Source organism: Neoarius graeffei, chromosome 6, assembly GCF_027579695.1.
Source record: "Neoarius graeffei isolate fNeoGra1 chromosome 6, fNeoGra1.pri, whole genome shotgun sequence".
Lineage (NCBI taxonomy): Eukaryota > Metazoa > Chordata > Actinopteri > Siluriformes > Ariidae > Neoarius > Neoarius graeffei.
The window spans coordinates 31,997,854-32,052,441 of record NC_083574.1 but is presented as its reverse complement, the minus strand read 5'-3'; the positions used below and the strand labels follow the sequence as shown (position 1 = coordinate 32,052,441).

The following is a 54,588-nucleotide window of genomic DNA, read 5'->3' as shown; positions in this document are numbered from 1 at the left end:
TAACCTGCATGTCTTTGGACTGTGGGGGAAACCGGAGCACCCGGAGGAAACCCACGCGGACACGGGGAGAACATGCAAACTCCGCACAGAAAGGCCCTCGCTGACCACGGGGCTCGAACCCGGACCTTCTTGCTGTGAGGTGACAGCACTAACCACTACACCACCGTGCCGCCAGCCTTTTTTTTTTTCTACAAAAATTAACTTCAGCAGAAAGGAATTATGATGTGGGGAACAGATAGCTCCTCGCTATTAAATTAGCCCTTGAAGAATGGCGGCACTGGTTAGAGGGAGCCATGCATCCCTTTGTCATCCTCACGGACCACAAGAACCTCGAGTATCTCCGAAAGGCCAAGAGGCTAAACCCCAGGCAGGCCAGGTGGGTATTATTCTTCACCCGGTTCAATTTCTCAATTTCTTTCCATCCAGGTTCCAAAAACATGAAGGCAAATGCATTATCCAGAACTTTCAGTCCTTCTCAACAAGACTCTAGCTCTCATCCCATCATCCCATCACACTGTTTTGTGCAATCATCACCTGGGAACTGGACAAAGAAATAAGCAAGTCTCAGCCCCGAACCCGCCCCATTCATCTCCCACCTGGTCTTCTCTATGTGCCCAAGCACCTACGCAGTCAACTCATCACCTGGGCTCACTCATCTCCTGCCACTGGACATCCCAACAGCCGATGTACTCACCAAATGCGAAGAAACAGGTACTGGTGGGAGAACATGTTGTCCAAAATCAATCAGTTCATTGCCTCATGCTCCAAATGCGCCCAAGCAAAGGTCCTGAGAACCCTCCCCTGCCGGCAAGTTATGCAAAGACCCTGGTCACATCTGGCGATTGACTTTATCACAGATCTCCCACCCTCTCAAGGGAATACCACCATAACGGTAACTATCAATCAATTCTCAAAAGCTCTGAAACTCATCCCTTTACCCAGCATCCCAACAGCTTCTCAGACTGCTGAGCTGTTATTTCAACAGGTCTTCCGATACTACGGCATCCTCGAAGATATAGTCAGTGACCGGGGTCCCCAATTCATCTCACAATTCTGGGCAAGTTTCATGGAAAGGTTGGGAGTATCAGTAAGTCTCACGTCTAGCTACCACCCCCAGTCTAATGGCCAAGTGGAGAGAGCAAACCAGGAGATCAGCTGCTTCCTGAGAAAATATTGCATACGCAACCAGGGGGACTGGGCGTGCTTCCTACCTTGGGCCAAGTATGCACAAAACTTGCTCAAACACTCAGCCACCCAACTAACACCGTTTCAGTGCAAACTTGGCTACCAGCTGCCCTTGTTTCCCTGGGATGAGGCACCCAGCCAAGTACAGGCCGTCAATGACTGGTTTCGATGAAGTCAAACCATCTGGGAGGAGGTCCACCAGCGTTTGGAAGCAGTCAGCGCCAAGTACAAGGAGTATGCATATAAACATAGAGGTGAGACTCCTGACTTCCTCCCTGGCGACAGGGTGTGGGTAGCCACAAAGAACTTGAGAGAAGCGAACACCTGCAAGAAGCTCCAGCCATGCTACATCGGGTCCTTCAAGGTCTTGCGCCGAATCAACGATGTGTCATACCATCTTGAACTCCCAATTCACTGTCAAATATACCCCACGTTCCACGTTTCACACCTCAAACCTGCTATCCCGGAGCCCCTTGCCCACAACTCACCAGACCAGGAACACTCTGCACTCAACCTTGAGGGAGACCCAATCTACCAGGTAAACAAGATCCTCAACTCCAGACAACAAGGAGGCCAAATCAAGTACTTGGTAGATTGGGAAGGATATGGACCTGAGGAACAAAGTTGGGTTAAGTCCATGGACATTCCTGACCCACTCTTGAAGCAAGAGTTTCACGCCCAGTATTCTAACAAGCCAGCACCCAGAGGTAGAAGTCGTCCTAGAAAGAGTGTAGCTCCTGGAGATAGCTCCTCGGGGTTGGTGTTGGTCTCCCACTGCTTTTACAAAAACAAATACATGACTGTGTGAAAAAATAAACAACTGAAAGAACTGAATATGCATATGTACATAACCTGACAACCCTGCAATGACTTGGCACCTTGTCCAGGATATATCCCACATCTCGCCCATAGTCAGCTGGGATAGGCTCCAGCTTGCCTGTGATCCTGTACAGGATAAGCGGCTACAGATGCTAGATGGATGGATGGATGGACATAACCTGACAACTTGAACCACATAAAAAGAAAACAACTGATTCATGAAAAGAACAACAGTGTGAGTCCAATGGCCTAGAATCAGCCTCTTATAGCAAGTGTAACATTATTTTTTCCACTTTATTTTTGAAGTTATTTGATTTGCATATTTAATATTGACATTTGAGTGGCATGGTGATAGCATTGCTGGCTCACAGCTCCAGGGTCATCAGTTTAATCTTGAGCTGTGTGGAGTTTCACACATTTTCCCCATGTCCACATGGGCTTCCCAAAGGGCTGAAGTAAAAAGAAGAAGAACAACAAAAACAACTTTATTTATCACACGGACACTTGTGAAATTCCTCTCTGCATGTAACACATCTGAAGCAGTGAACACATGCATGCACACACAAACCCAGAGCAGTGGGCAGCTATACTATAGTGCCTGGGGAGCAGCTGGGGGTTAGGTGCCTTGCTCAAGGGTACTTCAGCCCAAGGCCACCCCCATGATAACCTAACCAGGAAACTGGAGCACTCGGAGGAAACCCACGCAGACACGGGGAGAACATGCAAACTTCACATAGAAAGGTCCCCGTCAGCCACTGGGCTTGAACCCAGACCCTTCTTGCTGTGAGGCAACACTACACCACTATGTAGGCAACACTACACCACCGTACCATCCACAAAACCTGGATTGGCTATACTAAAGCCACTTTTACATGGACAGTGGGAACAAGTTGCGCCTGGAACAAGCTGCCCCCACTTTCCTTCGTGTTTACACGCTCACTCTCTATTGGTGGCAAACCAGAGGTTAGAGAAGTAAACACAAGTGCACATGCATAAATCAGTGATCAGAAAGCTTGTTTTTAACTTGCTTTATTGACCTCTTGCTGCTTGTTTCTGTTTTAAATGTTCCATGATTCAGCAGTAAAGTGACTCATTGCGGCCTGATTTCTCCAAATCCAACTGGGTATCTGCATCTCCCCACAACTGGATGAGGGTAAGAACTTTCTTCTTTAGTCCAGTTATCACTGTGATTTGACTTGGGAATCACTTGACGCCATCGTTTAAAGATGGAGAAGTTTGACAAGGAAAAGGACTTGAGAAGAACTGACCACTGAATTTGCCACGAAGCAGTTGAAGCTTGGGGTGGCTAATCATCCATTCTTACAGCTGGATTACGAAGGATGTAGCGCAACATGGCCGAGTTGAAGGCATACAAAGGCCATACTACTCATGTCTGACCACAGCTCAGATATTCATACCTATAGGCAATTTAGAGTAGCCAATTAACCTAATGGCATGACTTTGGACTATAGGGGAAATCGGAGCACCCAGAGGAAACCCACACAGACATGAGGAGAACATGCAAACTCCACACAGAAAGGCTCCCATCAGCCACTGAGCTCGAACCCAGAACCTTTTAGCAGTGAGGCAACAGTGCTAACCACTGCATCACCATCTGGACAACAGCCGGTCTGGATGATAAGTCACTCGGATGAATGGTACTGTGCACACATAAGCCCTCCTACTTGCCACCAATTATTTTTAGATGGTAAGCGGGAACAAGTTGCACCCAGAACAAGATGTTCCGGTACAAGTTGTGCCCATTGATGTCAAATTGTTCCATCACATATCGTGTATAGATGGGCACTTGTGCCAGGGCAACTTGTTCTGGTGCAAGTGCCCGTGTAAAAGCAGCTTAAATTTCCCCCAATGTGTGAATGAGTGTATGCATGGAGCCCTGTAATGGACTTGCATCCTTTCCAGGGTGAATTCCCACACTGCAAAAACTGATATTTTAGCAAGTGAAAATATCTTGAAAATAGTTGAAACGATCTAGCATTTCCTATTAGAAGAATACAAAACACCAATTCTGAGATTATTAAACCTAGTTCTAGATTGCAACCAACTTATTCTAAGATGTCTTATAAAGTAAAAATATCTGTCCATGCAGCAAGATAATTTTACTGGTATTAAGTAATTTTCTCCTCAAATTCAGATTTCATTTTTTTGCAGTGCACATTGTGTTCCCAGGACAGGATCCAGATTCAAGTTAACCCTGACCAAGATAAAGTAGTTACTGAAGATGAAAGTATAAATGAACATGAAGGACTTGTTTTTTTGCTTTTTTTTTTTTGCTATTGTATGAAGCTGTTTATATACAAATTACAAAGAGAGGATGCCTTTTGATGTGAGTGTCTAAAAACAAAGAAGCAAGCTTGAAACAACAAGCATACATTTTGGGACAAACTGTTCCTTTAGCTCCTTCACTGTGAAAAATGAGTATGTGATAAATAATAACCATAGTGTTATGCTTCTTGGCAACCACAATCAGCCATTTGCAGAAACAAAGTCAAATCCTTTTATTCCTTTTTTTATCATCATCATCATCATCATTATTATATCAATCGATATGTTGACAGGAGTACATGATCTTCAAACTGAGAAAATAGTCTTTATTCTTCAGAATTTCACATCAGGTAAAAATGACACTGCAGTTTTCTGATTCAAATGAAAAATGAAAATAAAAGCAGTTTGATTTTAATGGTCTGAATGCAAAAATTAATCATTCAAATCACTGAACAGTGAGGTATGATAATTGGTTGGACAAGAAATGTTCATTCTGAAACAGGTATAATTGAATAGAGAAGAACTAGAACAATAAGTGCATTATTGAAACTTCCTTTCAAGAAGAAAATGTAAAGCATAACTTCATGGATTGTGTTTTGGCACAAGACTAGTAAATACTGTATGGTTCAGCTCAGTGTCATATAATTTTAACATCCAAATGTCATTATTGTCCACAATGGGAGCAATAAACGGTCAAGGTTTGTTATTGGTAACTTAAAATCGAAGTTCAGAGCCCTTAAAAAGAATTCTAATTATTTTTATTGTTGCTCTTGCTCTTCTATACCTTTTATATCTTTGCTTTAAGTTACTTCAGATATCTGCCAAATGAGCAAATTAATTCCTGGGTCAATAAGGGAGAAGTCTGATTAGGTTGCTGCATCATGTGAAATCGGTGAATCATGCTTTTAATTTTAACTGTGCTTTTAATTATCTATCCATAATGATAATCTATCCATAATGAAATTAAATAATATAGCCTTTTTACTGTTTGTGAGTAGTTTCTGTTCTTCCTGTTTAATTCCTATGCCCCCCCCCATGCTTTCCTCTGGGTCCTCCTACCTCCCAAAAACATGCCAGCAGGTGGACTGGACACATTAAATTGCCCATAGGTGTGAATGAATGTTTGAGTGAGTGTGAGTGTGTGTGTGTGTGCATGTGCGTGCAAGGTGTCATCTGATGGATTTCTAGCTAGTGCCCAGTGTTCTTGGGATAAGCCAAATCCACCACAACACGGGATATAGATAAATGAATGAATGAATATATATATATACGATCCCAATTCCAAAAAAAGTCAGGATGCTGTGTAAAACATTAATAATAAAAACAGAATGTGAAGATTTGCAAATCATGGAAACCCTACATTTCATTGAAAATAATACAAAGACAATACATCAAATGTTGAAACTGAGAAATTTTATAGTTTTTTGAAAAATATATGCTCATTTTTAATTTGAGGTCAGCAACACGTTTCAAAAAAGTTGGGATGGGGCAACAAAAGACTGAAAAAGTTGTGTAATGCTAATAAAACTAAATTGGTTAATTGGCAACAGGTCAGTAACATGATTAGGTATAAAAAAAAGCATCCCAGAGAGGCGAAGTCTCTCAGAAGTTAAGATGGGGAGGGGTTCACCACTCTGTGAAAGACTGTGTGGGCAAACAGTGCAACAATTTAAGAATAACGTTCCTCAATGTAAAATTGCAAATTATTTGGGGATCACATCATCTATGGTACATAATATCATTAAAAGATTCAGCGCATCTGGAGAAATCTCTGTATGCAAGGAACAAGGACGAAAAACAACATTGGATGCCCATGATCTTTGGGCCCTGAGGAGACCCTGCATTAAAAACAGACACAATTTTGTTGTGGAACTCACTGCATGGGCTCAGGAACACTTCAGAAAAAACATCATCTGTGAACACAGTTCATCACTGCAGCCACAAATGCAAGTTAAAACCATATATAAACAATATCCAGAAACACCACTGCCTTCTCTGGGCTCAAGCTCCTTTATGATGGACTGAAGCAAAGTAGAAATCTGTCCTGTTAACCAGCGAATCAAAATTTGAAATTTTTTTAGGAAATCATAGACACCACATCCTCCAGGCAAAAGAAGAAAGAAACCATCCGGCTTGTTATCAGTGCACAGTTCAAAAGCTAGCATCTGTGATGGTATGAGGGTGCATTAGTGCACATTGCATGGGTAGCTTGTACATTTGGGAAGGCACCATGAATGCTGAATGATATAGATAGGTTTTGGAACAACATGCTGCCATCCAGATGATGTCTTTTTCAGGGAAGGTCTTGTTTATTTCAGCAAGACAATGACAAAAACTGCATTCTGCTCATTTTACAGCTGCACAGCTCCGTAATAAGAGAGTCTGGGTGCTAAATTGGCCTGCTGCAGTCCAGACCTGTCTCCCATTTGAAAACATTTGGTGCATTATGAAACCTAAAATATGACAAAGGAGAGCCCAAACTGTTCAGGAACTGAAATTGTATATCAGACAAGAATGGGACATTTCACTGTCAAAACTACAGCACTTGGTCTCTTCAGTTCCCAAAGGTTTACAGAGTGTCATTTAAAAGCAGAGATGATGCAACACAGTAGTAAACATGCCCCTGTCCCAACTTTTTTGAAACGTGTTGCTGACATCAATTTCAAAATGAGCATATCTTTTTCAAAAAACAATACAATTTCTCAGTTTCAACATTTGATATGTTATCTTTGTGCTATTTTCAATGCAATATGGGGTTTCCATGATTTGCAAATTATTGCATTTTTTTTTTTTTTTACAGTTTACACAGCGTCCCAACTTTTTTGGAATTGGGGTTTTGGAATTGGGATTGTAGTAGTCTGGCAACATGCAATAAGTTAACCAGCTAACTAGTTGGCCTAACTAACATCAGTGTTCCCTCTCTAGCATTGAATATCTGATGTTAAGACATGCTAACATTAGGTAAATGTTTTTATTGTGTAATCAAAACCAGCAGGGCGGCATGGTGGTGTAGTGGTTAGCGCTGTCACCTCACAGCAAGAAGGTCCGGGTTCGAGCCCCGTGGCTGGTGAGGGCCTTTCTGTGTGGAGTTTGCATGTTCTCCCCATGTCCGCGTGGGTTTCCTCCGGGTGCTCCGGTTTCCCCCACAGTCCAAAGACATGCAGGTTAGGTTAACTGGTGACTCTAAATCAGGGGTCACCAAACTACGGCCCGCGGGCCGACTCCGGCCAGCCACCCCCCTTTGACCGGCCCCCCAGCCCCTCTGCCCCCCACCACTTGAACCGGCCCAATGAGGCAATCCCCAAAAGTGGTTATGGCCTATTTTTTTTAAAATTGCTTTTTAGCAAATAATAACATGTCTGCATCTTGTATTTTGTTGATTTTATCAATTAAAATTGATATTTAGTTATAAAATGAACTATTCATATTTTCCGAATTTTCGTCATATGCTCGCGATCAAGCAGTGACAGGCAGCGCATGCGCAGAGAACTGTCAGTGTTCAGGACAGCAAAATGGCTAGCGGTAAGCAAAAAGCTGACAGAGAGTGCAGAGTTTTTAAAGAACAGTGGACCACCGATTATTTTTTCGTTCAGTGTAAGGACCGTGCAGTTTGTCTTGTATGTAAAGAAAGTGTGACGGTTTTCAAAGAATATAATCTGCGTCGTCACTACGAAACCCGCCACAAAGAGTATGCTAGTTTGCGAGGGCAAACAAGAGAAGACAGGATTCGGAGGATGAAATGCCGACTGGCTGCACAACAGAATGTATTCCTTCGCCAAACCCAGATCAACCAGGCTGCTGTCCGAGCTAGCTATAAGGTAGCTCACCTACTAGCTACCCATGGAAAGCCGTTTACTGATGGGGACTTTGTTAAAGTATGCATGCTTGCTGTGGCCGAGGAGGTGTGTCCCGACAAGGAGTACAAATCAACAAGTACAAATCCAGCTCACCTACATATACTACTGATTTTGATTCCCATTATTCTGTATTATGCTTTAGTTTTGACCTGTAAATGGCCTACTGCTCATTTCATTTTCACCTTGACCTAAAAAATGTTTACTGAACATGCTCAAATGGATAGGCATAAGAGCTGGCTAGTTGATCTATTGCTCATATTATTATAATTTCACTGTTTTTTAAAAATGTATTTATTTTCTAGGCCTATTTATTTGACCTTTATTAAGTGCTGCACACAATTATTAATATTATTAATAATATCAACAGGCCTACCTACAATTTATAATTTTCCACTCGCCTTTGCCAGTGTCAATCACCTCAACTAGGCAGATGTTTCTTACCTACCAGCTTTGATGTTATTTTTATTAGAAAATAAATAAATGGAATATCTGTGGTATTTCAAAAACAAAGTGTGAAGACTCAATTACTACTTTTGCAAACCACTAGTAAAGATAAACAAATATGTGCCAGGAATCAAGTGTTGATATAGTAGTGTTGATATAGTAGTGTGGGTATAGTAGTGGGGATATAGTAGTGGGGATGGCTGTGCCAGGCTAGTAATCTCTACTACACAATGAGGCCTGCTGGTGGTCATATTTGTCTGGGTCATACAATTCTATGTTATATAGCTGACCTGACCCCGGCCCCCCATCACAGTCAGGAATGACAATGTGGCCCCCAGAGAAAAAAGTTTGGTGACCCCTGCTCTAAATTGACCATAGGTGTGAATGTGAGTGTGAATGGTTGTCTATGTGTCAGCCCTGTGATGACCTGGCGACTTGTCCAGGGTGTACCCCGCCTTTTGCCCGTAGTCAGCTGGGATAGGCTCCAGCTTGCCTGCGACCCTGTAGAACAGGATAAAGCGGCTACAGATAATGAGAGATGAAAATCAAAACCAGCAGTAAAATTCACTGTATTGTTAGTTAGTGTAGGTAATGTCATATGATCAAGCTAATCCTTGTTGACCCAGGAAATCTGTTTTTAGGAACATCAGGATGCATGTGATGTCTTTTGATTTTAAACAGGTTGTTGAGGAAGTAGACAGACATATTAAAATAATAACAGATGTAAATGTACAACAACTAATAACTCATGTGACTGCAGAGGGAACCGAGGGTACAGCCTCATGGGGAAGAAAAAAACAAACACAAACCAATAATTTTGTTTTCATCTGAAGTTATTCTTTTTCCAGCTGTTGAAGAATATAGTGATTTAAAATTGGGAGAAACTATGCCATAATGTTTCTGTTGATGTCATAAGAGAATCTTCTTTTAGCATTAGCTGCTAGCTGCTGGTTGGACGTGGGAAGGTTTGGTGAAAACCTTGCCATGTTCTGTTTTCGGCCACCTGCACACTCCTGAAGGAGGAAATCATGATGATAGCATAAATCTGCATTTGACAGCTTTATGCTTTTAGATAAAAGCACAAATATCTTTAAAGTTGGGTGCATCATTGTAGTGATACTTTTAGTACACAGTTTAGTATAAGTATTTTGTTACAAATATGTAAATTTAATTGTGTGTGGAGTGTTTTGCTTTTTCAGTATGCGAAAAAAATAAATAAAATTAAAAAAACAAAACAAAACTGAACTTACAAGGTTTATGGTCCTCAAATTCAGTGCCTGCAGGAGAAGCTTTCGGGACAGAGACTCTGCCACTTTGTATTTCACACCAATCATGCGGTCCAGATCCTGAAGGCCATCCAATAGACTCTGCCTCCTTAAAGATCAAATAAATCTAGTTTATATTTCACATCATTCAGTTACAGAGAGGCAGTGTGTAACTATCAGACAGAAAATTAATTCATAACTGAGTCACATTTGATTCAAACAGTTACAAGTTCATTTTATGATTTTTTTTTTTTAAAGCAAAAGTCTCAGATTTCTATTTTTGGCTGAGAGAAGTGGAACCTGATCTTCTGCTGTTTAATCAATTTGTCCCACTATTAATTTTGCAAGAGAAATTATTGTATGTATGAGTGCATCTTAAAATACTGGAATATCGTGAAAAAGTTGTTTTTTCTTCATAATTTAATTAAAAATATAAACTTTCATATATTCTATATTCATTACATGTAAAGTGAAATATTTCAAGGGTTTTTTGTTTTAATGTTGATGATTATGGCTTATAACTCATGAAAATCAGCAATCCAGTATCTCAAAGTATTAGTTCAAGTTTGAGTAAAACAGTATAAATACCGTGTATCTCTCGGTCTAGTTCAGTACACGCAATCACAGTCATGGGGAAGAATGCTGACTTGACAGTTGTCCAGAAGATGATCATCAACACCCTCCACAAGGAGGGCAAGCCACAGAAGGTCATTGCTGAAAAGGCTGGCTGGAAAAGGTGCACAAGCAACAGGGATGATGGGAGCCTTGAGATGATTGTCAAGAAAAGTTGATTCACAAATTTGGGAGAGCTTCATAAGGAGTTGACTGAGGCTGGTGTCAGTGGATCAAGAGCCACCATGCACAGACGTCTTCAGGAAAGGGGCTACAACTGTCGCATTCCTAATATCATGCCACTCCTGAACCAGAGACAATGTCAGAAGCGTCTTACCTGGGCTAGGGAGAGAAACAACTTGACTGTTGCTCAATGGTCCAATGTCCTCTTTTTAGATGAAAGTAAATGTTGCATTTTATTTGGAAATCAAGGCCCTGGAGTCTGGAGGAAGAGTGGAGAGGTACAGAATCCAAGGTGTTTGAAGTCTAGTGTGACGTTTCCAAGGTCTGTGATGATTTGTGGTGCCATGTCATTGCTGGTGATGGTCCACTGTGTTTTATCAAGTCCACTGAGCAACAGTCCAGTTGTTCCTCTCCTTAGCCCAGGTAAGACGCTTCTCACGTTGTCTCTGGTTCAGGAGTGGCTTGATATTAGGAATGCGACAGGTGTAGCCCCTTTCCTGAACACATTTGTGCATGGTGGCTCTTGATGCACTGACACCAGCCTCAGTCCATTCCTTGTGAAGCTCTCCCAAGTTCTTGAATTGACTTTTCCTGACAATCCTCTCAAGGCTGCGGTCATTCCTGTTGCTTGTGCACCTTTTCCAGTCAGCCTTTTCAGCAATGACTTTCTGTGGCTTACCCTCCTTGTGGAGGGTGTCGATGATCTTCTGGACAAATGTCAAGTCAGCAGTCTTACCCATGATTGTGGTTGCGTGTAATGAACTAGACTGAGAGATACACGGTATTTATACTGTTTTACTCAAACTCGAAATGAAATATTCTAATATTCTGAGATACTGGATTTCTGATTTTTATGGACTATAACCCATAATTATCTAAATTAAAACAAAAAAGTTTTGAAATATTTCACTTTACATGTAATGAATACAGAATACATGAAAGTTTACCTTTTTTAATTAAATTATGAAAAAAACTTAACTTTTTCACGATATTCCAATATTTTGAGATGCACTAGTACTTTTGTTGGGTGGCATGGTGGTATAGTGGTTAGCACGTTCGCCTCACAGCAAGAATGTCCTGGGTTTGAGCCCAGCGGCCGGCGAGGGCCTTTCTGTGTGGAGTTTGCATGTTCTCCTGTGTCTGTGTGGGTTTCCTCCGGGTGCTCCGGTTTCCCCCACAGTCCAAAGATATGCAAGTTAGGTTAATTGGTGGCTCTAAATTGACTGTAGTTTGTCTCTATGTGTCAGCCCTGTGATAACCTGGCGACTTGTCCAGGGTGTACCCTGCCTCTCACCCATAGTCAGCTGGGATAGGCTTCAGCTAGCCTGCGACCCAGTAGGACAGGATAAGCGGCTACAGATGATGGATGGATGGATAGTACTTTACTTTACTAGTAACTTGATGCAATACTGCAATATTATGACTGCCACAAGAGGGCATTAGCAATATTGCTCTAGAATAACAAGAAAAGTTGACTAAAGCCCTATTCGCACAGGATAAGTATTACCTGTGGACCTCTGGTAATTCGGAATAATTACAGAGAATGTCTGAGTTCTTAGTCCCGTGCGAATGCGCCATGTCCGTAATTTGCCAAGTAATAATTCTGCCGCGAATTACCTACTGTGTTTTGGCAAAACACAGACGTCCAGTGGTAATACAAGTCCCGTGTGAATGCGCATGTCTGTGTTTGTAATTATTAAACGCGCATCTCTTGTACTTTTCTGGAGTGAATAATGGAGGATACGGGTGAAATTTTGATAAACAGCATTTCAGGGGCAAGTGGTAGTAGGCCTATCCCGTATTTGAATCAGATAAGGATTTTGAACTCCTGTCTACTAGTGTTGTGACGTTCGCGAACGAACCGATTCTTTTGAACGGCTCCTCGGCATGAACGATGAGAACCGAGTCTCGAGCTGGGGGAGCCGTTCTTTCTGTCGTTCTTTTTCTGTACTGTGTTTCAGATGAAAAAGCTTTTGCCCAAGGACAAGAAGTAGGCTAAACAGCATTTGCCTTTTATTTATTCACGTTTTATCTGTTTGCCTAATAGTTCAAATTGTTTTGTATATAGTTTATAATGTTGTTGTGTGATATTAATGATAATATTGTGGGAAAACTACTTTGCATGGACGTTCATTTAATTTATTCTGTCGTCATTTTGTTTGTTCTATTTTTGCGTATTTTATTTATTTATCTGTTTGTCTAGTTGTATCTATTTTTCTAATAATAATATATTTTTTGCATTAATAGTTTGTTTTTTCCTATTAAAATAATCTTGTGTTCTTGTTATAACTTTATCTATTTATCTGACTGTTTAGTTGTATCTATTTTTGTTATAATTTCAATATTTTTAATATAGAAAGTTTGTTTTTTTCTATTAAAATGTTCTTGTGTGATAACTAGTTCTTGTGTTATATTTATTGTAGTTGTATCTATTTTGTATCTCAGACTTAAATATTTTTGTAAAACAAGTGTTTTTCTATAAAATATTCTTGCGTTCTTGATAACTATGTTCTTGAGTGGGTTCTTTTTTTTTTACAGAAAAGCCGTTCTGCATGGACATTCATTGAAGCCCTCATTGTTTTTTAATGGTTATTTATGAGCGTTTAGGGGTTACAATAATGTAAGTCTAGGTTGCTTTATATAAAAGGTATGTCCAGAAATATTGATGTCACTGTCTAAGCAGAGGGATCTGGCTTCTTTAGACGCTGTCTTCTTAAAACTGAATAAATATTTAAAAAGAGCCAAATGAGCCAGTCTTTTGAACGGCTCTTTTCAAAGAACGGATCACAAAGATGCGGATCCCATCAAAGAGCCATAAATCCCATCTCTACTGTCTACAAGACGAAACAGGATGCTGTGAACTTACGACACATCCGGTCACAATGTCTGTAAATTCAGTGAATTACAGACTTTTGCTTATCCCGTCCGAATGCGCCACACAATAACACAGAGGTGCGGGGGTAATTGCGAATTACCAGAGGTCCATAGGTAATACTTATCCCGTGCGAATCGTACTTAACAGATAAAAAAAACTACCCTAGTGCAACATAATCAGGGTGTGTTCCCAGGATAGGCTCCGGATCCACAGTGAGCCTGACCAGGATAAAACAGTTACTGAAGATGAAAGAATTAATACAATTATACAGTATATGCCTGGGTCAGTTTCTCTAATACAATCATATTTTTGTACAGTTTAGTAATATTTTATATGATGTTCTGGTGATTTTGATCTTAAGGTTATTGGTAATGTCAGCAGGCAAGAAGGTTGTTTGGAGCTGGGTTTCTAAAAGCACTGTTTACATTGATAATTATTGAGACAAAGAGAAGATGGATATAAAAGCAGACATCCCAAGTTTCCCGGAAGTTCCGAGAGTCTCCCGCATATTGATAGCGGCTCCCTGATGCCCGCAAATTACATACAATCTCACGGAATCTAGAGCAAGCGAGCAAGCTTCATCCCGAACCTATTGACCAGTCAGTGAGTGCATAGAGCATGAAGAAGAGCAGCAGCTGCTCCAGCTGTTTTCTGGAACCCAGGAAATTAATGCATGGTACAAATCATCGGGTTTTTTTTGTTTGTTTGGTTTTTTTAACTGATTTGGTGTTCAACTTTCACAGTTATGATAAAGCAGTGTCTCTTTGTAATTGTCATCTTCGTAAGCTCACTTGCTCAGCAGAAAGCAAGGCAAGGCAAGGCAAGTTTATTTATATAGCACATTTCATACACAATGGCAGTTCAATGTGCTTTACAGAAGTAAAAACAAAAACAGTAAACAATAGAGAAATAAAATTACATAAAATAATTTTATTTTGATTCTAAAACAATTAATTAAAAGAATTAAAAGAATTAAAAGAAAATAATAAGAATTAAACAATAGTAGAAATAAAATAATAAAATAAAGTAGAAATAGGAGGAGAAAAAACCCCCCAGCAGAATAGAATAAAGAATAAAATAGAATAAAGTTAAAATTAAAGTAAATTTAAAACATGCAGAGAAAGTAAAAATTATAAAAAAAAAGAAGACAATATTAATTATTTAACAGAAAGCATCTGAAAACAGCTTGGTCTTTAACCTAGATTTAAAACTGCCAACAGCAGGAGCATTTTTAATGTCCTCTGGCAGTTGGTTCCATAGCTGTACTGCATAGTAGCTAAAAGCTGCTTCACCATACTTTGTTTTAACAACTGGTTTTAATAGTAAATTTTTCTGTTTTGATCTGGTAGATCTGATTGGGTTAGGCCGCTGCAACATATCAGAGAGGTAATTGGGCCCTGTACCATTTAGAGATTTGTACACCAGCAGCAATACTTTAAAGTCAATTCTGTAGCTTACTGGAAGCCAGTGAAGGGACCTTAGAATTGCAGTAATGTGCTCTGTTCTTTTTGTTCGTGTGAGAACCCTAGCCGCTGCATTTTGAACCAGCTGAAGTCGTTTGATGGTCTTTTTTGGCAGGCCTGTGAAAAGGCCATTGCAGTAATCAACCCTACTAGAGATGAAGGCATGTATTAGTTTTTCCAGATCATTTTTTGACATAAGTCCTCTTAGTTTGGAAATGTTTTTTAGGTGATAAAATGCCGTTTTAGTGATTGCTTTCATGTGACTGTCAAAGTTTAGCTCGCTGTCAATGAAAACACCAAGATTTTTAACCATTTCTTTAGTTTTCATCCCTTTTGTGTCAAGAATAGTGGTAATCTTGAGTCTTTCATCTTTTTTTCCAAATAGAATTACTTCTGTTTTATCTGTGTTCAGCTGAAGAAAATTTTGTGACATCCAGCTATTGATTTGATCGATACACTGGTAGAGACATTCAAGGGGGGCATAATCATTAGGTGATAGAGCGAAATAAATTTGGGTGTCATCTGCATAGCAGTGATACAAAATTGAATTTTTATTGATAATTTGCCCAAGTGGGAGCATATAAAGGTTGAAAAGTAATGGTCCAAGAATCGACCCCTGGGGGACACCACAGGTCAAGGACATTGACGTTGAGGAACAATTTCCCAGGGTAACAGAGAAGCTTCTATCTTTTAAGTATGAATTTAACCAATTTATAACTTTACCAGTCAATCCAACCCAGTGTTCAAGTTGATATAGCAGTATGTTGTGATCAATAGTATCAAAAGCTGCACTGAGGTCCAGTAATACCAGGACCGATGTTTTGCCTGCATCAGTATTAAGACGTATGTCATTTATAACTTTAATCAGCGCTGTTTCAGTGCTATGATTGGCACGAAATCCTGACTGAAAATTATCAAAACGGCTGTTTGCTATCAAGAAGGCAGTTAATTGATTGAAGACAATTTTTTCAAGGATTTTCCCAATGAATGGTAAATTTGATATTGGCCTGTAGTTATTTAATACTGAAGGATCCAGATTATTTTTTTTAAGAAGGGGCTTTACAACGGCTTTTTTTAGGGACACAGGAACAACGCCAGTCTCCAGGGATGTATTTATAATTTGAAGCACATCTGTAATTATAAGATGAAGAACAGACTTAAAAAAGTTGGTGGGCAGAATGTCCAATTCAGATGTTGAGGAACTGAGATTTTGTACAGTTTTTTCAAGAGTCTCACAATCAATTAAACAAAATTCTGACATTGTGTTGAAGTTATCTATTTGTGTCATTGGTGATTGCAGTTTTTCAATTTTTTGCAACTGAGATATATTATGAGGAATATTCTGCCGTATTTTATGAATTTTACCTTTGAAAAAGGATGCAAACTCATTGCATTTATTAACTGAGAGAAGTTCAGGTGCTAATTGTGGTGGGGGATTAGTTAGCTTCTCTACTGTTGAAAATAGCACACGGGCATTGTTCATATTCCTGCTGATGATGTTGGAGAAGAAAGACTCTTGCTTTACGAATTTCATAATTATAATTACAAAGCATCTCCTTATGGATTTGATAATGAATGTGAAGTTTAGATTTGCGCCATTTTCTTTCAGTCTTTCTACATTCTCTTTTTAGCAGTTTAACAGCCGGGTACTGCTTCCATGGTGCTTTCTGCTTATCATTGACTCTTTTGATTTTGAATGGAGCAATATCATCCATAATTTGGGTCATATTTAAATTTAAAAAATCCAGTAAATCATCTACAGAGTCTGACATTTTGGTTGATTTCTGCGAGAGAGCTTGCTCAAAGAGAGCACATGTGTTGTCTTTTATGACTCTCCTACCTATAGTCGTTGAGCTATTCTGAATGTGAGGAGACATAGAAACATCAAAGAAAACACAGAAATGATCGGATAAGGCCAGGTCAACAACAGTATTGGAAACAGTAAGACCCTTTGTGATGACGAGGTCAAGAGTATGACCACGAGAGTGGGTCGGCCCCTGTACATGTTGTACTAGGTTGAAGTTGTCGATAATTGCCAGTAGTTCTTTGGCATAAATGTTATCAGTATTATCTACATGCAAGTTAAAATCCCCAGATATAATAAGACAATCAAACTCTAAGCAAATGACTGATAACAGTTCACCAAACTCTTCAAGAAAGACTTTGGCTGAATGTCTCGGAGGCCTATAAATAGTTAATAATAATATGTTAGGAGAGCATGTAACAAGTGCACATAAGTGTTCAAAGGACATAAAATCACCTAGTGAGGATTGTTTACATTGAAAAGAGACTTTGAATATATTTGCGATCCCTCCACCTTTCCCTTGTTGGGTAACATTCAAAAAATTAAAATTTGGGGGAGCTACTTCAATAAGGGTGGAAGCACTATTTGCTTGATCCAGCCAGGTTTCAGTTAGAAGCAAAAAAATCAAGATTGTGTTTGCAAATAAGATCATTAATTAAAAGTGACTTGTTTAAAAGTGATCTAACATTCAGAAGAGCTAGCTTTACAGAAAGTCTAGAAATAGTATCTGCTTTTGCACTCTGATGTTGTTTTAAAACAGGAAGGAGATTAGATTGGTTCACCCCCAGGGTTAAATGTGCTCTATGTATTCTGTTTCTTATCAACACAGGAATAGAGCTGGATGGCATAGGCACGTTTTCAACACTACACCCATTTGCAGGGACCCAGAGTACATCAAACAAGACTTTCTAAATGTTCCATTTGGTTTGAGGGTGAAAGGATTGGAGATGACATGTATCTTTTGGATGGTGAAAAAGATTTGTAGCCAGCTGAAAGTCCTGGGCGAACTGGGTACACTGCTTGTCGCGACAGATTTGGGCTGGAAAAAGAGAGTGTAGCCATTGGGAGCAATTTTTTCATGCTATTTGGGAAATCCATCCGAGGAGAAGTGGAGTCGTCTGTCTTTGAATGTTGGGAGTCTTGCAAGTCAGATGTTTGTGTGTCCTTGATGACGACTTGCAAAGATGATTGTTTAGGCTTTGTAACTATGTCAGTCTGCGACATCTTATCAACTGTTTTCCTCGGTGCTGGCTAAGAAAAGATTGCAAGTTTGTAGTGGTCTGCTAAGACTTTGGCTCCAATCCAGCTGAGTTCAGTGCTATTTGGCTTGTAAAATTCTCTGCGATTCCAGAAAAGGTTAAAATTGTCTATGAAGTTCATACCAAATGAAGAACAAGTTTTTCCAAGCCAGGTGTTAAGACTGAAGAGTCGAGAAAAAGCAAAACTTCCTCTCGCTGGGAGTGGGCCACTGATAAAAGATTGAATTCCAGTCTTATAGAGCTCAGAAAAAAGTTTTCTGAAATCATCTTGGACAAACAGCTGTTCTCTGAAAACATCATTTGCTCCCACATGCACAACAATACGTTCAATAGTTTTATGCTCGGACATGAGCTTCAAAATGCTGTCTTTGGTGTCAGAGATGGATGCATTTGGGAGACAACAAATAATCATCCCATAACCTTTTAATTGTCTTACAGTGGAATCACCAAGAACAAGGGTTGTGGGATCAGATGGTGTTACGAGCTGATTTTTGCCTCTTCTCACAGCTCTTCGATCTTGGTGCGATCTCTTTTTACTATGTGTTTGTCCACTTGAAAAAATCCTCTTCCACATCCCTGAGGCATTCAAATTTGTTCTGAATCCTTATGGGCTGTGGATTTTCCATAGGATTGTAGATCCTATTGTAATTTGTAGAACGAGCTGGTGTTGAAGTAATCACTCTTCTGTTTTTATTTTTGGGCTTACCACCCATCATTTGCCAGTTTGTACTCACATTTTGCCCAGCTTGATTGGTGAATTCATCCACAATGTCCTCGGTCTGTCGGAGTGCAATCTCTGCATTCTCAGCCACTGTTTCTGTACTCCTTTCCTGAGATATCGCTTTAAATTTGTCCGTCTTTGGCAGAGCATTAATCTTTGATTCCAGAATAGAAATCCTCTGTTCTAGTTCCATGCATTTTCTGCAGTATTTTTTGCTTCTTGCCATTTTGTATTAAAAACTAACTTATCTTATAAAGATGAAGGGGAAAAAAAGTGGAAATTAAATTAAAATTAAATTAAAAGCTTATAAAGATGAAAAATAAAATGAGAAAAAAAATAGTGAAAATTCAATGAGAAAGTAAAGTATAGAAATAAAGATCAAGAAAGCAGGAGCAAAGCAAAGAAGCGTCCTACTCGCTTGAGTAGGAGGAGCAGAAGGCTAAATAATGGCAATAAATTACTTTCACTTTCAGTGCTAGAGCTGCAGGAGCAGGTGGCGTGGAACCACCAGGAATTTGTTCGGATTCACCTCCAAAACTAAGTCGCTCATAAAACTACAATCTTTTCTGGTTCAAACAGAACCAATTAGTACCATGTACACCCTTTCTATTTTGTGCTACAACGTTAAGTAGAGGTGTGTGTGTGGGGGGGGGGGGTTCAACACGTAATTACCGTTACTTATTAATTAATTAATTAATTAATTAATTAATTAATTATTTTTTTACTAAAATCATCGTATCTCTGCAACCATACAAGATTTTTTTTTTTCAAAATTCCAAACCCTATGATCTTCTTGCGGTGTCCCTTTACAGAGAGCTGATTTTAAGGTGAATTAACTGTTTGAAATTTTAAGGTAAAGTCTCTACAATAATCACGGAACTGGAGTGAAGGAAAAAGCCATTGCAAGATTAATTTATAATTTATAAACTTCCCTGTGTATTTTTGAATCTTGTCGTTGCCTTTTTGTCCACTGAAACATGTGTGATGTTATATTGCATCTAAAAACATGATTTCAATATCAAATGAATGGACACGCCATCCTGTTATCTCTCTCAACTAACTCATCGGGGTTTTCTGTGTTTATAGGCTCTGAAAGAGATTCTCTCACAACATGCGCAAAATTTACGCTGTTCAATTAATACTGTATCTTCAGGTACTATTAACACATCCATCTTCCGTCAAATATGTGATTTTCCGATGTGAAAATCAGCACTCTCCAGTCACAAGACAAAGCAATTCTACAGAGATGCGAGAGCATTCTACATCAGAAGCTTTCCAAAAAAAGGAAAAATTCCCAGTGAGAGATTAAATCTTGATGAATCTGTCAGTGGTCAATTCTGAGAACAATGATGATGTGAAACCAGAGCAGATTTTGACTTTGGCAGAGATATTTCCAAATGTAATGAAGGCAGATGCCAGAGAACAACTTCATTTAGAAGTCCTGGATTATGTCTCATCTAACCTGGAAGCACTGGTGCCAAATTATAAGAATTTACCAGTTGATGAGTTCTGGGGGAAGCTGTCCAAAGTCACATCTATGAGCCCAGGGCAGCTGAGATTCATCAGCTCTCAGCTGATGAAGCTGCTATTGGTGCTGCCAAATTCTAACTGTGATGTGGAAAGGGCATTCAGCATGGTGTGTCACATCAAGACAGAATTTAGGAGTCAGACGTCTCACCAAACATGTGTGAATCCGATGTCTTGCAAGATTAACAAGTTTATTGACACAGAGTACTACCAGGTGGAGGTGTCTGGAAAATTGCTCAAATCTGCAAAGCAAGCAGCCTCTAAATACAATGAAAGCTTGCAAAAGGAACAGGCATAGAACAGGGGAAAGAGCCCTTTAGGCCTAGGCCTACATGTACAGTTGCATTCATTGTCATTCATGCAATTCATTCATTGCTCTGTTATATTCATCTGTGTTTCGGTATCTAAGTAATGCAATGTTCTGTGGTGAAGATTTCTATCTATCCTGGTCATCCTTCCTTATTTGGGGGGGGTTCCAGATTCAATCAGTAAGGAGCTTAATATATGGCACATTGTAGTTCTCATAGTTTATGGGTTGGGGGCAGCTCAGTCCTCAAGTCACGGTGTCAGCTATGAATCTTAGTGAACTGAGTGAATTCAGGTATTGTTCATCTCCAAAAGGCCACCCCAAAATCCACCAGAAAGCAGGAAATCACATCAACCAAATTAAAATTTTCTGGGGGAGTACCCTCATACCGGGGCAGCACGGTGGTGTAGTGGTTAGCGCTGTCGCCTCACAACAAGAAGGTCCTGGGTTCGAGCCCCGGGGCCGGCGGGGGCCTTTCTGTGTGGAGTTTGCATGTTCTCCCCGTGTCCGCGTGGGTTTCCTCCGGGTGCTCCGGTTTCCCCCACAGTCCAAAGACATGCAGGTTAGGTTAACTGGTGACTCTAAATTGACCGTAGGTGTGAATGTGAGTGTGAATGGTTGTCTGTGTCTATGTGTCAGCCCTGTGATGACCTGGCGACTTGTCCAGGGTGTACCCCGCCTTTCGCCCGTAGTCAGCTGGGATAGGCTCCAGTTTGCCTGCGACCCTGTAGAAGGATAAAGCGGCTAGAGATAATGAGATGAGAATGAGTACCCTCATACCCCCCCCGGCAATGTATTTGCCCCCCCCCCCCCCCCCCCCAAAAAAAAAAATCCTTCCCCAAAGAGGGGGACCTCCCTGAAATGATTTTTGTCAGGTTGGGATGTCTGTAAAAGTTATAGATGTATTGCAAAATCTAAAGAGCCTGAGGCAACAGAACACAGTATTGCTACTTAATGAACACTACAGACACAATCAAATCCTAAACTTTAGCTGAACTCTGAAATTCTCAAATACTCCACATTACAAAATTCTATGCTAATGAAACCTAAAATAATCAAATTTACTCAAATGTACCCAGATACATACCCAGGTTCAGGTCTGTTTCCTGCTGCAGTTCCTTGTAGCAGCTCTGTCAATGTGGGAATGCAGTCAGAATCTCCACAGGAGGGTTTTAGATAGGGAAAGGCCTCTAAAAACACATTTGGCTGCACACACATCACACACACACACACACACACACACACACACACACACACACACACACACACACACACACACGGAGAACAACCGCAGCCAACCATGGCCAACAAGAATAAGAGTTGGTAAACATTAGTTTCATAATTTTTGAAAAATATGTGTCTCATCCATCAATTAAAAAAAAACCCCAAAACAATAGAAATACTCCAACCCAGTTCCAAAAAAATTGCGATGCTGTGTAAAACATTAAAAAAACCATAATGCAGTTATTTGCCAATCATTTCTGTCCTACTGAAAATAATATTTCTTCTTTCGGCTGCTCCTGTTAGGGGTCGCCCCAGCAGATCATGAAACCGCATATTTGATTTGGCATAGGTTTTACACCAGATGCCCTTCCTTACACAACCCACCCCAATCTTTCTAGGCTTGGGAGCAGCACTAAGTATGCACTGGCTTGTGCAACCCCAGAGGCTGAGTATTTTACCGAATCTGAAGGTCTTCAGACTGGGAGGAAACCCACACAGGCATGGGGAGAACATACACACAGAAAGGCCCCTGTTAGTCATGAGGCTCAGACACAGAACTTTCTTGCTGTGAGGAGGCAGTACTAACCACTGCACCACCATGCTGTGTATTGAAAACAATACAAAGACAAAATATTTAATGTTCAAATAGATAAACTTTATTGTTTTTTGTAAATATACACTCTTTTTGAACTTGGTGCCTGCAACATGTTCCAAAAACTTGGGACAGGGGCAACAAAAGACTGGGAAAGTTGTGGAATGTTAAAAAAATAAAACAACCAAACAAACAAATAAAAAAACCCCCATCTGTTTGGAACCTTCTATAGGTAAACAGGTTGATGGGTAACTGGTAACAGGAATGGCTCAGCCATTCAAAGACTGAGGAAAAGGACCATCCAGATTTTTGCCAGCACAAAATTCAAAATCCAGCATCTGTGATGGTATGGGGTATGCTGGTGCCCATGGCATGGACAACTTGCAATCTGTGAAAGCATCATTAATGCTGAAAGGTAAATACAGGTTTTGGAGCAACATATGCTGCCATCCAGAAGATGTCTTTTACAGTTACAGTATGTCCCTGCTTATTCTGGTAAGACAATGCCAAGTCATATTCTACATGTGTTGCAACAGTGTGACTTTGTACTAAAAGAGTCTGGGTGCTAAACTGGTCTGCCTGCTTCCCATTGAAAATGTGTGGCACATTATGAAGTGCAAAATATGACAACCAAGACCCCAACTGTTGAGTAACTGAAATCAGATATCAAGCAAGATTGGGAAACAATTTCATGTTCAAAACAATTAGTGTCCTCAGATCCCAAATGCTTACTGAATGTTGTTAAAAGAAAAGGTGATGTAACATAGTGGTAAACATGTCCCTGTCCCATCTATTTTGCAATGTGTTGCAGGCATCACATTCAGAACGAGTGTATATTTACAAAAAAAAAAAAGTTTATCAGTTTGAACATTATACATCTTGTGTTTGCATTGTATTCAACTGAATAAAAGTCAAAAAGAATTTGCAAATCATTGCATTCTGTTTTTACTTATGTTTTACACAGCTTCCCAACTTTTTTGGAATCAGGGTTATAAAATCCTAAACAGTTATTTGCTTATTGAATAGTGTGCGGTTTGAGACCAAGGCTCTATGGTATGTGTGTACATGTGAACATTTGTGAATCATTTGAAATAAATACAGTCATGGGAAAAAGAAAGTACACCCTCCTTCAATTCTGCATTCTTATTTATCAGGGCCTAAATAACAACTGTATGGTCCTCACCAACTTCTATAAACAAATAACCTCAGGTAACACAATTAACTTTTATAATTATGTGCACAATTAATTAACTTTACAATTAAGTGCACCCGGGGCGGCACGGTGGTGTAGTGGTTAGCGCTGTCGCCTCACAGCAAGAAGGTCCGGGTTCGAGCCCCATGGCTGACGAGGGCCTTTCTGTGTGGAGTTTGCATGTTCTCCCCGTGTCCGCGTGGGTTTCCTCCGGGTGCTCCGGTTTCCCCCACAGTCCAAAGACATGCAGGTTAGGTTAACTGGTGACTCTAAATTAACCGTAGGTGTGAATGGTTGTCTGTGTCTATGTGTTGGCCCTGTGATGACCTGGCGACTTGTCCAGGGTGTACCCCGCCTTTCGCCTGCTGTTCAGAATTGCGGTGCCAGGTCTTAATTATTTTGACCTTTAAAAGTAGTAAACAGGCACCCTTGTCAGACATAGTGGCTCCCAACTTGTTAGTTGTCAGGGCAACCGACCTCCTCCCCGTTGTTTGTGCATACGCTGTGCGCGTGGACAGGGCATCTTACAACACGCCAACTTCAGACACCCTGGCGCCACTGTCCATCACACACCAACTTCAGACACCCTGGCGCCACTGTCCATCACACGCCAACTTCAGACACCCTGGCGCCACTGTCCATCACACTGTGCTGCGCGTGGACTATATAAGATGCGCACAAACATCGAAGAAAACACAGCACACATCAGACGGGGACTCCATGCAACACCTGCTTCTCATCAGTGAATATTTGGATCCGTTTCTCTCTTTCTCTCTCTGTTTCATTTCTTTCTTGCTTTCTATCTTTCTATCGCGGACGTGTCAGGATCCAACGTCCATCATTTGTGCCGTGTGAGCATTCCGTGCGTCCTTGAATTAAAACCACGGTTTACACTGTTTCTCATGAGTGGACATCCATTAATTCCTGTTCTAACCAGACAGCCTGGGTAGCTTGCTGTATACCTGAGCCAGTGTCCCTCTTATACAGTCCTTTACCCTGTCCATCACCGGACAACCATTCTTATACCTGCAGTCAGCTGGGATAGGCTCCAGCTTGCCTGCGACCCTGTAGAACAGGATAAAGAGGCTAGAGATAATGAGATGAGATGAGATTAAGTGCACCCTATACTTCATATACTTAACCAGTGAGTGGCCTAGTGGTTAGCGTGTCTGCCTCTTGATTGGGAGATCACGAGTTCTACTCATAGTTGGGTCATACCAAAGACCATCATAAAAATGGTGCCTTCTGGCAAGGCACGCTGCAATACAGATGTGAGTGGGGAGTCAAACTCTTGCAGTTACCAGAGGACTAGCCCCCCACTGTAACCCTAGCTATGTAATATAGGTGAGAGGCTGAGGGCTATGAAATAGAGATTGGCACCGCCAAATGTGACATGAATGGTGCGGGAAGGACTTTGACTATACTTCAGTAACATTGAGAACCACCTTTACCAACAATAACTTGAAGTTAATTTTTTTTTCTGCACGTGTTTATCAGTCTCTCACATTGTTTTTGAGAAATTCTGGCCCACTCTTCTTTACAACATTGCTTCAGTTCATTGATGTTTGAGGGCATTTGTTTATGCACGGCTCTCTAAAGAGCCGGCTACAGCATCTCAATGGGGTTGAGGTCTGATACACTGTTTGTTGTTTTTGCCAAGCATGGTACCGTGCATTAGAGCCCTGCACTCCCGTGGGAGTCCCGCGGGACCCGCCGCAAAGCAGTGCAGCGCGGGACAAATTCTGAAAGCTCATTGCGGGCGCGGGCGGGACCGGAAGTGCACATATGCGGTGCGGGTGGGAGCGGTGATGAGCTGCAGTCCCGCTAACTAAAAACATGCTTGAAATAAAATTTATAAATTATTAATTTATGTCTATCATATATAATTTGTGCTGGATATTTTATTTGGCATTAATAAAAACATTTTAAGATGCCTAAATTTGCAGAGAAAGTCAGATTGAGTGAGAAATGGCATCTTAAACTTGCCATTGATCACCCTAAAGGGAAATTCTTTGATCACTCTAATGACTCGCAGTTCATACCCAGCTAGCAAGAGAACCATGAGTGAATTGATTTACTTGTTGCGTTAGTCTACAACTTTAATCAGAGAGACAGGTTACACAGTAACGGTAGGCTTGACTCAATGCTATCCCAAAATCCTTCCTGTAATATGCAAATTTGGCTGTCCAATCAGAGGTGGCCAAATTTGCATATTACAGGAAGGATTTCTGGGATAGCATTGAGTCAAGCCTACCGTCACTGTGTAACATGTCTCTCTGATTAAAGTTGTAGACTAACGCAAGCAGTAAATCAATTCACTTCTTTTTACTAGCTCTACTTTGCAATAAAAAAAAACAAAACAAAAAAAAAACATTGGCACAAAGTAAGCCCATTCACTTTTTTATGCTGATCAGAGAATTACAATGGTTTCTCATGTGATAAAAATTTGCAATTAAATATTTTAATCGTTTGACAGCACTAATTATTATCATTAGAGATACTACATGCTGAATTCAGAAACAAGGTAAACAATAACAAACGTGAGCTGTAGATATTTATGCTCAAATCCACTCAAAGTAGGGGGCGGGGCACCATCACGCTGTGTCAAGACAAGAGCTTTCCTGAGAAATAACGCGAACGTCTGCATCATGCGGGATTTGCGGGCGGGAGCGGGACAAAATATGGCAGGCGCGGGCGGGAGCGGGACTGAAAATCATAATTTTTTTGTGGGCGCGCGCGGGAGCGGGACTGAAAATCATAATTCTTTGCGGGCGCGGGCAGGAGTGGGACTGCACAATGCGGGCGCGGGCTGGAGCGGGACTGAAAAATCCGACCCGCGCAGACCTCTACCGTGCATGCTGACCACATGATCCGGCTCTTGGGTTTTTCTTTATATATGAGCAGTCAACAGTCTGATCTTGGACTGAATGTGCTGGGATGTCCACTCCTGAGAAGACTGAAAACTGTCTTGAAGGCTCCCCATTTGTAAACAATCCTTTTCACTGTAGAATGGTAAATTCCTAAATTGTTTAGAGATAGCCTTATAACCCTTCCCAGAACAATGAGCAGCAACAGTTGCTTCTCGAGGACAGAGCCAATATCCTTTCTTCTTGGCATAATGTAGACACATACCTGAGTGCTGCAGATCACCAAACTGCCAAAATTTCTGCTTTTTCATACCCCAATCATACTCACACTCAGAACCGTATATTTTCTGTGATTATCTAATGGTTCATGTGGGAACGGGATCAAAACTGCAGAGTCGAAACGTCAATCTATCTCCTGCTGACCTAGTGACATTTATGATAATCTTTTGCCATGGCTCCAGTGGGAATCGGCACCATCAGATTTATGTGTAGTAACTGGTTATGATGTTGCTAGTGGCGACGTCAGTGATGATATAGTGATATTGCAATGGCACTACTCATACTGCCTTGATGTAAAGCAACCGGCAGCAAACTCAAAACAACAAGTAAACATCAGATATAAGATGTAAGCAGATATAAGCAAAATAATATAAATAGCCTTTGCTTGAAAGAAAAAAATTGTTCAGAAACAGGAAGATAACTTTCTCAACAGAGACATAATGCAGCACGATTGGTGCCATGTTGCTAACTAGCTACAGTAATGTCTCAGCTTGGGATTTTTACAACAATGGAGTTGCCACCTCATGAATTTTGTGTCATATCCAGTCTTGCATGTTTTACTTGTCATACAGAGACTTGTGCTTCATAACATTCCATTAAATACAGTCAGGTGGGAATACATGATATCACTTTTCTGTTATGGAAGACAGAGTGGGAATGAAAATTTATCTATTCCATGTTGTTTTTACCTCATACAGTAATGAGTTTCATATGTGAAATGGGCTATAGAGAGAGTCACACTTCTTGATGATGAACTAATCTTGTGCATTTCATTAGTAACAACTGGCTGCTAGTTACTCTCTTAAAGATTGTGGAAATAGGAAGGGTGTACTTATTTTTTCCACCTGGTTTCTGAATGTTGGTTTACTTTTTGGGGAGAAATGACTATGTATTGAAATATGCTAGGGTATTTTTTTTTTTGTGCCGTTGTCACCTGAGGTTATTTATTTGTTTATGGGCAGTTGTACAGTCATGGAATCAACTGCAGTTTTCACACTGTCAGCTCTCTCAAAAATTTAAACAAACAGATACAATTAAATTTCAGTGTCTTTGATGCAGTGAGATAAAAGGAGCCTGAAACTGAAAATGGAATGGAAATATCTTTTCCCAGTATCATGCAGTGTAAATGTACAGGCCAAAATTTATGCTTTTTTTGTCTCATTTTAAAAAATATAATTTTAAATGCTGAAAAAAATTTGGAAGGTGGAAGTTACATCTGCAATAAAACTATTTATATATGGGTTTCAACTTTTGATATTCAGAATTTTAATATGGACTAACTTGCTGCATAAATATTTTTAAAATGGTGAAACCTACTGTATTTTTCTATTTTTTTCTGTTAAAAGGAACATATATGTTAATCTTTTTTTGCTGAAAAAAGACAAAAATTGCATTTTTAGCCCCTCTGAAGCATCCATCCATCCATTATCCGTAACCACTTATCCTGTGCAGGAGTTGCAGACAAGCTGCAGACTATCCTAGCTCACTATGGGTGAGAGGTGGGGTACACCCTGGACAAGTCATCAGTTCACTGCAGGGCTGACACATAAAGACAAACAACCATTCACACCTATGGTCAATTTAGAGCCACTAATTAGCCTAACCTGCATGTCTTTGGACTGTGGGAGAAACCCGAGCAACCGGAGGAAACCCACGCAGACACGGGGAGAACATGCAAACTCCACACAGAAAGGCCCCCGTTGGCAACTGGCCTCGAACCCAGAACCTTCTTGCTGTGACGTGACAATGCTAACCACTGTGCCGCCCCCCTCTGAAACACTTTTGTGCTTATTACTGGAAAACTGCCCTTATAGAATTTATTAGATGAGGGCTACACAATTGTTATTTAGAATCTAATAAACAGAAAACATACACTATTCAGACATTACATTAAAACCACTGACAGGTGACGTAAAGAGTTATGGTTTGCCCAAGGCTCACTGGTATGCATGGGAAGCAAAGGCCCGCCTGTTCCAACAGAAGAGATACTGTACCACAGACTGCAGATAAAGTTAATGTTGGCTATGATAAAAAAGGTGTCATAACATACAGTCCATTGCTGTTTATGGGGCTGCATAACCACAGACTGGTCAGAATGCCCATGCTGACCCCTGTCCACTACCGAAAGTGCCTACAATGGGCACATGAGCCTCAGAACTAGACCATGGAGCAGTGGAAGAAGCTGGCCTGGTCTGATGAATCACGTTTTCTTTTACATCAAGTGGACAGCCAGGTGCGTGCGCATTACTTACCTGGGGAAAAGATGGCACCAGGATGCACTATGGGAAGAAGGTAAGCCGGCAAAGGCAGTGTGATTCTCTGGGCAGTGTTTTGCTAGGAACCCTTGGGTCGTGGCTGCCATATGGCTGATCAGTGTAGAATAAGAGGTTGTGCTTTCATTTTCCCATGACTGTATATGGCAAGTAATTCAACAGATTCACACGTACCACAGTAATGAGAGATGAGTGTGTGAGGTGCATGTTTTCCACAGCAGTCGAAAACCAGCACTCCTCTGTTTTTCTGCTGATCCCTTCATGCTTGAAGGCAGTCCATGTGTCCTCTGACTGACTGATTGACAGGTCTCTGGTCCAAGCAGACATGCAGGATGGGGGTTCATTTGAAACAGAGGAGTTTCTAATGTCTGTTGAAATAAACACAGGTGTGTGCTAGTTTCTAAATTAAATTTCAGCTGCTTTAAAACCTTATGTAAAACACAACATCCATTACAACCCCAATACCAAAAAAGTTTGGACGCTGTAAAAAAAAAAAAATAATAGAATGCAATGACTTACAAATCATGGAAACTCTACTGTATATTTCATTGAAAATAGTACAAAGGCAACATATTGAATGTATGCTCATTTTGAATTTGATGCCAGCAACATGTTTCAAAAAAAGTTGGGACAAAGGCATGTTTACCACTGTGTTGCATCACCTCTACTTTTAACAACACACTATAAATGTTTGGGCACTGAGGAGACCATTTGCTGTAGTTTTGGAAGTGAAATGTTGTCCCATTCTTGCCTGATATACAATTTCATTTGCTCAACAGTTTGGGGTCTCCTTTGTCGTATTTTGTGCTTCATAATGCATCAAATGTTTTTAATGGGAGACAGGTCTGGACTGTGGGCAGACCAGTTTAGCACCCAGACCCTTTTACTATGGATCCATGCAGTTGTAATACATGCAGAATGTGGTTTGACATTGTCTTGTGGAAATAAGCAAAGCTTTCCATGAAAAAGATGTCATCTGGATGGCAGCATGCTGCTCTAACAGTTGTATACCGGTATATCATACAGCATTAATGGTGCCTTCTCAGATGTGCAAGCTACCCATGCCATGTGCACTAATGCACCCCTATACTATCATGGATGTAGCCTTTTGAACTGCATGCTGATAACAAGCTAGACGGTTCATCTCCTCTTTAGTCCAGAGGATGCAGTGTCCATGATTTCCAAAAAGAATTTCAGATTTGAAAACATCAGACCACAGGACAGTTTTCTACTTTGCTGCAGTCCATCATAAAAGAGCTCAGGCCCAGAGAAGGCACTGGTGTTTCTGCTTATTTTTAGAAACAGCTCGCTGAAACAATGCTTTATTCCTCCTGAAAAGTAATGAAATTGAAAGCAATTTTCTCATGTATACTTGCATGCCTTTGGTATGTCAGAGTAAAGCAAAAAGTATGAAAATAATTATTATTTTATTTTATTTTACAAAGATATTTTAAGATGGCCTGGACAGATTTGCTGGTACTCCTAGGCAAGATTCTAAATACATAATTGAATTATAGTGATGCTGTATTTCAAACTAATTGTTTAACTTTAATTACTATCGCAGGTGTCTTCAATCTTATAATCAGTCATTCAGTCTATTTAAATGGAGAAAAATCGTTACTTTGCTGTTCATCATCATTGTGTGCATCACACTGAACATGAACCAGAGAAACTAAAGGAGAGTTGTTTGAGGGGATCAGAAAGAAAATTATTGACAAGCATGTTAAAAGCAAAGGCTATAAGACCATATCAAAGCAGCTTGATGTTCCTGTGCCTCCAGTTGCAAATATTATTATGAAGTTTAATTTCTGTGGGACTGTAGCCAACCTTCCTGGATGTGACTGCAAGAGGAAAATCCATCACAGATTGAAAAGAAGGATAGTGCCAATTGTAGAAAAAACCAACAACACCTTCCAAAGAGATAAAAGTTGAACTCCAAGGTCAAGGTATATCAATGTCTGTTTGTGTCATCCATCACTTTTGGAGTGACAGTGGGCTCAATGGAAGAAGACCCAGGAGGACTCCACTGTTGAAAGACAAACTAAAAAAAAAAAAAGAAAAAAAAAGCCTGACTGGAATTTACTAAAATACATATTTCCAAGCCACAATGCTTCTGGGAGCATGTCTTTTGGACAGATGAGACAAAATTCAAGATTACTGACAAATCACATCACCTGTATGTCCATAGAAGAAAAAAAAATGAAGTTTTCAAAGAAAAGAACACCATGCCGACTGTGAAACACGGAGGAGGCTTGGTTATAATTTGGGGCTGTTTTGCTGTGTCTGGCATGGGGTGCCTTGAATCTCTGCAGTGTACAATGAAATCTCAAGACCATCAAGACATTCTGGAGTGAAACGTACTACCTAGTGTCAGAAAGCTCTGCCTCAGTCACAGGGCATGGATCTTCCAACAGGATAAAGACTCAAAACACACAGCTAAAAACACCCAAGAATGGTGAAGAACAAAAACATTGGAATATTCTGAAGTGGCCTTCTATGAGCTCTGATCTGAATCCTATCAAACATCTCTGGAAAGAGCTGAAACATACAGTGTGGAGAAGGCACCCTTCAAATCTGAGACAGCTGGAGCAGTTTGCTGAGGACGAGTGGGCAAAACTACCTGTTGGCAGATGCAGAAGTCTCATTGAGAGCTACAGAGATTGTTTTTTTTTTTTTTTTAGCAGTGATTGCTGCTAAAGATTGTGCAACAAAATATTAAATTAAGGGTACCATCATTTTTATCCATGCTACTTTCATTTGTTTTGTTATATAAAATATTCAGTTGAATAAAAAATCAAAAGCAAGGTCTGATTTGTGTTAAACATGGAATAAACAATGATGGCTATCATGAACTTTTGTTAGATCCAAGTTATTTCAGAGATAGTTGTGGGTTCTTTTTTTCATGGAAGGGTACCAACAAATTTGTCCATGTCTGTATGGCTTTAACTTGCATTTGCGGATGCAGTGATGAACTGTGTTCATAGACAATGGTTTTCAAAAGTGTTACTGAGCCCATATGTCATGTGAATGGGCAATGGACGCATGTACGTAAGTGCAGGAAGAGTTTATTGAAAGCAAGCTGGCAAACAATACTCAAACACAAAGCAAAGAGCATAAATAGGGAATGGGCAGAGTTCAGGTGATTGGCAAACAATATATACTAGGCAAGGCAATGTGTGGTCAGGAAAACAGAAACAAAGTTGAAACCAATTTAGCAAAACAGAAATCACACAGCTTGGTAGTGTTAGACACAAGGAACAGATCATGTACTTTGCAAAGTCTGTGTGTGAGGAGAGTCCTTATATGCGTGAGCTGTGATTGAACTTTGAACAGGAAAAGGTGCATGGCAATTAATCCTAATAAGCTTGAGCATGGTGCTTCACGCAAGTTGCAGTCCAAAGCATGCTGCTGCACGTGCCGAGCGCAAATGTGCACGGATGCGATAGAACCCCCCAAGTTCCCTGTATGAGCTAAAAACCTCCTTTTTTGGCCCTGGGAAGAGGACCCAGAGCTGAAAGAGGTCCTTTCAGGACTCCACTCTGACTCTGGCATGATGTGGCACCAGAACATGGGCTTAGGCAGAGGTTTGGATTCAGGCTGGACTTGGTATGGGAGAATGGATGCAGGTAGAGGCTTGGCTTCAAGCTTGGATTGGTACGGGTGCATGGATGCAGGCATGGGCCCAGACATGGATCTGGGCTTGGGTACAGGCCGAGGTTCAGGCATAGATTAAGACATGAACATGGGTTTGATCCTGGGTATAGGCTCTGGCATTGACATAGGCATGGACCCTAGCGTCAGCGTATGCATGGACTTGAACATCGGCATGGACTCAGGTATGGACATGGGCTTGAGCAAGGGCATGGACCCTGGTGTCAGCATGGGCGATGACTCAGGCGTCAACTTGGGCATGGGCTCAGACAAGAAAATGGGCATGGACTCTGGCATCAACATGGGCATAGGCTCCAACAAGGTAATGGGCTTGGGCTCTGGCTTTGACTCTGACATTGGTATGGACTCTGGCATGAGAATAGGCTCAGGCATCGGCAGGGATTCAGGCTCAGTCATGGACTTAGTTTTGGCCATAAGCATGGGCTCTGGCATTGTTGAACTTGCACATTCAGCACAGGATGAGACATTATGCATGTCAGTGAGCATGTAGGCTACCAGTATTTGGCCCTGTGCAGCTGATGCATGCCCTTGATACTTGAATAATAATAATAATAATAATAATAATAATAATACATTTTATTTATAGAGTGCTTTTAACAGTGCTCAAAGATGCTTTACAAGGATAACATTAAAATCATACAGAATAAAGAAAAAACATCAATAAAAACATACAAAGAAGAATAAAAAGCAATAACAAAATAAAAAAGGCAAAACACAATCAAACATTAAAGGCAGATTTAAAAAGGTGAGTCTTGAGAAATGATTTGAATGTGGTTAGGTCGGTGCAGTCACGGAGGGATTTGGGGAGTGAGTTCCAGAGGGTGGGGGCAGCAACTGAGAAGGCTCTATCCCCCAGGTCCTGTGCTTGGACCTGAAAGGGGTGGAAAGGAGGTTGACATCCAATGATCAGAGGCTGTGGTAAGGGGTGTATGGGTGGAGCAGGTCAGTCAGGTAGGAGGGGGCGAGGTTATGGAGAGATTTGAAGGTGAGGAGGAGATTGGATGCGGTAAGGGATAGGGAGCCAGTGAAGTTTCTGGAGGACAGGGGTAATGTGGTCGTGAGACTGGGTTTGAGTGAGAAGTCGAGCAGCAGAGTTTTGGACATATTGGAATTTATTTAGGACTTTGGAGGTGGATCCAAAGAGAATACTGTTGCAGTAGTCCAAACGGGAAGTGACAAAGGCGTGAATCAGAGTTTCAGAAACGGGCAGAGACGGGCAATATTGCCGAGGTGGAAGAAGGCTGTTTTGGTTAACTGATCAATGGGGGGTTTAAATGTCAAAAATCACGCCAAGGTTGCAGATTTGAGGGGAGGGAGACAGAGTGGAGTTTTCAATAGTGATGGAGAGGTGGAGGGACTTTGTGAGGGATCTGGGGCCAATGATGATCAGTTCTGATTTGTTGCAGTTTAGTTTGAGAAAGTTTTTTTGCATCCTGAGTTTAATATCTGTCAGACAGTTGATGAGAGTGATGCAAGTTGGAGTGGAGATGGTTTTGGTGGAGATGTAAAGTTGAATATCATCAGCATAACAATGGAAGTGGAGATTATGGCAACGGATGAGGTCACCAAGGGGAAGGAGGTAGAGGATGAAGAGAAGGGAACCAAGCACCGACCCTTGAGGGACACCATGGGACAGGGGGGCAGTGGAGGAGGTGCAGCTGTTGATCTTAATGAATTGTTGTCTGTCAGTAAGATAGGATTTAAACCAGGTGAGAGCAGTGCCAGTGATATTGAGGGAGGATTGGAGATGGGAGAAAAGGATGCTTCTGACTGATGGTGTCGAAAGCTGCAGAGAGGTCAAGGAGGATGAGGCTGTTGAGCTGTCCAGAATCTGAGGAAAGGAGATCATTGGCGACTTTGAGGAGGGCTGTTTCTGTGCTGTGTTTGGTGCGGAATCCAGATTGAAAAGTTTTGTAGAAGTTATTGGAGGAGAGATGAGTTTTCAGCTGGGCAGCAATGGCACATTCTAACATTTTTGAAATGAAGGGGAGGTTGGAGCTGGGCCGGAAATTATTGAGGAAGTTGGTATCAAGTCCAGGTTTCTTAAGAATGGGTGTAACAGAGGCAAGTTTAAGAGGTAGGGGAACGGAGCCGGAACAGAGGGAGATGTTAATGATTTTGGTGATAAGGGGGGAAATGACAGGGAGGCAGTTCTTGAGGAGGATGGATGGGATGGGGTCCAAGCAAGATGAGGAGTTCTTTGTTCCAGTGATGTATTTAGACAGTTCCAGGGAGAGACGGGGAAAAATGGGCCAGAGGGAGAATGTTAAGAGGAGTGGGGGGAGGAGAGGAAGGGGAAGGAGGGGCAGGTAAGGTGGAAAAGCTACTGTCAAATCTGCTGTGAAAGAAGGAGAGAAAGGAGTTGCATTGGGCAGTTGTGAATGATTTGGAGATGTTATCAGGGGGGAGCGGAGTTTGTTGATGGTGGAAAAAAGAACCTTGGGATTATTGGAGCCAGAGTCAATGAGGTAAGAGTAATAAGTGGACCGGGCAGACTTCAGGGCATCTTTGTATTCTTGGAGGTCATCGGTGTAGGCTTGAAGATGAACTGTGAGGTGTGTTTCCTTATAAAGTCTTTCCAATTGTAATTTATGGGATTTCATTTGGTGAAGTTCAGGGGTGTACCTGGGAGCAGAGTGAGTAAATGAAACCATTTTGGTTTTAAGAGGAGCTAATTGATCTAGACAGAAGGAAAGGGTGTGGTTGTAATAGTTAATGAGGTCAATAGGGTTATCAGATGATGGGGCGGACATAACAGGGTTCAGTGAAGCAGATAATGCAGAAGGAGAGATAGATTTGATGTTTCTGAAGATAATTGTCTGTTTTTCCTTGGACATGGGGGTGGGAAGGTTTATGTCCATTATTACTGCCAGGTGATCAGAAATGTGAAGATTGAGGCTGGGAATGTGTGGGATTGAGACACCAGATGAGCAGACCAGATCCAGGATGTGACCACGGTTGTGGGTAGGGAAACTGACATGCTGAGTGAAGTTGAGAAATTGTAGGAGATCCAGGAAGTCAGAAGCAGGTTTGAAATTTGTGTTGTCAATGTGGAGGTTAAAATCTCCAAGAAGAAGGACAGAGGGTGATATGGTGGATAACTGGGTAACAAGATGAGAGAATTCAGAGAGGAATAAGGGTTTTGGTTTAGGGGGGCGGTAGATGATGGCAGTAGGACCAGGAAGTTTGAAAACTAGGTGTTCAAATGAGAGAGCAGAGGATGTAGAAAAGGGGATAGTTTTAAAATCCTTCTTAAAAACAGCAGCAACACCACCTCCTCACCCCTCAGGATGTGGGTGTTCAATGTATGAGTATCCTATGGGGGTGGTCTGATCTAGCTTGAAGAAATCCATAGGTTTATGCCAGGTTTCAGTGAGACAAAGGAAGTCCAAGTTATTGTCAATTATGAACTCATTTAAAATTAAGCTTTTATTATTGTGGGAGCAGGTGTTGAGGAAGGTGAATTTCAAGTGAATCTGCTTCCTGATTGGTTGTGGGTGACACGGAAGTGAGCGGAGATTGGGGCTGGGCTGTTTCATGTGCTGTTTGTTGTGATGACGTCATGGGAAATTGCGGAAACGGCGAGTCCAAGCAGAGGGGATTAATTTTGGGGGCAAAAACTTGTGGTGAATTAAACAATCGGGGCTTCGACAACAGGAATGGAAGTCTTCAAGGTTGTAGGAGTATTATGGATCCAAAGAAGGGGTGAAGAGTGGTGGCATGATGGGGTTCAGCTGCAGTGGGATCTGGCTGGGGAGCATGGAGGAGGACACTAGCTTGCAGCTAGTGGCTGGGTCAGCAGGCGCGGGATTCAAATGGAGAGACACCATGAATCCATGAAGCCCAGGAATCCCCGGAGAAACAGCAGCAAGCCAGTGAGCAGCAAGCCGGTGACCGCTGCCAGCTGCCGTAGCCAAACTCATGTTCTTCTTTGTCATGTCAAGCATCAATCAAGAGGAAAGCCTGCTACTAAATGCAAAATCCTTGGATGATTCAGCCATCTCTTCCTCATTAAGCTACCACTGCAGGTCCTCTTTCCTCCAGACACAGCTCCAGGTGGGCAACCACACTCACTCAATCTATTACTCCCTCGAGTTAAATCACAAACACAAGGTGCTCTTCTGCTTACAGGCATTTATTTTTATATCTATGCCATCAACATGACGTGAAAACTCATTGGCCACGTTAACTCAAGGGGTAAAAAAAAAAAGGAAACCTCCAGCCTTGAATGGCTAGTGGCAGGTGAGATGTAAGCCCATGTGATCTGAAGGCCCTTGAGGTGTTGGGGAACATATGTGAGATTAGCAGGGCAGTTGGCAGGGATGTAGCCTGGCATGGTGCAAGCGATGGCATCCTCCCTGGAGCCTGGCAGTGGAGCAAAGATCTCGTCCTCACACTTAGTAAGCGGAGAGGTGACATCATCTTCGAAGTCATGCAGAGGAGCAAGTACAAGAGTGCAGGTTGCTCTGTCATTCTCTGGAAGACGCTCTGGAGCAGAGGCTGTCCTGTTAGCCTCTCAAAGGAGCTCTGGAGTGAAGGTCTCCTCATTTGCTGCCGTGTCAGCCTCTGAAGTACAAGTACCCCCCGCCCCCCCCCCCCCCAAAAAAAAAAAAATTCTCGGAGTTTTCCCTTCCCTAGAGCCTGACATTGCTTAGAGAGCTTTCTCTCTTCTGCTACATCTATTTTGTAGGCAAAGTATTCTGTCACATCAATAGGCAATGGGTGGATGTAAGTGCAGGAAGCGTTTATTGAAAGCAAGTTGGCAAAAAAATATCAAAAAACAAAGAGCATAAACAGAGTTCAGGCAACTGTCAAAAAAGTATATACTAGGCAAGGCAATGCATGGTCAGGAAAACAGAAACAAAGTCGAAACCAGATAGGCAAAACAGTAATCATGTGGCTTGGTAACATCAGACACAAGAAACAGACTGTATACTTCGCAAAATCTGTGTGTGAGGAGAGTCCTTATATGTGTAAGCTGCGATGACACTCTGATCAGGAACAGGTGCATGGCAATTAGTCCTAATGAACTGAAGTATGGCACTGCACGCAAATTGCAATCTGAGGCATGTGGATGTAACACCATGCAGCAATTTCCATGAGAGAATTGTGCCTGTTTTTAATGGAGTGTCACCTGAGGGTCCGAAGGTCATAGGCATCCAATGTTGGTGTTCGGCCTTGTCCCTTATGCACACAGATTTCTCTGGATTCTCTGAATATTTTAATGGTATTATGTACCACAGATGATGTGATCCCCAAATTCTCTGCAATTTTACACTGAGGACCGTTATTCTTCACTAGCTGTCTAATTTGCCCACGTTGTCTTCACAGAGTGATGAGCTTTACTTCTGAGAGACTCAGCCTCTCTGGGATGCTTTTTTTATATCTGGGATGCTTTTTTTATACTCAATCATGTTACTGACCTTTTGCCAATTAACCACATTAGATTTTTTTAGCATTACACAACTTTTTCACTCTTTTGTTGCCCCTGTCCCATCTTTTTTGAAACGTGTTGCTGGTATCAAATTCAAAATGAGCATACATTTTTCAAAAAACAATAAAATTTCTCAGTTTAAACATTTGATAGTTTGTCTTTTTATTATTTTCAATTAAATACAGGGTTTCCATAAATTGCAAATCATAGCATTCTGTTTTATTTTTTACATTTTACACAGTTTCCCAACTTTTTTGCAAACTGGGTTGTAAAATTGTCTCGGCGAAAGGTAGTGTTAACATTGACATAAAGGTTTAAAATAAAAATAAACCTCTCTTGTATTATATTCCTGTGTAAGCAAACAGCTGAGTGTTTGTTCTTATGTTATTTTAATAGGCTTTGATATCCAATATTACATAGTATGAAATAATTTTCACCAGTGTCCCATTTTAATAACTGAACTACTTTAACGACCTTATTTCAAACTGAACAAAGCAGCCTATTTTTGTTAACGCCTATACATACCACCTGCCCTATTTGGATCAGCCTAAAGTAGTAGCCTGGCAAAAACCAACCAACCAACCAACCAACCAACCAAACAAACAAACAAACAAACATTCCCCTTACCCCAATTGTTAATTGGTCAAGACTTTTGTTGTCTGAAGTTGGCTACTTCAATTTTGCACAAGCTCCATGAGGCTAAAGTATCTAAGGATTAATGGAAACTAATAGCTGCCACTTTAGCAGTGTGCAAACTGTATGTCTAAATCATTACACTCTTTTTTGAAGTACTTTCTTGAGGTATCTTAAATGCTTGCTTGACACTGAATGACATACTGGGCTCTATTTTTTTGCCAATGCAAGCATTATTTGCTGGTTAAAACACTGGTGTGTTGCTATTTTGGCTGGGTGCAAGCTAATAATTTTTGCATTTGCACTCTGTTTCTATTTTAATGGTTATAAAACAATGGATTGCACTGATTCAGGACTGAGCAAAACTGGAATATCAAACTGATTTTGGTAAAAATAAATAAATAAATAAAATGCTTGTTACTGAGTCTTGAAACCTCTCTTAAGGCAGATTTAGAAAACTTATCACATTTCTTACAAACCGGCTTTGTGTATGTTTACTATTTATATTACCTCACTTCAAAATAACTAGGCCACTTCACCCAAAAAGTAACAGATATACAAAAAAGACTTACAAAAAAAAAGACTTGTACAGTTACAGCTATGGACCCTTTTCAGTCACGTGACCTTCGTAAACGCGACCGCCATTTTGGACATGTAGTGGACTTCGGCTCAAATCGGTTTGAATGCGAGGAAGGCGACAAACATAAAAGAAAAAGGATCGAGATGCAGAAAACTGTATTTACTAGTTTACTGTAATTATGATCTGGCAGCTATTTACACCGGATCCAGTGTAAATAGCCGCCGGAGCCAACGTCCGGCCGGGCCGCGAGCGAGCGCGCGCCGGCTCTGCGGCCGCCGGCTCCGGCCGGGCCGCGAGCGAGCGTGCTGGCTCCGCGGCCGCTGGCTCCGGCCGGGCCGCAAGCAAGCGCGCTCCGGAACCTCGGATGTTGGCTCCGGCGGCTATTTACACTGGATCCGGTGTAAATAGCTGCCAGATCATAATTACAGTAAACTAGAATGGAATGTTAACAGCAATGTAATGCCTTTTCTGGCTAATTTTATTCGTCTTACCTCCAACAAAGTGGTCACTACACAAGCGCTGGTATGCCGCTATCCATCTTCTCCGTCGGTCAGCATCTACCGGGATCCGATAAAATGATAACCCTTGCCTTGTTTGTTGATGGTTACTACATCCAGGTGCACAACAACATAGTGGCATGATGGAAGTCTTGCTGAAAATAAACACTTTCTTTGCTGCCGTTCCTCAATGCTGGCTGTGGTAAACTACTGGTAGTACATGTCCAAAATGGCGGCCGCGTTTGTCGTGACGTCACGTGAAAAGGGTCCATAGAAAAAAATTGAGACCACTTTTAATGGTCACTATTAAATGTGGTCTCTTAGTTTTTTCCATAGCGGTACTTACATTTAAAGTTCTTCTATGAAGCATCTTTTACTCAAGCATGGACTTCTACAGTATGTAACTACCTAGTACTGAAATTCATACCAGCTCTGAGACACACTGCAAAAACTGTGCACTCGTTCTTTTTAACAAGCACATAAGTGAAATGTAGAAATCCATTCAAATCCATCCATCCATCCATCCTTCTATACTGCTTATCCTACATGGGTGAGCTGGAGCCAATCCCAGCTGACTTTGGGAAAGAGATCTTGCATGTGACGTCACAGCCGATCCAGATTGTGACAGACGCCATCTTGTAGGTCAAACGCCATATTCCACCTTCTACTTCTACTTCTGGTTCTACTTCTGCTTTTACTTCTACCTTTTCTTCTGGAAAACCCTACTATATACAATTCTACTACAACGGCTGCGGCTACAAGCTCTCCCTACCTGTGCACGGTTTTTATGTTTTTTGTGTGTATTTTTGCGTGTTGTTCGTCTGTACCGGACTTCAATATCCACTACAACCGTATGGACTTACTGGACATTGGTTTCCAGCAGAAAATGACGGTTTGTAGCGATTTCCATCGCATGCACAACATTCCGGACGAGAGAAAAAAAAAACATTCCGGACGAGACCAGATTGCGAGACCAGCGGGGTCTCTGTGGATTGTTATTGGAAGCAAAGCGAAGGAGGCGGCACCGGGAGCCGAAGCAAAAGCGAGGTTACAGGCAGAGCCGGCCTGTTGACTAAGCTCAGAAAACAGCTACTCAAACCTCCACTGCCAAGCCTCTACCTCTCCAACGCCAGATCCATGTAAACAACACGGACGATTTGGAATTACCTTATTCTATTCTATAATCGGCTGGTCAGTGCTATACTCAATACTTAAGTGACTTACCCATCCAGTGAGGATCATTTTCTTGTTTACAAGATGCCATATCTGAGTCGCTGACAAATCCTGAATTTCTGTAAAGAAAACTGTCCAGAGATTTATAAGCACGCAGTGCTTCACCACTGAACAGCGAGGGAAAGTTGATGGACACGTCCGGGTATTCCGCTGGCAGTTCAAAATCCGGTCGTGAAAACTCCGTCCGGAAAGCCATAAGGGTCACAAATCTGTAGATCGTTTATTTTAGACATATATCTAGTTATCTGTTCATTAGAAAAATGAGCCGTGTAGTCCGTCGGTTGAAATTGATCCATTCTGTACACGAGTGCAGCAGTATTCAGCGGTGTTTTTGACCGACACGATGGCGGTTGTGTACTTTCCGGTCACGTGACTGCAAGATCTCTATTGCAGGACTAACACAGAGAGACAAACAGCCATTCACACTCACACTCTTACCTACGTATGTGCAATTTAGAGTACCCAGTTGACCTTATCTACATGTCTTTGGACTGTGGGAGGAAACCAGAGCTCCAAATCCATTATAATTCCATAATAAAATGATTAAAATAACAAACTTATTTATGTAATAGTCAGCAACATCATTGATGTTAGAATAACACTTCTATTTTTTCTTTTTTTCCCCTTTCTTTTGATGCTTAATTAGGTTGGATGTCAAAAGCTGTCAGAAGGTCAACTGAATGATTCAACAGCTCTACATATTCTTTTCACTGTTGAATCTTGTGTGATGCAGATTATCTAGATAAAACTTAATTTTCTTGCAATATGCAGGCAATGTTTTGAAATGTAAATTTATGAAATACAATAAACAGCATGTGTTTGCTTTCAATGCCTATAGTACTGTACATAACTAGCAGAAGTAGAGGCCCATGAGCAAGTATTGAATATAGCATGTATATATTTTTTCAACTGTAAGCCTAGACATACAGTATACGGTACATCCCTTATTATATAGTGTATTATTTGATGTAAGTATCACACACAACCCCCATCTCTTGCTAATCTAATCATTTGAAACCCAAGCCTTTTTACATTTGTGCTGCTCTGTACCACATTATCCCCTGCACTAATGGTCCTGAAGTTACCAAAAACATATACCACTGTGATTTTTGTGCATTATGATCTCAAAAATAGAGCCCACAAGCAGTTTGCACAATTCTAAACAGGAGGCTATAAGCTTCCCTTATTAGCCTCATACCTTCAGATCTAAAAAAGTAACTTTTGATTGCTATTGTTGTTGCTTACTTAGGCAAAGCATCACGGATGGCAGCATGCTGTAAGACAATCTATGCCCCGTGTTCACATGCAGATTCCATGCTCCAAATTACACATATTAATGGCATATAACTATCCAGTACTTCAGGCAAATATCAGCTTTCTACTGATACTGAGTATCTGATTGGTGCTTCCCAATACATCTACAGTATTTAGTAGTATACAGTATCTCCCTTGGAAACTTATTTATGAACACAATAAGGCAAGATTTCTCACAGAGTCCTTCACATTAGCCTGACTCTTTTGAGCTGCATCTCGTATAAGGCTAACAGGATCACATGGAATGAGAGAGAGAGAGAGAGAGATGCATTCCCAGTAAATTTATAAGAAGAAAGGGAGCCTGCAAGAATCAATGTCAGTCTTAATGGTACAGAACCCCCCACCACCACCGCCGCCACAAAAACAAATACTCTCATCCTGATTTCTGTTTTGCTTTTAGATTAAGTCTTAGATTTAGTCTTATTGTGGTTTGAAGCATGATGGACAAGGTGAACAAGATTTAAAATGCTAAACTATTTTCCCCTAAATGTATTACATAATTATAATAACTACACATTATTAGTGCGCAGCTTGATTTAGGGTCTTACCTATTTAGGTCACTTTGACCTGAGAGTCAATATCATGACTGGATTGGACATCTGAATACATTGCTATAAAATATTAAGAGACAACCTGGGGCAATGGGACAAAACAATTCTATCAGACAAAACAATTAATGAACACTGCAGGGGCTAGCCCAAAATAAAGTTGTAATACTCACTCACCAATGTCAGCATGCTTCTCACAAGGCACTTTTTTGAGCTCGTTGAATCCTTCATTCCAGACCTGGTCATCTCCTGCCTTCATAAAGACTCCAAACTCATCTCTATCTTCCTCGTCCACCACTTCAGGCCAATCGTCCACCACTTTGTCCACTTCATGGCCTCTCTCCTGCTTTTCTAGCAGCTCCACTGCTGGTTTTAGTGCTAATCTCATACCCTTGGCTTCCTCCTGTTGCTGCCTACTTATGGGTCTGAGGGCAGTTGTGTTTGTGATGGAGGCCGGATTAGGCAGGGATATAATAGGTTTAGCAATATTGAAAGAGCCAGAACCTTGTGATAAAGAATTAGCAAGCTCTTCAAAAGCCTCATTTGTGGTGTTTACTTTTTTTCCATTCTCATGTGTCATAGTTACATCCATGATTATTTCCTGCTTATGATGAGAAGAACATGAAGGTGACCCCAAATGCTTCTTTGCTGGTTCACGCAAAGGATCCATGTTCTGATTAGAGGTACTAAACATGTCTTTCTTCATTTCAGCAAAATGGATAATCTTCTCCATGTCATAATTAAAGGAAATATCATCTATTCTCTTCTTTATTTCCTGTTCCATTTGTGTAATTGGTAATAAAGTATCGGCTGAATGGTGGCTGGATGCAGGGGTTATTACAGACTCCTCACAGTGGCTGTAACTAATGGTTAACAAAGCTCCTTTTGTCTTATTGGTCTCCTGTGAAAATACTTCAGACTCTAGATCATGCTGTTTAGAATTCTCAACACCAAATTCATTGGATTTATTAAGATTTCTATCTGCTAAAATGTCAATCTCATATTTAATGGTGTCTGTGGTGTTATAGTGGCTATGGCTAATGCTGGATAAGATTCCATTTTTGTTATGCATAATTATTTCAGATCCTGGACTATGCTCATCAGATTTTGGCATACCAATTTCCTTGGATTTTAAAACATGACTCATGTTCACATCAGCTCTAAGATCATTTTCATGCTTACTGATTTCTGTGGTTTTGGGTGTGTCTTTTCCCACAAAAACCTCACAAATATTGAGTTTTGGGAAAGAAGCTAGTGTTGTGTCTTCCTTCACTTCTGTACTAGAATCATATTTGGTAGACAGGCTGCACGTGGCTGGTTCACAAATCTCATGTAGAGAGGAAAACTCTGACCTATTTAGATGATCATCTTTGTTAATCGCTGTCAGGGCATGTTTTGCCTTTAGGCACTGTGTTATGGAGCATTTGTCCAAAAGTTCCAGTTTTGTAGAGGCAACTCCCTCTTTATTTCCAACTACTGATATGTTGTCCATGGATTTAGGTCTCTTGCTAGACTTTCTCCACTTTCTGACAGGTTTGCCATCACAAAGTTCCATACCATCCTGATTCCCTTTTCCAGATTTTCTTCCATCCACTCTGGTCCCCACAGCACAAAGGTAATTACATCCTTCAGCTTTGAGAAAGAGGCATCGAGTCTGGGTTTGCCTGCCTCCATCTGAGTTCTTCAATGTGGCCACAGTCACTAAAGCACCAAGTCCTCCTTGCCTGACCCCAGATGTATGAAATGAATATATTTTCCTGTGGCTGGTTCCAATTCTGCTCTCATGAGTTGGGTCAGATGCTTGATGAGCAGCTGGAGCTTTTCTCTTACTTCTTGAATATCCTCCACTTACTGCCCAAGCCCTAATACCTTTAATTAGTGGGATTGCGCCGAATCCAAGGGCACTGCTGAACGTAGTACCATTTCGCCTGCAACCATGAAGCAGCTCTCTATGGGCCATGTCCAGGCAAGGGTAGTTATTGTTGTTGTTGTGCTGTAGCATTCTGGTTGTTATTGTTCTCAGGGGTCAGTTAAGTGCTGTGCAAAAAAAAGGAAAACTTCTGACATGACCAATCAAATGTTAATTTATAATTATAATCATTTATTGTTAGCATTTAAACTATATTTTTTGACAAAGGTTGTGGCTCATTCTAAAATGATCATCATTATGTGACAGGCTTCACAGTGAAAACTCAGAACGGTCCCCCACAATAGACACTGATGCATTCAAATATAATTTTAAAGCTGAAGCCAGTGTTTTGTTGGAGAACAATCTCTCACACTTATGTAGACAACCAACAGTGCACAATTTAATAATGAATAAATGAACTAAGCAACAAAAACTTCCCCACATTCTCCCTTTATATTTATGTGCTGCTATTCACTTTGTCTGATGTTGTAGCTTTGCAGAGATAAATAAATAGAAATGCATGCACTATAGTGCTAGCAATGTGAAAACATGAAATGTACAGTAAATCAAATACCCTACTTGCTGCAACATTAGAATTTCTGCCACTTTACTGTTTATTCAGTTTTGCCTTTCTTTAGCACTACACACATCCATTCCTCAAACAGCAGAAAAAAGTCTTAGCTTTTTCAACTGTTTTTTTTCTACAATTTTGAATTAACACCTAGTTTTTACTTGAACTTTAACACACACACACACACACACACACACACACACACACACACACACACACACAAAGATAAATTAACTCTTGTGTTAAATTCATAATTATAAGCAAGATTTTTCATACAAAATTACATGTACTGTTACCACCTGTGACTCAAACACAGTATTTTTTTGCATTTCTATCAAGTAGTATTTGCTGAGATTAGTGTTGTGTATTGTACACATTGTACACCATCAAAATCAAAATGAATAATGAACTGGGAGTTTGAGGTGTTAGACCACCTACAATGTTTATATAAGTGCAAATGGGCACTTTTGTGATGACGGGGCACATGCAAAAATAAGGCGTATAGGACATACAATTAACGTATATTTTTGGAATCTCTGTAACCATCTACGCAAATTGTAACATGACACAGAGTAGTGCAAATAAATTTTTGGTTTTGAATGAATACATTATTAAGAGCAGCCCTCAACGTTAATTTTGACAACTTTTGCCCTGCAGAGCAAATGGCCTCAACATTTTTTTACCCCCCTTGAATTTCCTTTTACCCTAAAATTTTGTGGTATTTCGGCAAGTTTTCAAGTACATGGTTCAAAGCAATACCATGTTTTCTAGGTGTATAATTGAGTTATTTAAACAAAAGTATATATATATTTCATCTCATCTCATCTCATTATCTCTAGCCGCTTTATCCTGTTCTACAGGGTCGCAGGCAAGCTGGAGCCTATCCCAGCTGACTACGGGCGAGAGGCGGGGTACACCCTGGACAAGTCGCCAGGTCATCACAGGGCTGACACATAGACACAGACAACCATTCACACTCACATTCACACCTACGGTCAATTTAGAGTCACCAGTTAACCTAACCTGCATGTCTTTGGACTGTGGGGGAAACCGGAGCACCCGGAGGAAACCCACGCGGACACGGGGAGAACATGCAAACTCCGCACAGAAAGGCCCTCGCCGGCCACGGGGCTCGAACCCGGACCTTCTTGCTGTGAGGCGACAGCGCTAACCACTACACCACCGTGCCGCCCATATATATTTTTTAAAAACAAAATTTATTTCTGCAACAGAAGAACAAGACAAGCCCTGAAAACATGAAACATAAATCAGTATTATATATGTAAGACTTATGGTAAGTATGGTACTAGTACGTAATGTGTCTTTTTATATAGAGTTTAGGACACAAAACACACTTTGTTTTGCTTATAACAATGAATAGCAATATTGCAAAGATGAATTATTAAACTAAAAACATTATAATAACAGGAGTCTGTACTGCAGTACTGTCTTATTATTCAGTTTGCCATTGCATTTATGAGGAAATTAAACAACTTGCCCTCATCTTCACATGCATGATGGGCCAATGTCAAATGATAAATGGGGTAAGATATATTTATTTATGGGATAATTCACTACGTAAATGGTATATATTTACTGTAGAGGGTATGGTTTACTATTTGAGACACAAAAGCATGTCTTTCCATTCATTGAATGTACTTACCACAAGCTTTTATTATTACAGGGGTGATTATAGTTACTATATGACTATAGCTACAACTGAAATGTACTGATTCTGTTAGTGTTTGTAATTATTGTTCCATCCACTATTAGATAAAATTAAAATAAAATCTTACAACATTGTTTGAAAGTCTAGAGCAAGATATTTTGTCATTTTACAAATAACCCTTCAGATATTGTTTTAACAATAATAAGCATCATTGTATAAATGATAGAGTGCAAATAGCTCTGTAACTAGATGTCCCTGGGGTTGCTGAGACATGGAGGGGCAGTAATACCATCTAACCCACAGTTCAGGTCAGAGTCCTTTGAGAGTAAACGCTTTGGCTTTCGCAACATTCTGTTCCCAAAAACTGATGTCGGGAAAAAGTCTTTACACAAAGAAGGTTTTCTTGTTTTTGTAGGGTTTTTTTTTTTTAACTGTTCTTCAATGTCAGGACTCTTTGGGAAAAAGAAGGTATATTCCAACATGTAGCTAATGCTAGGCCACTAATCTGCACCATCATTCCAGTCATTCTGAGGAATTTTGTACTGATCATAACCACTAATAAACTCTAATATCTGCGTATATCTATCCTGCACTTCTTTCTGACTAAGATTATCCAAGTAATCCAGTAGTAGAGCTTTTTTTAGCTGTAGTTTTCTTCGAACAACAGCAACAGATGCTGGACATTTTCACTTGGCTTCAGACCACTTGTAATGATGAAAAGCACAAATGCTCATGCGTGTCTGAAGCGAGCCAATCAGAATCGCTGTTACAAATTGGGAAGAAAAAAACAAACCAGCTATCACAGGGGAGGCAAGGATGCTGGTTAATACGTCTTGTTTTTTGTAATGTACTCGCTCGAAAATCATTTTTGTGCTTAAAGAAGCCGACGATAGGTGTGCCTGAACAGGCCTAACTCTCTAAAATATTTCTGCCCGAACGTCTTGGTCGGGCAAATCGGGCATTCAGGCAATGCCTGGCGTTGAGGCTTGAAGAGGTGAGGTAAAGTATCCAATCAAATCAGCTCCTCTCATGAATGTGCAGTACAAATGAGCGCGCAGTGCAGCACAGTGCTGTTTTTGTAATGAGATACAATTATATTGTATTTTAAAAAAGTAAAAGAATTGATGTGCACCAAAACAAAATAGTACTCAGTAAACATTCCCACATCAGGCCAGAGAGGACTGAATATAGCCCATATATTAGCCCATTGTGCACAGCCACATCAGGGAAAACCCCCACTGGGGATTTGCACATTGACACGACACTGGGTCTCACAACAGTGGCCTGATTTGGGCAACCCACAGTGGTCCTACATGGGATTGATGTCAGCATGCCAAAATGTTGGCTGTCCACAGAAAACCCAAGTTAGGCCATTTTGGGATTTGCATGGGTTAGCCCTTGCCCACACTGCCCACAATTTGCCTGTAGAGGGCTGGATAGCACTTAAGCTGACCACCAAATTAAGCTTGCTCTGCTATGGAAATGGATATCCATCCATCCATTATCTGTACCCGCTTATCCTGTTCTACAGGGTCGCAGGCAAGCTGGAGCCTATCCCAGCTGACTACGGGTGAGAGTCGGGGTACACCCTGGACAAGTTGCCAGATCATCGCAGGGCTGACACACAAAGACAAACAACCATTCACACCTACGGTCAACTTAGAGCCACCAATTAACCTAACCTGCATGTCTTTGGACCGTGGGGGAAACCGGAGCACCCGGAGGAAACCCACACAGACATGTGCATGACAAAATTTAATCTAAGGCAATTCACAATACTGTTTAGAGGCCCCTTCATATGGAACAGTTTAAGTCAATCCCTAAGAAATTGTTTGTCCCTACCCACTTTCAAAAAATATATAAAAAATGACTTCATAGACAAGCCCTGTGATGACCTGGCGACTTGTCCAGGGTGTACCCCGCCTTTCGCCCGTAGTCAGCTGGGATAGGCTCCAGCTTGCCTGCGACCCTGTAGAACAGGATAAGGCAGCTACAGATAATGAGATGAGATGAGATGAGATGAGATGAGATGAGACTTCATAGACAAGCCAACTACCACCTCCTGATTTGTTTGTTTTTCTTGTTTTTTTATGTTTACTTATATACGTAAAGATTTGGTATTTACTTTTTTTTTACTTTTTCTATTATGTACTTATGATTTATTACTTATTATTTTAAAGTGTGTAGTTGGTTTTCTTTAACTTCTGTTTAATTTGATATGTTATTTGATTGTATTATCTCATAAGTTAGTTAGTTCGTTAGTTTTTCCTTATTTTCTTGTATTTCGATAATGATTTGCTTTTTTCTTTTGTTTGATCTTATTTATGTATGTATGTTATAATCACAGAAATTGTTATGACCATACAGTAATTAATCATAGTACAGGGGAAAACCCTCGAAAAACCTTGGAGGTTTCTGGTCTTCCCCTGCATGTTCTTTTTTCTCTGTTTTAACAAAATGACTTGTTTCTTTTATGTGCAAATAAACAATAAACAAATAAACACGGGGAGAACAAGCAAACTAAACACAGAAAGGCCCTCGCCGGCCTTATCTCATCTCATTATCTGTAGCTGCTTTATCCTGTTCTACAGGGTCACAGGCAAGCTGGAGCCTATCCCAGCTGACTATGGGCGAAAGGCAGAGTACACCCTGGACAAGTCGCCAGGTCATCACAGAGCTGACACATAGACACAGACAACCATTCACACCTATGGTCAATTTAGAGTCACCAGTTAACCCAACCTGCATGTCTTTGGATTGTGGGGGAAACCGGAGCACCCGGAGGAAACCCATGCGGACAACATGCAAACTCCGCACAGAAACGCCCTCGCCAGCCACGGGGCTCGAACCCGGACCTTCTTGCTGTGAGGCGACAGCGTTAACCACTACACCACCATGCCGCCCCATATATCTCATCTCATCTCATTATCTCTAGCCGCTTTATCCTTCTACAGGGTCGCAGGCAAGCTGGAGCCCATCCCAGCTGACTACGGGCGAAAGGCGGGGTACACCCTGGACAAGTCGCCAGGTCATCACAGGGCCGACACATAGACACAGACAACCATTCACACTCACATTCACACCTACGGTCAATTTAGAGTCACCAGTTAACCTAACCTGCATGTCTTTGGACTGTGGGGGAAACCGGAGCACCCGGAGGAAACCCACGCGGACACGGGGAGAACATGCAAACTCCACACAGAAAGGCCCTCGCCGGCCCCGGGGCTCGAACCCAGGACCTTCTTGCTGTGAGGCGACAGCGCTAACCACTACACCACCGTGCCGCCCCGCCGCCCCATATATATATATATATATATATATATAAAAAGGTAACCCAAGAGTAAGATTTTATTTAACAATATTATTTAATTTAACATAGGCTAATAAGAGTTAATTCACCTGTGTATGTGTGTGTGTGTGTGTGTACGCACGCGTGTGTGGGTGTTTCAAGTTCAATAAAAAAGACAGGTGTTAATTCAGCATTATAAGAATTCAAGTAAAGATTTACTGAACACGTATATTGTTTTATTGTTTTACCATATATCTGTGTTTGCTGAGAGTTCATTTAGCAGGGGAAGATGGCATTGATCCGCTGAAACAGCTTGAGGTAAATGAAACTGTACCCGTTAAATCACGAGGGATTTTGCCGTTTAGTCTAAAATTAATTTTCCTCCTTTACATAAGAATAATAATAGGCTAACTCCTGTTATGCGACATAGTGGTGTCATGGCAGCTCCTATAAATAACGTAGAAAAAGCAATAGAAATGAAACTGGCTTCAGTCTGTAATTCAGACGATGGATTACTGTTCCGTGTTTCACACACGATGCCACATGATGACAGAGGATGCTGCATCGGGATACAATAGGTGATGAAAGATTTCCCCGTTATGCGCATCAGCATCAATCAAACCTCAGTACCCTGCGCTTAATATGAAAATGAACACAAATAATCGATTTCTTTACGGATTTAGTTGTCTTACCTCGATGCCGTGACCATTTTTTTTTTCAGCAGAATCTGTGTCACGAATCCCTGTGATGATTCAGATGGCCTCGCTCGATGGAGGGATGTCTACTCTACATCTGATTATTCGACACGTCCCGGTATTTAATCGATCACATATTAAAAGGCACATATCCAAAAGTATAAGAGTGTATAATCGCGTCTTGATCAGGCGACACTGTCAGCCCACCGTCAGATCCCGGTCGAAAGAGCCCTCGAGTCTCTGTAGCGTCTGTCTATAGCACAGTACCGCCCCCTCTCTGACAAGGAGACACAAAACTGGGCTACTGCAACGCATACACACATACACACACTTGAGAGTCCTCTGGTGGTCGATCCCAAGTAGGCCCTTTGTGATCATATGTCATATGCAATATGCACCGATCACTGACATGATGTTCAATACCCCGCCATGACGTTCCTGTGGAGGTACAGTAGTTTCAGTTGATGTCAAACAACATCCTGATAATATGGCATACATTCTATATGTACACTTACGGTCCACTTTATCAGAACACCTGTATGCCTGCACATTAATGCCTTCAGTTATATAATCAGCCAAATATGTGCAATGCATAAAATCATGCAGGTACAGGTCAAGATCTTCATTCAGTGTACACAGCAAGTCAAGTCAATGTATTTGTATAACGCTTTTAACAACAGACATTGTTGCAAACTAGCTTTACAGAAAAATAAAGATTTTAAACATATCAACTAATTTTATCCCTAATAAATTTATTTATCTCTGATGAGCAAGCCTGAGGCAACAGTGGCAAGGAAAAACTCCCTTAGATGACACGAGGAAGAAACCTTGAGAGGAACCAGACTCAAAAGGGAACCCATCCTCATTTGGGTGATAACAGATAGGGTAATCATAAATAACTTGCTTCTATAACAATGTCCAACATATTCACAAATTACAGTTATGTCACCATGAAATTCATTATAGTTTTAGCATGAAATCTATTTTGTTGAAATTATCAACGGTTCATTGATGGAGACTTGAGTGCAAAACTGTCCATGACAACTGCAGTTATCATGTCAACTGTAGCCCTAAACCATCATAGCAAAACTGTAAGTGTCCATCTTCTAAGTGTATGCAGCCATTCTCCATAGGAGTCATATGATGAGACTCCAACCAGAAATAGGGCATCAGAATGGGTCGGGCAGGTCCAAAGAACAGGAGAAGCCAGCATCACTGGTATCTCAGGGTTGACATGTAACTCGACAGAGAGAGACAGACAGAGGGAGAGACAGAGAAAGAGAGACAGATAGAAAACACAGGTTGTGTGGTATGCCCATGGTTATCAAATTGGACCAATTGGAGACCATCTAAGATGGCGCCAGTGTGCGTGACCTGCCGTCTGTCTCTGCCAGCGTTATGTGTGTTTGTGCTGTATCTGTCACTTGTCAGTCTAAATGTCTACTCGCTACTGGTGTATGATTGCCAAACACTGTTGAATATTCAAGTTTCTACCAAAGATCTGGTGGGGTTTGATCATGGTGGACAAAAGTCTTTGCCCCCTTTCCTATCGGGGATCCCAGCTTACCTCTGCCGCGCCCCAGCTCCATCCACCGCTGGGGTAAACGCAGCGGTCGACTGGTAAGGCTGAAGGCCTGTTTGTCGTGCACTTCCAAGGTTTCTTGGACTAAGTATGGAGCGGTGCCTTGCCTTGTTATTTCTTGATGCTCGCTGGACCCTGTCGATGCCTGGCTGGTACCTGTTGTCAGCCCGGATGAGATGCTCCAGCCCCGCGGCCCTTGCTCTCCTCGGCCTCGCTGGTGCGGGGTGAATTTGTGCAACCTACGGCTTTTGTGTTGGGCCCCCCGGACGGTTACTACTGTGGATCCACCAATTCCTGCCAAGTTTGGGCTCGTCAATGCTACAGTAGGTCGCTAGCAAGCAAAACTTTCATCCTGAAGGATTTCTTTACTTCCCGAGGACTGGATTTTCTCTGTGTGACTGAGACGTGGCTAGCTGTTGGTGAGTCCAGCGCCCTCACAGAACTTTTACCTGGGGATTGCTGTTATTTTAACTCCCCTCGGACCTCAGGCCGAGGAGGAGGAATAGCAACTATTTATAAAAGTTATTATAAATGTAAGCAACTGTCTCTGTCATCCTCTTTTACCAACTTTGAGATGAGTTTATTTGAACTGGCTCGCCCTCACACAGTGTTGTGTGCAGTGGTCTACAGACCTCCCAAATACAATAAGGACTTCATATGTGACTTTTCTGATTTCCTGGCTGAAATTATGCCCAAGTATGACCGTGTCCTTATTGTTGGGGATTTTAATGTTCATGTGTGTTGTCCTGATAAGCCAATGGTGAAGGACTTTCTTAACCTCATTGACTCTTTTAATCTAGTACAGTCTGTTTCTGGTCCCACACAAGAACGCGGACACACACTCAATCTTGTTTTATCATATGGTTTGCCTGTTTTTAACTTGGAGATCTGTGACGCAGTGTTTTCGGACCATATGTCTGTACTGTTTGATGTTGTTGCCGGTAACACAGTTAAACCTCGCGCTGCTGCTGCCCAGTGCTGTCGTGTCATTAACCCTTCCACTGCTGGTCAGTTCTCGGCCGTTTTTAATCAGAGCTGTGTCGTTCCTGAATCAATGTGTAACGACACGGACGAGCTTAGTTCATGGTTTCACTCCTCCTGCCAAATTGTTTTAGACACTGTGGCTCCATTAAAAATTAGGCAGCCTAAAACTAAATGTGAACCCTGGCTAAATGACACTACTCGTGCTGTCAGACACCAGTGCCATAGAGCTGAGCGCAAGTGGAAGAGAGACAAACTGCAAGTGTCTTTTCAAATGTTAAGAGAGTGCTGGCGTAACTATCAGACAACTGTGAAAGCTGCTAAAACTAAACATTTCTCTGATATTATTCTGTCAAACTGTCATAAGCCTTGTGTTCTGTTTAAGACTATCGACTCTGTTCTTAACGCTCCACAGACCGTCGGTATTGAGGCTTCGCCTGCTGTTTGTGAAGATTTTCTTCACTTTTTTATTGACAAGGTTGCTGGCAGTAGGGCTCTAATCTCACCTTCTGCATATGACCCTTCAGTCTTTGTCCCCTGCTCAGCTGTCCTTGATAGGTTTGAGTCTGTGACTCTGTTAGATTTACAGGACACTGTTGGTCATTTAAAGCCCTCAAGCTCTCCTAATGATGCTGTCCCCTCTCAACTATTTAAAGAGGTTTTTCCTACTGTGGGTCCATCCGTGCTTGCAGTTTTTAACAGCAGTTCGTCCTCAGGTGTAGTCCCTAAAAACTTTAAACATGCAGTAGTGCAACCTTTAATTAAAAAAACAGGTCTAGATTCTGCAGTTCTGGCTAATTATAGGCCTATTTCCAAACTGCCCTTCCTTTCAAAACTCCTCGAAAAGACAATCTACAAGCAATTAATGTCTTTTCTGGAGCAGCACAATATTCTTGAGGTTTTCCAATCTGGTTTTAAATCACTGCACAGCACAGGATCGGCTCTTT

The 54,588-nt window shown here is 41.2% G+C and overlaps 1 protein-coding gene across 1 annotated transcript; it reads right to left on the bottom strand.

The window, feature by feature from the left end:
• Positions 1-7,635: 7,635 nt before the first annotated feature.
• Positions 7,636-51,340, bottom strand: si:ch211-14c7.2 (uncharacterized). Its single transcript, XM_060922886.1, has 6 exons — positions 51,076-51,340; positions 43,123-44,982; positions 29,209-29,402; positions 21,695-21,813; positions 9,842-9,965; positions 7,636-9,604 (listed from the first exon to the last, which is right to left on the bottom strand). The coding sequence occupies exons 2-6, from the start codon at positions 44,945-44,947 to the stop codon at positions 9,476-9,478; spliced, it is 2,391 nt and encodes a 796-aa protein (XP_060778869.1). The 5' UTR covers positions 44,948-44,982; positions 51,076-51,340; the 3' UTR covers positions 7,636-9,475.
• Between the last annotated feature and the right edge of the window lie 3,248 nt (positions 51,341-54,588).

Excerpts from the sequence above, each read along its gene's own strand:
- si:ch211-14c7.2 (XM_060922886.1), bottom strand. The coding sequence starts at position 44,947 with ATGCTACAGCACAACAACAACAATAACTACCCTTGCCTGGACATGGCC. Across the intron at positions 29,403-43,122 it reads TGAGAAGCATGCTGACATTG|ACATTAGAAACTCCTCTGTT; the intron begins GTGAGTGAGTAT and ends TTATTTCAACAG. Across the intron at positions 9,605-9,841 it reads ATTTGAGGACCATAAACCTT|GAGTGTGCAGGTGGCCGAAA; the intron begins GTAAGTTCAGTT and ends TTCCTCCTTCAG.